This window comes from Ascaphus truei, chromosome 10 (assembly GCF_040206685.1).
Source record: "Ascaphus truei isolate aAscTru1 chromosome 10, aAscTru1.hap1, whole genome shotgun sequence".
In the NCBI taxonomy this organism is placed as follows: Eukaryota; Metazoa; Chordata; class Amphibia; order Anura; family Ascaphidae; genus Ascaphus; species Ascaphus truei.
Window position 1 is genome coordinate 26,253,324 of NC_134492.1, and position 72,089 is coordinate 26,325,412.

At 43.6% G+C, this 72,089-nt stretch overlaps 2 protein-coding genes across 17 annotated transcripts in view; both read right to left on the reverse strand.

Annotated features, from left to right (window-relative positions):
* Positions 1–1,545: 1,545 nt before the first annotated feature.
* Positions 1,546–42,912, reverse strand: SPATA6 (spermatogenesis associated 6). 10 transcript variants are annotated; one of them, XM_075616282.1, is made up of 11 exons: positions 41,790–42,590; positions 40,691–41,013; positions 37,647–37,774; positions 36,849–36,920; positions 36,237–36,473; positions 35,723–35,816; positions 34,598–34,638; positions 26,497–26,681; positions 17,634–17,733; positions 15,215–15,303; positions 1,546–2,868 (listed from the first exon to the last, which is right to left on the reverse strand). In XM_075616282.1, the coding sequence occupies exons 4-11, from the start codon at positions 36,858–36,860 to the stop codon at positions 2,682–2,684; spliced, it is 945 nt and encodes a 314-aa protein (XP_075472397.1). In that variant the 5' UTR covers positions 36,861–36,920; positions 37,647–37,774; positions 40,691–41,013; positions 41,790–42,590; the 3' UTR covers positions 1,546–2,681. The 10 variants fall into 10 exon arrangements, with proteins under 10 accessions (XP_075472397.1, XP_075472398.1, XP_075472403.1 ...); XM_075616283.1 differs by lacking the exons at positions 37,647–37,774; positions 41,790–42,590 and adding an exon at positions 42,617–42,911; XM_075616288.1 differs by lacking the exon at positions 36,237–36,473 and having other exon boundaries at positions 41,790–42,591.
* Positions 42,913–67,698: 24,786 nt separating this feature from the next.
* Positions 67,699–72,089, reverse strand: part of LOC142503696 (cytosolic carboxypeptidase 6-like) — a 1,053,590-nt gene continuing 1,049,199 nt past the window's right edge. For 3 of the 7 annotated variants that reach the window (XM_075616294.1, XM_075616295.1, XM_075616299.1), the window contains one exon: positions 67,699–68,284. In XM_075616294.1, the coding sequence (XP_075472409.1) occupies positions 68,176–68,284 (109 nt within the window). In that variant the 3' untranslated portion in view covers positions 67,699–68,175. The remainder of the gene's footprint in view (positions 68,285–72,089) is intronic. The other 4 variants (XM_075616296.1, XM_075616293.1, XM_075616292.1 and 1 more) reach the window with 4 other exon arrangements.

Sequence of the window (72,089 nt, forward strand, 5' to 3'; positions counted from 1 at the left end):
ACTGGGTGAACTTTATAGGAAAAAATCCTCCCTAAGCCCACTGGTAAGAACCCGCATTGCACAACAGATACTATTACCAATTATAGACTATGGGGACATACAGTCGTGAATTGGTACAGCACCACTAACCCACCTTGGTAAACTAGACACCCTCTACAGATCCATATGCCGCTTTGTCCTACAATGTAACTACAACACTCACCACTGCAAAATGATTTAAGAACTAGATTGGCTATCCGTTGAGTCCAGTCCAGACACAGAGTACATTTTTCCTGTCTTGCCTTCAAATACTTTCTGGGCAAGCTACCCATCTATCTGAACAAGCTCCTTACCCCTACCTTACGCAGCACTTATCAACTGAGATCCGTCTGCAAAAGACTGTTCACGATCCCACGGTTGAACAAGGAATCCGATCGCTCCACCTTCTCTTACCGTGCACCTCAAGTCTGGAGCAACCAACCAAAGACTCTAAAAACCTACTCCAGTTTAAGTAATTTCAAGAATTCAACTCTCACATTTTACTTTTCTAACTGTTACATACACCCATAATCATTCATTATTTCTAACTGTCCATGAAATGCCAGGAAATTTATTGTATAACCTCTGTTATTTAATGCAGCAATTTATTGTCATCATAACTCTATGCCCAGGACATACTTGAAAACAAGATGTAACTCACTGTATTACTTCCTGGAAAAACATTTTTATAAATAAAATAAATAGTAGGGAGATTTCATAATCTGAAAAATAACACGTCTTAAACATGTTACATTGCTGATTGCGTTCAGTTTCTTGCCACTCCTGTATGTTTTGTTAAGTGGAACTTCTTGTTAATGTAACACCTCCTATCTGTTGGACATTAAAAAAAATTCAAACACATCTATACAGAAGTCATATAAATAGTTTCACCCAATAACCCAGCCATTTACATTGAGCAGTTAAAGATTTAAAATGTGTGCTTAGAACCTGAGATGCAAACAACAATTAAAGTTTATTGCTGTGTTGATTCTCTCTCCCTAAAACTGTAATTATCATAGCAGCTCTGCAGGAGAAATTCATGTCTTTTAAGTCTAGCTAGAAACACAGAATGGAAACCTAGCCATGACTGGGCACTGCTAAATGTTCCTTAACCCCTTCTCTGCCAGAATTTGTCAAAGTAAACATAAGTGATTGGGATATGTGGAACAGTGGTGATCATGCACAGTTGGAAAAATCAGCAAATCTGGTGTCGTTTTATTTCGAGCAAGGAAACTATGAGAATATATGACCTCTATATTATGACGTTAGAAGGCGGGTAGTAAGTGACAACTAATGATGCCGTAACTTCCAACACTCATCCCTCTGCATAAAAACTCCTCAACAAACCTCTGTATAAATGTCATTGTTATCCTACAGGTATTTCACAACTTCTACCAAGTTCCATCTCTTTGCACAGACAAACAAAACCACCTTTAAAAACCCCCAGTAACTAATAAAAAGTATTTATGTGAAAGGAATTGCAGGAAATGAAGATCTACAGTTTGAGTGATATGGTCTCTCCCAGTCTATACATTGTAAGGCTTTATTTAGCATAAAAGGTACAAATAGTTCAAAGAAGTAACACAAAAAATATTTTCTAATACCGTTACAGGAATTATCAAAGTTTTTAACAAACAGAGTTGGACGGGCGTAGGATGGAATTTATATCTGGGAGTAAACTAAACAATTCACGGGAGATTGAATTTTCCATCAACATCAGAACTTTGAAGTGAATAATGCCATCAATATGTTGGCACCACAGTTTAGACATTGACATAATTGTTCAATTTGAGGACTCCTTAGTAATCTTTGACAAATCAGACTTCAAAGGCCGCGTCCATGGATAGTGCTTGCGGGCGGAGGCGCACTTCCGCTCGGCACTGAACCCCTACAGCCGCAATGAGAGCGGCTTTAGTAGGGGCTCGCCTACGCTTCCGCAAGCGCGCGGAAGCGTAGGTCTTAGTAAAATTTAAAATCTTCGCGCTTGCCGGAGCGCAGGGCCGCTCACGTGAGCGGTTCGCCCAATGAGGGCGAACCAGCTCCGTGACGTCACTGGCCCGCCCGCCGACACGCCCCCGGACGGCGCGCTGTCTAAGGCCAGGGAAAGCACCCACTTTCCCTCAGCCTCAGCGCTCCTCCGCCCACAAGCGGTATCCATGGACGAAGCCTAAGTGTGACGCAGTTAGTGATATTTATCGCTCTTTGGCTGCTAAGGTAATGCTTGGCGGTTAGTTAACCCAGTGGTGCTCAATTCAGTCCTCAAGCCCCCCCATTAGGTCAGTTTTTCAGGATATCCCAGCTTCAGCACAGGTACCTCATCTGTGCTGAAGAAGGGACTGATTGAGCCACCTATGCTGAAGCAGGGATATCCTGAAAACCTGACCTGTTGGGGGGGAGGGGGGACTTAAGGACTTGTGTTGAGCAGTCCTGATTTAACCCATGCCTGGCACTCACAAGGAGATTATATCTCAAGAAGGCAAAAGTGACACAGGTGCTAAAAACAGCCCATAATGCTCTGTAACATTGTGCAATGCAGGGTTGTCAATTATTAGCCAACCCATGTATCTAAGATTAACCCATTCGCTGACAGCAATGAATTGCGCTGCAATACATTGCAGGCCTCTCTTATAGTGACGTGGTTAAATGAGCTAAATTCAGATGAATTACTCGGAATGGTGGGATTTCCTATATATATTGGGGTCAGACGCATTTCTGTACATGTTCCTGTAGATTTTCTCCAGGCTTTCTTCAAACACAGCTCTGTGACTCTTCCCTTTATATACAGCTGCCCTATTAGACCAGAACTCCCCATTATCCAGGTGAACAGCTATGTCCTGAGGAAACAACGGACTGAGGAAGAAACGTAGAAAAGATTGTGTTAGTAATATCACATTAAATAGGGGGTCATTATTAAAGATTGATGCACACACGCTGTCTAGTTGCTCAGTGTCAATGCAGCAATGCAGCAATCTTTACAACTGCATTCTGATTTAGTAGCACATATTGTAGGTGCAATGAAGCAAAGACAACCAGGCATGTAACACAGTTGCTATCAAATTCAGCATATACTCCATAATTTAAGCTACGTTATTGAGTTGTTCATATTAAGGCATAACACACACTCACACACAGCAGACATTACGGAGTATACAGTACACAATGCTTCATTAGAGTTGGAACCTTTTCCATTAATACTGCAGCAATTAAAACAACTGCAGACATCAGGCCTGACGGTTAAAAGTAAATATCACAATAACACCTTTTTTTTCCATTAAAGTGCCGACAACTTTAATTTTATAGCAGTATTTCTCTAAGAGAGAAAAACGTCCAGGACATGATGAGTATCTGATCGGGATTAGAATGGAACAGGAAAGGAGATCTGAATAGAAAACAGTTTTTTGGACGGATAAAACATTCCTTCACTTCTAAACTTTCGACCCTTTTTGCCTTACAGGTCTGAAGGAAAGCATTGAATAATCTAAGTGACTGGGCGTTAAAGCCAATGGCACCCCTACAGACTGATAATCAGCAGTATTCCAAGAGTTTGCCACACTGAGATTAGTGGGAAATTAGAAATGAAAGTGGGGGCGGGAGGACAGTGAGGGAATGTCCGCTTCCTATGTGACAAATGTTACATACAGGGTACTCTGTTACCTGCCTCCCGTGCTCCATGAAAAATGTAGCCTAAGTTATCTGGGACAAATACCTCCTAAAATGGGCACCACCAGTGGAGTCGTGCAAAAGGTGAACATTTATTTGAAAAGATTCTACGTTTCTGGCCCCTACACAGGGAGGGAGGGAGGGAGGGAGGGAGGGGGGTGGGGGAGTTAGGGGGGGAGACTGTTTCTTGCGTTTGCTTTTCCTGCTGCAATGTCCAGCAATACATTAATTTGCAATATGTTGCACCTCATTATTGCAGGAGAATGGTTAAAAAGCCAAGTAGATTGCAAATATAACCTGAGCGTTTAAATCAAGTGTGATTCTCTCAAATCTTTACCATTTGAAACTTGCAAGCCAACTCCCAAAAAAAACGTGGAAGAGTAAAACCTTAAATAGCCACTCAATTTTTTTTTCAATTAAGTCCTGCTGCTAAATTGCTGCATGCGCTACTTAACTAATATTGATAATAATTTGTGAAAGGAAATTTAATATTGCTTGATTTATGTAGTCTGTGCATCCAAGGTCGCATGACTGAAATTGTATTCCTACAAGGCAAGCACTTTGGCCATTGCTTACTAAGCTGTCTTTTGCCATAAGACACCTTCTGGTGCTTGAAGACACCTTAGGCCAGGTCCCCGGTGGTGACGGTGGCGTGCGTGCCGCACACCAGTCACTCACCTCGGTTGTGACAAGTCCCAGTGTCTCCTTTTGTGTCGGCTCACGAGATGCTGTGGCGCTTCAGGCCTCGTTCAGGGTGCTGGCTTCGGAGGGAGGGCGTGCTGACGTGCGTGCGGCCGTCCGACACAATGTATTTAAAGTTAATTGTGGTTGTCAGGGTAGTAGCTGCCCTGTCTCCGAAGTACGGAGTTGACGCTGGCTACAGTTTCAATAAACAACCCAAGTCGTTTTTTGAAGCTGCAGCAGCGTCACTGGGACCTCGGCAGCCAATTAAATCATTCTTGAGAATGATTTCAAGACTGCAACATCGATCCCTAACCTCACGTCTGTAGCCCCGCCCCCTCCCCGCCTCCTCAACTCTTGAAAAAGTCTGCTGGGGAGGATGTGCACACATCGCCCAGCAGACTGCCGCTCGCACACACCCTCCAACTCCTGCCTCTGGCACCCTGAACGAGGCCTCAGCAAGCAGGGGATACAAGATTGTGTTCCCGTGTGGCGACGCGGTCACATGGTGCGCTGGGAGCCAATACAAGGGGAGATAGCTTGGGCCAATAGGAACGCAGCTACTGTTGGCCAATGGCATACTAGCTATTTAAAACCAATGACAGGGAAAAACTGTGTGTGTAGTAATTGAGTTCTTTGTGCTCCAACCCTGCATCTGGTGGTGTGCTTGCTGTTTGCTTTATTTTATTTATTATTATTTATTCTTTTATTCTTATTAATTCTTACTATTATACTTGGAAATACCTTGTCATGGCCCCCGCCCCGTCATGGCCGTGCCCACCCCGTTTTGGCCACGTCCCCGCACCTCAGATCACTCCCTACACATTGCAGATCGCAGTTTTAAGCTGTGTACGCGCGCCAGGGGCACGTGCAGCTGCCTCCACCGTGGACGAAGCCTTACAGCTTACTGACCTGAATGCAGAAAATTTTGGTACAGCAGAAGTAATTATGGCTCTTCATCCTATATCACATACCAACACATTGGCCCTAGTGGGAACTGCCCCGAGCTGTATGGAGAATGAAGTCAGCAGGTCCACGGCTGGCAGAGTCTCTCTCTGGTAATCAGAGTTAGGTGGTCACCAAGGGACACACTGTATAACAGGTCAAAGTTCCAATCACGGAGATTTGGGAGGGAAGTGACATGCAATGGAAATAGGTACAGTCCAGGGAGTAGAGCGCATATTTACTAAGCGGCACTTTTCCATAAGAAACCCGAACACCGCAAGGCGATACCATGCAGTCTATTCAACTGAATGAGCCGTAAGGTATCTAATGGAAGAGCACAGGTTTATTTATTTTATTTAATAAATGTTTTACCAAGAAGTAATACCTCTCGTTTGCTAGTATGTCCTTGGACACAGAGTTATGATGACAATACACAGTTCCATTAACAGAACTTATACAGTCAATTTACAGATATTTCATGGACAGTTCGAGATAATCATATATTATGTGCATACGTAACAGTTACAGACAACATTAAAATGTGAAACCACGAAAGTCTTGAAATTACTTAAACTGGAGGCGGATTAGAGAGTCACTGGTAGGTTGCCCCAGTTGTGAGGTGCACGGTAACAGGAAGAGGAGCAACCAGCATTGTCGGCATAGTAAATATGGACCTAAATCAGTGTGACTGGTGCCTTTAAAAACTCAGGTGTGTATGGATTTAAAAAATAAACAAACTGATACTGAGAAGTGAACACAATTCGAGAATCCGCGCGCGTGCTGCCGTGAAATCTATATAAAAGCCAATCCCTTTGCTGCTGGGCGCATGGAGTCACCCCGCACAATCTCCTATATGAGATATACCCTTATAGGTTATCTCAAAACAAAAACTAAAAAAGGATTCACACAGCGCACCAGGGATTAGCGTCATTCAATATTTGTAATAAGATCACAATTGATCCAACAGGTTAAAATACCAGCTAAAATGCAATAGCAAAAAAATAAAAATAATAAGTGACACAGTGATTAAATTAATCACTCAAGAGGTGCATGCTGGGAAGCAAGGAGCATGGAAGCTTGAACTGAGAGCTCTGTGCCTCACTCCCTGTTTTTCTAAAAAAAACGAACAACAAAACTGGCAAGACTTGAATAAAAACACCACCTTATACTAACTAAACATCCAGGATGTCAAAAAAGATAGCTAAAACCCCTAAAAAAAAGGGGCTCCCAGAGTATTTTGGCAGAGCTAAACCGAGCAGAGCCACGGCAGCAAGGGCACCCACCTCCCGCACTGGATCAGAATCAGAGGAGGAGGGGGATACAGGGGAGGATCAGGGTCTGCTGCCGGTAAGACGCTGCGATTTTGAAAGACTATATACAGACTTAAAATCCATGTTGCAGGCTGAAATTAGAGCCCTGGGAAAGGAGGTAGGGAGCCTGGGGGCAAGAACGCAGGAGCTTGAAGTGAAGGTGGATGCTAACGCCAAGGTTGGCCTGCGCAATACAAAAAAGACAGCGGACCTGCAGGCGCAAATTAACGAATTAAAAGACAGACAAGAAGACGCAGAAAACCGCGACCGGCGCAACAATGTCCGCCTACGGGGCGTCCCAGAGACTGTGGGAGACTGTGAGGAGTTCGTGGCGCGGTGGCTCGCCCATATGTGCCCGGATTCCCCGCAAGATAAACTGGGAATGGATAGATGCCATCGGGCTCTCCGGTCAAAGCCACAACCAACAGAACGACCGCGGGACATTATAGTGCGGCTCCATCACTATAAGACCAGGGAAGCGGTGCTGCAGCACGCAAGGAATGCACCCCTGAGAGAATTTGAGGGCATCAAAATTGCAGTATTCCAGGACATTGCCCCAATTACATTAGCCCGGAGAAGAGAGCTGTGGCCCATAACTAAATGCCTCAGGGATAAGGCCATCCGCTATCGTTGGCTATTTCCCTTCGGGCTGATGGTGATTAAAAATGGACGCCCAATCAGCATGAAAGCCCCTGGAGAAGGTGAGGCATTTCTGAAGAAGCTGGGGCTGCGGCTGACCCCCACGGGATCCGAGACGGAAGAACCGGCCCCGGGCCCATCCTGGACCACGGTCGGAAGCACAGCTGATGAAGGGGCCACTCACGGAGGAGGAAACGTATAATTACTATGTTCCACCACAGTTTGAATTCTAATAAAGTTGACAGTTCGGTGTTCGAAAAATCAGGAAAACTACACCTTTGCCCTGGACTAATGTGCTTCGCGCCCCCCCCCCCCCCTGACAGAGCCGGTGGATGTCGCATGCCCGGGACGTCAGGCGCCTGTTAAAAAATCTTTTGGACTCACCTCGTGGCGGTGGCATGGCTCTCAAGATGGCGGAGACAGCACAGACGGAGTGGAACGCAGAACCAGGAAGGCGGGAGGATCGAGGTGAGCGGGAAGCCATGCAGAGGATGCGTCTGCCTCGGCGGGTTGTCAAATCCAAGATGGCGTCCGGAGGAAATACGTCACCGGAAGGGGCGGGACCCAGAGCGGCCATCTTGGAGGTGGCGCGAAGCAGAGGAAACCCTAGCGGGACGTCATTTTAAAGAGCCGGATGCAACAGCGCCGACGATTGAGGGAGCGGCCACCGAGAGGAAGAGACCCCGGACACCTACACACAGGCTGGAGGGAGAAGGCGACGGAGCATGGCGCAGGGCTCGACTGCACCAGAGGACATTAAAAGAAATTGTTGTGGTCTTGATGTACTGCGGAGCTAAGGGGGGTAGAGGGGTGAGAGATCGGAAAGCCGGAGAGGCAGATAAGAAGGGCACGGGTAGCGCAGATAGGGGGGGGTAATACAGAGGAGGGGAGGGAAAGTGAAAGTGGGAAAGTGAGGTGAGAAGGAAGGAGGGGGAAGGGTAATAGGGCGAGACAGGATGGGGTAAATAGGTTAAGTAGGTGGTTCAGGGCAAGTGGTTAGGATGAGAGGAGCAGTAGGTAGATGAGTTGGAGGAGGGATCAGAGAGGGGAGGAGTATGGAGGAGTAGCAGAGAGGAGTAAGTAGGTTGTTGGGAAAGGAGGGGGAAGTGATATATTGGAAGGTAAGAGTACGTTAGCTTAAGAGAAGGATTTATGGAAGTGCTGGAGAGAGATAAGGGAAGGGGAAGAGATTAAATAGGAGAAAGTCAGAGGTGAGAAGGTAATGCACTCGCGGGAAGGTAGATGGTGAGTATAGGAAAGAGATCAAAAGGCCTCAGGTAAACAAAATACACTTGATTCCGGTGCAATCAACTAACCAGATGCAGTTCGTCTCTATATGCGGTGGTCCCGCTCATTGAGGTCAACAGCCACTGAAAGTGGAGGGATATATAGGACCAGACCAAGCAAAGGCCGGAGGCGCCACACAGAGACACAGAGGCGTGATTATTAGCTCCAATTAGGGGTACAAGGATAATGTATTACAAGGGGGAGAGGTAGGTTACCGTAAAGGGGAGTACGTAGGGCAAAGGAATGATCATAAGAAAGCATTGTTTGCTAGTTGTTGTTTGAAGATTTTATAGGAGGGAGGCCGGATAGCGGGGTTCGAGCCTGCTTATGTTCCTGCATGGACCGACAGCCGGAGCGGGAAAGGACATCAACCCCAATGACCGGCAAAGTCCCTTGGGAGGGGATTCCAGTGAGGGAGGGAGGGGGGCAGGGGGGGAGGGAGTACCTGGCCGCCTACACTGAGTACCCAAGGGCGATGGTCTCACAGCCGGGGTACTGGTACCGAGGCTCTGAGACCACTGTTTATATGTGTTGTTTATGTCTGTCTGGATGTTCCCCCCCCTCCCTCATGTATCTTCCCCCCCATAGTGCACCAAACTACAGGAAGATGGAGAACTACAGATCCCCAGAAGCAGTTGGAGTATGCGGACCAACGAACGGCCCAGATGACCTCGCCAATGGAGCACACCTCTTCTGCAGACAAGGATGAGTAATGAACTAATAATGATTACACACAATGTCAAAGGGTTTAACAGCCCGGTTAAACGTAGAATCGCATTTAAAGAGTATAGCCGCCTGAAAGCCGATATACTTTTTCTACAAGAAACCCACTTTTCACACTCCAATCACCCGAAATATCTAGACAAAAACTACAGAACTTTTTATCTGGCCTCTAACAAGGCAAAGAAAAGAGGAGTGGCTATTTTAGTACACAATAAACTAGCGTTAGATATAAATAAACAATATGCGGACCCGGAAGGTCGTTATATCATCCTTACGGGGATGGTACAAAGTCAACCTCTGACATTAGCGTCAGTCTACGCCCCGTGCGAGACGAGCGCTACATTCTTTACACAGTTCTTTAATAAACTACACACTGTCGCGAAGGGACATATCTTCATAGCAGGCGATCTTAACCGCACACTAGACTCTGACCTGGACAGATGTACGAGACCTAACCCATCCCACAAACAGGACGTACTAACCATACATAAGGGTATGCAAGACTGTCAGCTAATTGATATCTGGCGGGAACAACATCCTAATGCACGGGAATATACCTTTTATTCCCACCCACACAATCGCTACAGTCGGATAGATTACCTCCTGGTATCCAATAGAGTGGTCCCAGTGGTAGGGCACACAAAGATCCATGGAATCTCGTGGTCCGACCATGCACCGGTAGAGCTGCGGTGCACATTAGACGCCTTAGACAGACCTGGAGCAAACTGGAAGCTCAACGAACTCCTCCTTAAATGCCCCGTAACTGCAAAAGAGATTGGTGAGCGAATCCAAGTATATTTTAAGGACAATAAAGGCAGTGTGTCGGCTCAATCCACCCTATGGGAGGCTCATAAGGCTACCATGAGAGGGGTGTTGATGACCATAGCAGGAAAAAGAAAGAGAGCAAAAGAGGCGAAAGTAAAAGAGCTACGTGAGAAATTGGCACATCTCACTGCTCAACACAAAACGCACAAGGATAAATTGGTTTGGAAAGAACTGAGCGACACTAAAATTAAACTTAACCTGGTCCTGACCTCTCAGGCCGAGAAGGAGTTGGCATGGTCAAAGCGCAGATTCTATGAGAAAGCCAACAAGCCAGATACCTTATTAGCCAATAAGCTCCGAAACAAGCTTCCAAATTACCGTATAGCATCCATCAAATCTCAGGGGGGGGACCTTACCTCCGATCCTCGACAAATAGTGGAGGTGTTTAAGAATTATTATGCCACACTATACGACGGAGATAAGGTCAGCCACACACAAAAGACCGCAGCAACTTTGAACAAATTCCTAAATGAGGCAAATCTACCTACCTTGAGCAGCGAGGAGCGGGAGGCACTCCAGGGCGACTTCACCCTTGAGGAAGTAACGGAGGTAATGAAGTCCCTTAAACCCGCTAAAGCCCCTGGTCCAGACGGATTTTCAAATTTATATTATAAGAAATTTGTCAAGATTCTGGCTCCCCACTTGTTGTCCCTATTTAATGGGATTCTAGCAGGAGAGCCCCTCCCAGCGCAGATGCTCCAGGCGTCTATCTCTGTGATCCACAAAACCGGTAAGGACCCGGCAGACGTCAAGAGCTACCGGCCAATATCCCTGATCAATTCGGACACTAAAATCTTCTCAAAATTGTTAGCTAACAGGGTGGGCATTGTCCTTCCGGGGTTGATTCACCCGGATCAAGTAGGCTTTATTGAGGGCAGGCAGGCGGCAGACAATACTAGGCGGATTGTAGATTTGATTGATTTGGCAAAAAAGAAAAATATCCCGTCTATGTTGTTGAGTCTGGACGCCGAAAAGGCCTTTGATAGGATTGACTGGCCCTTCCTCAGGGAGACGCTGGGGGCGTTTGGGTTCGGGGGGCGCCTCCTAGAGGCAATACTAGCCCTTTACAATGGTCCCACTGCAAGGGTGCGACACCAAGGGTTCCCCTCGGAGATATTCAACATCCGTAGCGGGACAAGACAAGGTTGCCCACTTTCACCGTTAATATTTGCCCTCTGCATAGAACCGTTAGCGGCTCATATCAGAGCGAGCCCAGATATAACAGGGATAGATATAGGGGAGCAGCATCATAAAGTAGCGCTATACGCAGACGATGTAATCTTGACACTGTCAAAACCCCTCACCTCCTTGCCCAACGTCTTTGCGATCTTGGGAACTTTCAGCTTGGTGTCGGGGTTTAAAATTAACCAGGCCAAGTCGGAAGCGCTTAACATCAATCTACCCAAGCCGGTCGAAAAACTGATAGAGCTCAACTTCAATTTTAAATGGCAACCCTCCGCTATCAAATATTTAGGGGTATATATCACAAAGGACTACAATACACTATATAAAGCAAATTTCCCCAGAATGGTGAAGAAACTGCAGGAAGATCTCAGGGTTTGGGCGGGCTATGGCATATCGTGGTTTGGGCGGATCAATAGTGTCAAAATGAACCTGCTGCCTAAACTATTATATCTGTTTCAAGCACTCCCGATACCTCTTGTTAGGACTGAGGTCCTCACGCTGCAGGCTCGCATTATTCAATTTATTTGGAATAAAAAAAGCCCACGAATTGCGAAAAGCATACTGACAAAACCAGTAACAAGAGGAGGGTTAGCGGTACCTTGCTTGTTGGCATACCACAAGGCGGCACAATTATGCCAAATTGTCCAGTGGCACTCGAACCCAGCAAATAGAAGATGGGTGGCCCTAGAAACAGAATGCTGCGCGCCAGTAAAACTGCACGATCTGATTTGGCTTCCAAAACAGTGCAAGAAATCAATAGGGATGCCACTCTGTGCAATTGCGAACTCGCTAGCGGTCTGGGAGTCATCTAAATTTAAAGCTAAATTGACCACACGACAGTCGTTGATGACCCCCATGGTGGGAAATCCGGATTTTGCTCCAGGGCTGTTAGGTGACAAATTTGTAAAATGGACGCAAGCGGGGTACTTACGATTAAAGGACCTGGAAGGACGTAAATATATCAAGACGTTCGATATGATTAAGGATGAGAAAAAGCTACCCAACACAGAATTATTTAGATTCCTCCAGGTTAGGGCTTTCTATAATAAATTCCCGGTTCGCCCAGCACGAACCAATTTCGAACAGCTGTGTTCCAGAGAGACGGACACAAGAGGACTAACTTCTCGGATGTACAGGGAGGTAGTCTGTCTGAAGACTTCCGACGCCCCCCGACTGAAATACATGCGACAGTGGGAGACAGATTTAGGGGAGACACTAGAGGACGAGGAATGGGTTCAGATACTACAGGCAGCTGCCAAAAGCTCAATTTGTGCCACGTTGAAGGAGAACGCATATAAAGTCCTAATGCGGTGGTACCATACCCCATTGAAATTATCTAAATTTATCAAGGACTATTCCCCGCTCTGCCCAAAACAGTGTGGGGAAACGGCTGATTTAAAACATATGCTGTGGTCTTGCCCGAAAGTGGTCCCGATTTGGGAATCTATTAGAGATTGGCTAGAAAGAATCCTCAACTTGGAGATCCCCCTGGACCCGTGGCTGTTCCTCGTGGGCAGACGGCCTCAGGACGTGTCTAACGCGACACTCAAATTGGTTGCACATTTCGCAACCGCCACGAGGTGTGAGATCGCAGCAGTATGGAGACAACAGGAATTACCCACTATAGCTAAAATCAGGAACAGAATTTGGCATGTCTGCCAGATGGAACAGTTGACGAGTTGGATCAACGACTCTGGCTCCAAATTTCTAAACGTATGGGCCCCATGGCTGGCCCAAACAGACATCCCGGGGGTGGACGCCGCCACAATTTTGCATTAATATAGATAAATGCGTTCTCCTTGGACAAAGCAGACCAGACGAGATGATGACATAGCGACGGAGAACATAGAACCACCGGGATATCCACAACACACCCTAGCGTACACATAGAGCTAATAGCAGATCCTCCGCTCCGATGCAGCAGTTACAGGTGCCCCCCACCCCCACCCACCCTAATGTGTCTCACCCCAGTCTAGTTTGTCCTGTCCGTCTTAGTGATGTGGTTTACGTGTGGTTTGTTACGTCTGTCTCATGTCCTGTCTACGTGTCACTGTTTTGCTGACAAAATTGGGTATTCTGTAACGTATGCCAATAGGTGGTGATATTATGTATGCTCTGTAATACCAAATAAAAATGAGAGTTAAAAAAAAAAATTAATCACTCAAAGTGAAATTAACGAGACCTAAATACAGACAAATCACATATCTAGATCAGTGAAAATACTGTAAGTATATCAAAAACAGTATAAACTTATAAAGTGAAAATACTCAACATGACAAATGAAGTAACAATAATGCTTATAAATGTGATGAATACAAAATCAATACACAAATAAAGTGCATACAAAGAGCAATGGCATATATACAAAGTGTCTGCCTATGAGAGTGACCACGATGATGAATACAAAAACACCCCAATATTCATGAACCAATGTGAAGATGAAAACCAAATGAAAAAAAGGAGCCACAGAGGGGGAGGACAACACTAACCATGAAGTGACAAGCGGGGCGCCGAGGGAGCTGCTGATGAGACAGTCCGGACTGCAGTTTCTCCACGGCAGTTGAAATCTCCGCTGGAACTTCCTGGTAGGTATCCCTACCTTTAGCGCAAGCGCGCTAAGACAGTCTCACGTGACCACGACGCATTTCGTAACAACGTACTTGGTCAGGTGGATCCATGAATATTGGGGTGTTTTTGTATTCATCATCGTGGTCACTCTCATAGGCAGACACTTTGTATATATGCCATTGCACTTTGTACGCACTTTATTTGTGTATTGATTTTCTGTATTCATCACATTTATAAGCATTATTGTTACTTCATTTGTCATTTGGAGTATTTTCACTTACACATGCTCTTTATAAGTTCATACTGTTTTTGATATACTTACAGTATTTTCACTGATCCAGATCTTTGATTTGTCTGTATTTAGGTCTTGTTAATTTCACTTTGGGTGATTAATTTAATCACTTTGTGTCACCTATTATTATTTTTGCTATTGCATTTTATCTGGTATTTTAACCTGTTAGATCAATTGTGATCTTATTAAAAATATTGAATGACACTAATTCCTGGTGCGCTGTGTGCATACATTTTTTTGATACTGAGAAGTAGTTATTTTTTTAAATGATCTTTGTGATTAATTTGTAACGTTTGTAAAATGAGATGTGAGGGAGGGGGAGATCATCCTTTTTGTAAGATCTCACTGCTTTCGGAAGGGAACACTTCTGCCCAAAACGGAATGTGCTCTCCCCTTCCTCTGGCCCCTCTGAAAGGGTTAAGGAAGTTAATTACATTGTTCGCTTATTTACTGTGTGTTTGTGAATCAAGTGGGACTGCCCCTCCAACAGTTTATCTGTTGGAAATGGATGATGCTTTAATCAGACTGAGGCCCTCCTGTTTATGTGAACGCTCCGAGCTCCTCTCATATTGTCAGGCACTCCTGTGACTAGTAAGCCAGGCCCTTATAAAACCTGCAGCAAAAGGCTCTGCAGTCTTCAAACTCAAAGTAATAAAGTGCGGTTTTATTACCAGTGGATTTAATTAAAAGGAGTTGTTACCTAAATAGACTGTACAAGCGGGAATGGCTCTCTGAGGACTGCAAATGTACTGTCCCATTACACAAAAAAAAAGTGTGCCCAAAGGCAGCGTGACTAGATAAAAAGCAAGAGAGCAGAGGCCTGAAATCTCACACGTTCAGCACTGTACTGTTTATTACACAGCCCTGGCAGGTGAGGATTTAACCAGTTGGACTCACAGAGGCAGCATTTGGCAATACTCCGCATTGTATTACTGGCTTATATAGCACCAACTCGGTTAACAATTCCCACTTCTTAACACACATTGGAATTGCAAGAAAGTGTTGTGACATCTTCTCTACAATTACCAACAAAAGTTTGTCTGCAAAGATCTGTAAAAGCTAGTGTACAGAAACTCCTCACCGATCCTGCTGCTCCTGGACACACAGAGGCTCACTGCATGATGTTGGCTTACGACTGGCCACTTCCTCTTTCCATGACACACTCTTGTCCTGAGACAAACAAAGACAGATGCGCTTAGTGGTAAAGACACGGATTTCTGCCCCTTGGGCAAGTCACTTTATGTAATTGCTTGTTAGATTGCAAGCTCTTTAAGACACTGGGCTATACTTCCTGTACCGCATGGCATACAGTACATCACTGTGTTTTTGTTAATCTAATTTTGAGGTCCCTCAGTTAAGGGAGCAAGCTCAAAAGTGACACTTTTATTCGCAGAAATAGAAGCTAAATAATCAAATATACTACACTGTGGGACAAGCTTAATGGCCATATCTACTAAGCGATGCTATGCCATAATCCACTTTACGGCTCATTCACATCTGCAACGTAATTGCATTTTGCATGGCATAGTGTTGCTGGACTCTTTACTAAAACGTACTGAAAGGGGGTTGGAGGCAGGATGGGGAGCCTGCATCACAATGTGTATGGCTACAAGGATTGTTCCTTTTCTACTCCCATCTTGAAAATTGTCCATAATCCTTTTACGACAACTCCCAGGTGTTCTAGTGTTGTGGGGGTGGGGGGTGGGGGGAAAGAGCTGTGAGAGAGAGAGAGTAATGAGCCACAAATTGATGAATATTTTTAATTAAACATTGCAGAATTGAAAGAGGGGAGGAAAATTCCTAAGGGGTGTGAATGCAGAGAAACCACCTAGGCCTTGGAAATCACTGGTGCTTACTATTCGCTGCCAAGGCCTTTAAAACTCCAGTGGCAGCAGAACATTTGCAAAACGGCACATCAGAGTCAAATTTCAAAGCTCAGCGAGCTCTCATGGTAATATGTTCTTGTTAGACATCGGATCATTTGTACTGGTTAACTGTAATTACCAATCTCTCTGAGCTCAACTTATTTCCCTTACTGTGAGAACTTTAAAAGCACCAGTTCCATCAATCTGCGGCCCCCCCTCTTCCCTGCCCCCCTCCCCAAAAAAAGCAGGGCTCAGCCTTCTTTAGTATTGTGAAGCTGGATCTCTACGCACAAATTAAAGATGCGTTATATTTTTTATCTATATATGTTTTGTGATCTTTGTTAGCAGTCGTGCTGAATAGATTTAAAAATAGCCTAGATTTAAAAATAGCCTGGCTAATTAAGGAGTGAAACCACAACTTAAATTATGAAACAACTGCTAAGAACCGTGGAGGAGGCGTTTAATGGCCAACAGCATGCACTTTACAGTAAGTATGGGTTCCACAGATATATATATATATATATATTTTTAAAGCCTGTAGGAAAAAAGATCAAATAAAAAAAGATGCCCAAAAAAAAACAAAAAAACAACCCTACTCAAATATATTTTTCCTTCTTTTTTTTTTTTTTTAAAGGGTCTCACTCCACATCATACCCCTCCTAAACTTCCTTTAGACCAGTGGTTCCCAACTCCAGTCCTCAAGGACCACTAATAGTGCAGGTTTTAAGGCAATCCTCTCATTAGCTCAGGTGGCCCAATCATTGTGACTGACCCACCTGTGCTCACGCCGGGGTATCCTTAAAACCTGCACCGTTACTGGTCCTTGGGGACTGGGGTTGGGAACCCCTGCTTTAGCCTTTCTAAGGCCCGGGCCATAGAGGGGGGGAGCCGAGATGAACCGCGCGGACGCTGAGGCTCGCCTGCAGAAGCTGTGCGATTCTACGCACATACAGGCGAGCCAGCGTCCGCGATCGGAGGTGGGGGGAGACTGAGGGAGGCGGGGCAGTGACGTCGCTGGGCCAATCGCCCGCGACGCACTGACGTCGACGTCACGGCGCCGTGACGTTGACGCAGCCCCACTCTCATTGGAGGTTTTCAGCCGACAGTGCGCTGAAAAACAGCTTGGCGCTAGGCTGAAAACTCCAAAGCCTCCGCACGCCTGCGGACGCTCGCGCGAGCCCCCTCTCAAGGCATCCTCATTGAGGATGCAGGGGCTCAGCGCTGAGCGTCCGCACGCCTCAGCACGGCCTGTCCTTGTATGGACTCGGCCTAAGTGAGAGAGAGTCGCACTGAATATGTCTGCTGCCTGGGGATAGAACAGCAGGGCAGACAGAATTACCTGAAGTTGTCACTGCCTTCACTTAGGAATATGAATATGAGAAAGACAGGGGATTCTGGGAGAGGATATGGCATTTGCACTGTGGTTCTGACACAGAGATTATTAATCCTTCATATTAAAAACAGTTCACAAGAGTTTCGGGGGAAACATTTTTCAGATAGTACTTGTAATTGGCTGCTTGTTTATTTATATCCGTATAATATGTTGAGCTTACAATTAATTTGGGAGGGGTGGAACCTTTAAATGTACCTTGTAACCCGATCAAAACCTTACAACAGCATTATAAGCAAACTCACAAAATCTAGCCGCTGTCTAGCACTGTGGGTGCTTAAAATATTTTTGACTCGTGAATGGATTTCCTCCGAGTTTGCTGAAAGTCTGTGATGCGGCTGAAACCTACAAAAAAGGAGATACGTTTATAAATTTGCTTCGATGAATGGCCGCCCCCTTGGAAGCTGTTATATGGCGTTAACAAGTTAAGACCAGGTTGGTAGCAGAGTGAATAGCGCTGTTCTGCATGATTTGCACATTAATGAGACTGAATACATTTTAGTTTTATAACAGACTATCAGATAATTGAAGGCAAGTAGAGAAAATTGAAACGTAATATTGTTTTTGTCTCCAAAACAGAATAATGCTTTAAGGCTAGATGCACTTAGCTCCATTAAAATCAGGGAACAAAGTGGGTAGTTACGTCAAACGGACGCTATGTTCCCCGAGTAAACGCTGTATCCACAAATCTTATTACATGCAAAGACAACATCCGTACTACCTGTTCATCTCATCAGAATAGAGATAAAGGGGCCTATGCTATAAGCGTCGATAAGCCACTTATCGAGCACTTATCGGCCAAAATGCCTACTGCTATTCAGCCTCGATAAGTGGGCGATAAAGGAATGAATCGCCAAAAATTTCAGTCTTCATAAAAAAATCGCCGGGTGAGCGGTGATAAGCCACTTATCGGCAGGTTCTGAAACTCGTGCAATTCTAGTAGCCGCAATTAGGCTATCGAGGCCTATCGCGGCTCTAGAATGGCGAGTTTCTCCCCAAAATCTTCACGCCAGGAGATGTTGGCGTGAGGCTGGTGAGAAGCTGCCGAGAGGCGACGAGACAGGACTTAGAAAATAAAATGCATTTTTCCTGCATCAGATTAATGCCGGGGGTCTCCGGAGCTGATATCCATTATGATATCATGATATCAGCACCAGAGACCCCCGGCATGAATCCCATGCAATAAAAATGCATTTACAGGCATCTTCATTATCTTAGCGGCTAACCGCTAAGGCAATAAAGGGGTTAACCCCTCCCGCTACCCACCAAGGGCCAAATACCCTCCTCACCCTCCCCTGCTACCCTCAATAAACACTAATACCCACCTTCTCTACCCCCAGATGATTGATACCAGAGGCCGCGGGTGTCCTCGGGTGGTCCCAGCGGGTGTCTGTGGGCCATTGGGTGGTCCCCGCGGGTGTCCACAGGATTGTTACCCCCAGAGACCCCCCACAGACACCTGTGGGGACCACCTGAGGACCCCTGGACACCCACGCTCAAAAAACAGGCGATTTAAATGGCCCAGTGATTTTTTTTTTATGAACGCTTATAACATGGGCCCCAACGTCTCAGCGTTACTCTGATCCAGACACTGAAACAGGGATTTTTCTGAAGTGGACAGCGAGAGAAGAGGGAAATAATGCGGTTATTAAAGCCCTACCTAATTTGGGCCTTAGAGCCACCCCGGCCCTGCAGAAGCCCTACATGTCTGGATCGAAGTAACGCAAAGTTTAGCTAGGACTTATATAATGTAACGTCAAGTCCCCACATTAACCTTAACATACATCAGTGACAAGATGATATGACGCCTTATTTACATGTCATTGTCATTACCGTCCATTATGCTATGCTCCTTACAGGAGAAAACATGAATTAACCGTTATTGGGGATACGGAAGTTAGTATTAATGTGGCTTTACATAGTTACATAGTTGATGAGGTTGAAAAAAGACATAGGTCCATCAAGTTCAACCTATGCTAAATTTAGACAACAGATACTTTATCCTATATCTATACTTACTTATTGATCCAGAGGAAGGCAAACAAAAACCCCCACTAAGGGGAAAAATTAATTCCTTCCTGACTCCAAGAATTGGCAATCGGATTAATCCCTGGATCAACATCCTTCCCATGTATACTTATTTGGCATATCCCTGTATACCTTTCCCATCTAAAAAGATGTCCAACCTTTTTTTGAACAAATCTATTGTATCTGCCATCACAATCTCCATGGGTAATGAATTCCACATTTTAACTGCCCTTACTGTAAAGAACCCTTTCCTTTGTTGCTGGTGAAATTTCCTTTCCTCCAACCTTAAGGGATGGCCCCGAGTCCTTAGTACTGCCCATGGGATGAATAGTTCTTTTGAAAGATCCTTGTATTGTCCCCGAATATATTTATATATAGTTATCATATCCCCTCTTAGACGCCTCTTTTCTAATGTAAATAAATCTAATTTAGCTAGCCTCTCCTCATAAGTTAGATTGTCCACCCCCTTTATCAATTTGGTGGCTCTTCTCTGCACTCTCTCTAGTTCCATAATGTCTTTTCTTAGGATTGGTGCCCAAAATTGTACTCCATATTCAAGGTGTGGTCTTACTAATACTTTGTAAAGGGGCATAATTATGTTTTCTTCCTTTCCATCCATTGCCCGTTTGATGCAAGATAAGATCTTGTTTGCCTTTGCAGCTACTGCATGACATTAGGCACTATTGCTAAGCCTGCAGTCTACAAGCACTGCTTAATCCTTCTCCATCAAGGATTCCCCCAATATATCTCCATTTAATTTGTAAGTCGCCTTTTTATTCTTGCATCCCAAATGCATAACCTTACATTTATCTGTATTAAACCTCATTTGCCATTTACCTGCCCACGTTTCTAGTCTCTCCAAGTCCTTCTGAAGAGAAATTCATCCTGCTCTGATTCTATTACCTTACACAATTTAGTATCATCAGCAAAGATGGAGACTTTGCTCTCGATCCCAACCTTAAGGTCATTAATGAAATAAGTTAAAAAGCAGGGGTCCCAGTACCGATCCCTGAGGTACTCCACTCACGACTTTAGCCCAACCTGAAAAAGTTCCATTTATGACAACCCTCTGTTGTCTGTCCTTCAACCAGTTTTCAATCCAGGTGCATATATTATTACTGAGTCCAATTTTCTTTATTTTGTACACCAACCTCTTGTGTGAAACCGTATCAAAAGCCTTTGCAAAATCTAAGTAGACCACATCAACTGCATTACCCTGGTCTAAATTCCTACTTACCTCCTCAAAGAAACAAATAAGGTTAGTTTGGCAAGATCTATCCTTCAGAAATCCATGCTGACTATTACTAATAATTTTGTTTTCCATTAGGTATTCCTGAATATTATCCCGTATTAAACCTTCAAGTAGTTTCCCTGCTATTGAAGTCAGGCTTACAGGTCTGTAATTCCCCGGGTGTGATCTAGCTCCCTTTTCAAATATAGGCACCACATCTGCTTTACGCCAATCTTGTGGTACTGAGCCTGTGGAAATGGAGTCCTTGAATATTAAATATAATGGTTTTGCTATTACTGAGCTTAACTCCTTGAGAACTCTTGGATGTATGCCATCGAGGCCAGGTGCCTTATTTACTTTAATTTTTTCAAGTCGCTTATGAACTTCTTCCTCAGTTAACCAATTGGTCATTAATATGGAGGTTGTGGCTTCCTCCTGTGGCGCTACTATTGAACTTGATTCTTCCCTGGTAAACACAGAGGCAAAGAATTTGTTTAATACATCTGCTTTTTCCTTATCTCCAATAATCTGCCTACCCATCTCACACTGAAAGGGTCCTATATTTTCTTTTCTCGTTTTTTTGTTATTAAGGTACTTAAAGAACTTTTTAGGGTTGACCTTACTTTCTATTGCAATCCTTTTTTCATTATCCATTTTTTCTAATTTAATTGCCCTTTTGCAATTTTTGTTACATTCCTTATCATTCTGATACGATGTCTCTGTCCCTTCTGACTTAAACAATCTAAACGCCTTCCTCTTCTTGTCCTTTTCCTCCCCTACTGTACCTGTTTATTTAGCCACATTGGTTTTGACTTATTTATTTTATACTTATTACCCAAGGGTATACACTGATAAGTGTGCTTTTCTAACAATGTTTTAAAGACTGCCCATTTATCTTCTACATTTTTCCCTGCAAAAACATCATCCCATTGTATTACTACTAGATTAGACCTCAGTTTATTAAAATCTGCCTTACTAAAGTTTAAGGTCTTTGTTGAACCCAAGAAATCTATTTTTTGATCATTTATTTCAAATGAGACCATGTTATGATCACTGTTACCCAAATGTTCCAGGACTTGAATATTTGTTATTACTTCTACATTGTTTGATATGACCAAATCCAGTATTGCCCCTCTCCTGGTTGGTTGCTCAATAATTTGGGTCATATAATTGTCTTTAAGCACCCCCAAAAACCTGTTTCCTTTTGTTTTAACGCTAATCTCATTGCCCCAGTCTATGTCTGGATAATTAAAATCCCCCATCCCAGATATTTGGTGGTTTATAGCATATTCCCACAAGCCTTTACCTTAGATTAATGTCATACTAAGTGGCTTAACGGCGCTTGATGGATACATGTTTAAGAAAGCAATTCCACTTCATAAGGGCGATTTAAGAAAGCTAAAACGGCACCAGATTTTGGGAATTTGTTCTTTGATGAATCCGATGAAGACTTTTGGTATTAGCTTTCCTCATGTTTGCAGCTGCTAGAATCCATAGGTTTTCAATCTATGTTTGGGTTAAGGTATTTGAAATTCTGTGGAACCCCAACCCTCTCTAATAGCGTGTCTGATATCAGATGCATTATAAATCCTTCTGTATTTTAAACAATTTACAAATGACCTGAAAAATTGCAGGAAACCCGGGGAACCCAAGGTTTCCTAGGAACCAGATTTGAAAAACACTGTGCATGACATTAATAAGTATTCTACTCCCATGACAGCAAAACATACATCTTTTGGTTGATGTATGATTTGCTTGTAAGTTACTTTGTCCACACCTATCACACAAGTAACAGGAATTAGTCCCGAGTGATTATTTGATTATATGTATGTGGCCCAGCTGCCATGTAGTATATACTCAAGATTTCTAAAACTTTCAGATTTCAAAGAAATATGATGGTTTGTGCAGCATTGCTTTTCAAATAAATAATCTGCACAGAAGCCTTGTAATATTTTTAGTGAAGACCTTTTTCATGTCATCAGAAACACTCATTCAACTGGTTTCTTTTTTGAGCTAATTTCCTCCTCCTTGGAAAAATCATGCAGACCACTAGTCTGTGCTGTGTCCTTAGCAATACAGACATCATTAGCTCACAGACAGCTTGAGTATGATTAGAAGCAGAATGGCCTATGTTATTCATTTTACTAGCATCTTTTACAGCCTACTTTTCAAAATAAACCCCAAAGCCTAAACAACATTTGAAATCTTACCATTAGTATATCTGCACCAGCTAAATCCATTGGAGAAGGAAATAATGCCCCAGGATCAAAAATGTAAAAACTGAATCTAAACGGAAATCCTTTTTCTGTTGTGCAAACATATTTTGGCTACATATTATTTCAAACGGCGTTAACTCCCTCACTGTTGGTGAGTTTTTGTGATAACTTGTATTGTAAGGCTGTGCACCACTGAGAGAATCAAAAATGTCAGATACAGAGACTTAACTACGTCACTTATCAAGCCTCCCATTGCAAAATACTACTATTAAAAGGTGAAACGTAATGCAACTTCTCAATTTTAATTTGAAGCTAGTTCTAACTCTTTCACGGTTAATCCAATGCATATATCCCTCTGCTCCCCATAAGCACTAATACACAGCTGCCCATACACTGCAGTTATCTCCCTCTACCCAGATTCTATTACAGAACCCCGACTTCTAGCTTTGCTAATAGGGGATTAGACTGTCAACGCTACAGCCCTGAAATCCTTTCTGATGCTGCTTGCATTTATGCTTAGAACAGGTTATATTAGCAATAATTGTGCTGCTTTGTAATATAACATAGAAACACTGCTAGCTATGATTATGTGAACACCAAGCACATCAGCATTATATAACAATAAAGTCTCACTTATAGCCGAGCCTTTTGAAGTTAGGATTTTAACTGCAATGTTACAGGAGAAAAACAAAAATACTTCGTTAGAAGGGTTGTTTGCCCTGATGATGAAAATACACTTCTTCAGCTATATTCTTTGTCATACTTTCAATTTTCCTCGGCCCGGGCAAACATTCTGCTGCTACACCAGTTTAAATTGTTTATTGATTTCAATAGATTGTATAAACACTTTGGAATTATTGCTCAGTGACCTGGAAAAAGGCAGATCAATGGAAAGACCTTCTCATAATTCATTTCAAAGATGCTCTGTCAAGTGTGATCAACTGCCCTCCTCCCTAGTGTGGCAGAAAGCACGTTTCACCCGCTTGCGTGGCGATAAAGACCGCAAGAAAAGAAAATAAGAAAAGCAAATAATCCTCGCTCTTTCAACACCAAGATTTCTTAATTAGCCAATGTGACAATGGCAACACTCTCGACGGGATTAAACAATGGTCACTACAAGTTCAAACACAAAATGCACAGGGTTCACGCTCTGTCAGTTTATCATTCGATACAAAGCCCTCTCTCAAATGTCAAACAATTATCTGTTTGTAACAAAGACAAGTTGGCAACATCTGCGAGGACGGTTTGGATAAATGGGATAAAAAGACATAGAGGGTTGTGTATTCATCTGTGATAGTGGCGATTGGGGCTCTATTGCAGTTTAATAAATAACCCCCGTAATCATTGCAAATATATTGGTAAACTTTTCCTCTCTGTCTCGAAGGGTAAGCATATTTGCGCAGGATGTTGGCTATCATGGATTCTATCCGCTTCAAAGCCTTAGTCTTCACACGGAGTGAAAAGCTACTTACAAGGACAAACTATCACAGGAGAGAAAATCAATACATATAGATGTAGATTCACAATGGGGAAGCAGAGTACAACCTAAAGGAATCTGCATGGAAAGAACGTAAAGTCCAATCAATAATAACATATTAAAACATTCACCAAGAGCTCATCGACATTCTCTGCAATTCTGTAGTACAAGTCAACCCGGCATCAGCCCCATACCCGGCTTCGTGGCAGAGAGAAGGAATAAGTACAGTGATAATGTCACTGTCTTTGAAGCTGGTGAACCCAGTTTGATTGTCGGCTCGGTAAAATCACTTTCTCTCTCTGTGCCTCAACATTAGACCGAAAAATTCTATGTACATGGTCAGCGATTGATGGAAATATATAATATGGGCAGAAATGGAAAGAGGAAAAGAAAACAAAATATTGAGGTGCACACACAAGGTTGGCAGAATAGATGGCCTAAAGTTAAAAAACAGATCTGTGATGCGAACGAAGCTGGGTCACAGCCCGGCGTCCACTCGTTGTGAATGAAACTCCATTTGCCTCAATCTCTAAAAATATAGAGGCCACGTCAGCCATTGCAGCTTCCTATTGGTCCGCGGTTTGGTGGCCATTTTGAATTCCTGAGAGGGAGAGAACAACACCAGCACCAAAGACTGGAAAGTATCTTGAGAACTTGGGGGTGCCCAGGTGGGACTGCTACTTTAATGACAACACATTATTTCCTATCTTTTTATGCTGCAGCCCCACATATATACCTTTGCGTTTTTAGTTCATCAGGGAGTGTATTAAATGGCCAATCTTATGTCCCATAGCAAGCAGTAGTTGTGCTTAGTATGAAATATGTATTATATGATTTATAAGGACAAACTGAAACACGTTTTTTTTTAAAAACCCAGCTCTATATACACGTTTAAGGAGGTCTGTCATGCACCTTGAAGAAGTTAAAGTTAAGAACTGTTACTAGATCATTAAAACAGGAAAGAAATGTTACACTGCATCCTAGCATCTTGTCAGAAGCTATAATTCCAGCAGGAAAGCTTGCCATGCGAGGGAGCATTGTTTGTTTAACTGCATCCCACACATTTCAAAAAAAGCTTACCGAGTTCAAACTAACAATAATTTGAATTTTTATAGCTCTGCTCGGCTGGATGAACTAAAAGTCAATTTCTAACACCCAGATACGTCTTGGCAGCGTCAGTGGAGAAATGCAAGAGATAACTCTCAGGGAGATAGTGGAGAGAAACCGAGTAAGAAATGGGGGGGAAAAAAACGTAAAAGCAGGAGAGGGATCGAAGGGAAAGGAAATATAGTGGAGCGAGGCGGAAATAAAGAGATCTTGCAGAACGGAGTGGGTGAAAAAGCCATGGAGGTAAAGGAATGAAAGCAATATATTTACACACAGAAAAACCCCCACTAGTGAATCCGAACCCCCTCCCACCTGAGAACCTGTATTACTAAAGGTTTGATAAACCCATGTTATTATCAGAATGATATATAGAAGCTTGGGTTTCTACTTGCCTCTTGATAATCTTGAGATGTCAATCCAGGCCAGATTTTGACATCGGTATGGTTGATGTAACAATGCCCAAGTCATTGGAATTTCCAATACAAAGGGAGAAATGACTAGTGGCAAAAAGTTCAGCTTTTTTTTACATCAACCACCCCAAATTCAATGCTGGGCCTTGAGGAACAGCGCACAGTGATCAGGAGTCAGGTGGACATCCCGTAAACATGCTCTCTCCCAATCACACCAATCTCATTGTCGTGCATGCATATACTGTATGACTGACAGCTAGTCCGAGATTACATGAAAAGATCCAGTCATATACTGTAGAACCTCCCCTCAGAAAATGCAGCTCTGCGCGCCATCAAACATACATGTAACTTAATTCTGTTCATTGATTTTTTCCCCACGTTTTATATCCAAGTACATACCTGAAAATGAGATTTACATCTCAATCCATCTTTCCAGACAATAAATGTATTACTTTGTAAACAATGCCTTTAGATTGATTGATTTACAGTGTATCAAGTACCAAGGTCCTTTGTGACACTTTTTGCTCTACTTCCAATCAGGGATTAGGTATTATAAAATCTGATCACATATTCCAGTAAATTGAGTTTCACCAGCGACAGCTCAGGGATTTGGTGAATGTAAAGAGAAGTGAGTGTTACCTTTCCTTGAGAGAGGAGCGGTTTAGCACAGGACTCGGGGGGTGTTTCTGCACGGATGGCGGTGCTGAGTGGGACATTGAAAACCTAGCAGAATGTGACGTTCTGCCAGCTGGCCCTGAGAGCAGATGGTCATTTAAGCTGTCCAAGGAGCCCTCAAGGTCATCCATGTGCTGCTTTCCACTAATCTGTAAACAGGCAGAAATTGCTTAGAACTAGGAGCTATAAAAAGGAGAAGAAATAAAAACAGGACTTTAAATAAACCTGTAACTTTGCTGTTAAAATGGAAACAACTGGAATTAAAATGCACTGCAATACACCTGCGGTATCAACATGTACTGGAGATGCAATAAACTGAAAGCACTCAGAAATGTAACATTCCTTACCATGTTAAAGCAGAAAAACCATGAAAAATCCTATATGTTTTTCTTTAATAAATCAGTTCTGTAGTATTAGATAATACTGCCTGCATTTTTTTTGAACTCCTGCCATTTTTGATCATCCTTAGGTTTATACATCAACCATTTAGAAAGTCATATCCACTTCATATTTTGAAACAGACTCACACACACCTTTTTGAGCTCTGCCCTTTGGCAACAAAGTATCACAAACAGATCTATTGCTATGTTCCAAACAGCACTCTCTCTATTACTCCAAAAGCTGTAACAATAATATAATAAGCTTCGTAATATAATGTTACAAATCAGCTGCAGCATTTCACAGACTTAGGCAAACAATCAAGATTTTGACAGATTTATAACAGGAGCACCAAACGATTGCCAGCTTGGGTAAGGATGTATACAAATTGTCATATGCTTTGCAAATAAAAATAAGAAAAAAAAGTAGAAAAAAAAGTAAAACACAAAAAATGGGAAATGTTGTATTGCTGCTTTAAATGGCTTCTATACGATTGTGTACGAAGCTTTGGGAAGCGCAGGTTTCCCCATATGTGGAATGAAGAAAAATGAAAAATACATAGTGTAATCAGCTTCATAAATGTCTTTAAATTCTCGGGTTCAGCAAAGTGGGGACTCACAATTTCTCCGATCAAAAACAGCGTTTCCACATAAAAAGTGGCTCATGATATCCAGACTTTTACCTCTCTGGTAGGTAGATGGCAGTGGTCTCGGTGTGGTGATTCAAAAGTGTATTATACAGATAGTATTACACTTACATGGGTAGGATGTAGCATAGGCACATAGCCAGTGTGCGTATCGTCACTTCCGGTGGCGGGTCACGTCACTTACGGTGCGCTCGGTATTGTGAAGAAGAACGAGCAGCAATCCGATATGGACAGGGAGGATGACGGTAAAGCCTACTAAACAGACTACGTGTTTCGCTTGGCACAGCTTCTTCAGGAGTCATAGTTATGACTCCTGAAGAAGCTGTGCCAAGCGAAACTCGTAGTCTGTTTAGTAGGCTTTACCGTCATCCTCCCTGTCCATATCGGATTGCTGCTCGTTCTTCTTCAAAATACCGATCGCACCGTAAGTGACGTGACCCGCCACCGGAAGTGACGATACGCACACTGGGAGCCTGGCAGATTGAGAGATTTGAGTACGAGCAACGAGGTTGCTGAATAGCCACTCAACTTTAGTCTTATGTGCCTCTGCTAGACCTTACCCATGTAAGTGTAATACTATCTGTCTAATACACTTTTGAATCATATACAGTGTTGCACTAAAGTGTTATATCTGTTTCACTGAGGACACACCACACCGAGACCTCTACCACCTACCTACCAGAGACGTAAAAGTCTGGATATCCTGAGCCACTTTTTATGTGGAAACGCTGTTTTTGATCTGAGAAATTGTGAGTCCCCACTTTGCTGAACCCGAGAATTTAGAGACATTTCTGAAGCTGATTACAATATGTAGTTTTCATTTTTCTTCATACCACATATGGTGAAACCTGCGCTCCCCAAAGCTTCCTACACGATGTACAATACATGTCATGTTTGCGAAGGGCAAGTATAAAATATATTTTTTGTTTACAGAAATAAAACTATGGAAACCTGATACTGTATGTACAGCCTTGCTGACAGTCCAGAGATTACTTTTATTCTTGGACTTGTGGCTCTGCGTAATGAAAATATATTTCTTATTTCAGCGGACAGATATGTATATAGGAAAAGTAAAAGAGAGAAGTTGCCCCCAGGAGCTTGCAATCTAAGCAGTATTAAATGTAGGCAAACATAGTAGGATTACATGTAAGAAGAGTAACACAAGAAGTGTGACAAGCAGGATTAGCGGAGGGTTGGCTCAATAAACAGGTATTGCAACCTCCAAAAACGTGTATTAACCCCACTGGTGGCATAGTGCCTTAGGCTGAGCTCAGACAGGCGATACGACGTGCGCGCACTCGTCTGTCGCAAATTTGGGTTGTGCGGTGGGAGTTTTCAAACTGAAAAGTCCACCGGCGGTAAAGTGCAGCGTTGTCGCTGCGACATTTTGCCAGCACAATCCAAATTGAAATTTGGGGCTACAGTCGCGTGACGCGAGCTGGCTCAGCCAATAAAGGCGAACCATCTCCGTGACGCGCTCGTTACACGCCCCCGCTTCGCCCCCAAACGTCGTAATCTGCCTCCTGCAGTTTGAGCACAGATCGCTGTGCTGCAGGAGCGAGCGGCGGGGGCGCGAACGCTAGCAAGCTGCCATAGCAGCCTGTCTGAGTGAGCCCTTAGGCTGCGGCCAGGCTGAATGAGAACGCGCGAGCGCTCGACGCTCATTTTGCTAGGAGGATTTGTGTCCTCCTAGTTGCAAGTGTAGGGGGGTGTGATCACAAAGTCACGGAGCTGGTGCGCCTCCATTGGGCGAACCGCTCACGTGACGAGCCAGCGAGCGGCAAATCAAACGGATTCGGCTCGCCGTGCGCTCACGTGCACAGCTTTGCCATAACAATTTACTTTAAGGCCGCGCTCATGGTAGGGGCTTTGCTGTGTGCGCACGCGTGCACTTTCGGGACGCTTACCTGATTTCCTATTGCAGTTCCTCATGTGCCCACGGCGCTGTAGCGCGTCGACGCTACTACATTTTGGCCAGACAAGTACATTTGTGATTTCGGGCTGCATTCGCGTGACGTCAGTGTCACGTGATCTGGTCCAGCCAATGAGGGCGAACCAGCTTCGTGACGCCCCCGATCGCCTCCCCAATCTCCTGCTGCCTAGTGCACACATCGCTGGGGCTGCAGGAGTGCACGCACGGTAGCGTGCGCCCGCGCCACCCCCATGAGTTCGGCCTAATTGTTGTGAGCGAGCGAGCAAGCACTCAGCCTGAACGAGGCCTCACAATGCACTTCTTTGCAAATACATTGCATGCCCCTCCGGTAGCACAGGGGTTTAGTAAAAATTGTGTGGGTGAATACAGGCAGTGACTAAGCAAGAGAAATGGAAATTATGGAGAAAGTAATTTCGATTTTCATGTTCTTTGTGATTCTGTGTGCTGATAAGAAAAAGAAACAGTCCATTAATCAAACAATATCAACTTATCGATATCTCGCATTTTACTGCTTCCCGAAAAATCAAATTTGTCTCTCGGAGCTGCAAAATATGACGTGTATTTGTTTATTCGGACCATTTTCTTGGAGTGGAGTTCATTCCAAACACGTTTTCATTTAATTTCAAAGCTGTGCAGTGTTTTCAGCTGCTAATAAAGGTAGATTTCAATCTCCCCTTCGTTTGCTGGGAAGCAGAGCAGCTCTGGGCCATCCGGGGAGTGATGAATTAAATACCCTCCATCGCTATCTAACGGCCCCCAAAAGTTCCTGCTGCTAATATCGTTTTTTTTTTTCCCTTCCTCCCCTTCAAACAAATCAATTTTAATTAAAATCTCTATGATAAAACAGTCGTGAATCATCAGGACTGTCCAGGGAAAGTAAATTATATGAGGCTTTCGTGGCACAGGGAAATATAGCAAAGACGACTGCAGGGTTATTGTTAATGGCGAGCGGCTGGCAGCAGCGAGACAAGAAAATTGGAATTTGGAGTAATGGAGTCTACACGCTAAATACAGGGGTGGCCAACTTCAGTCCTCAAGGGCCACTAACAGGTCAGGTATTAAGGATATCCCTGCTTCAGCACCGGTGGCTCAATCAGTTGCTTGGTCAATGACAGCCACCAGCGCTGAAGCAGGGATATCCTTAAAACCTGTCGTGATAGTAGCCCTTGAGGACTGGAGTTGGCAATCCCTGCGCTAAAACAACACCCATGTTGGAAATGGATTTTAGTTTGTTCCTGTATTCTTTAGACCCATCACATTAACACCTGTAGTCAAAACAGCCTCAAAATGAATTAGTACCTTTATTTTCATATAATGCTGACAGTAAATGCAGTACATACTGTCTATTCCAGGTACAACAAGTTCCCTACCATAAACAGGTTAAGTCACTTTCCCGCAAACACCGTCTATAAACAAATCGCCCATACTTTTTTTTATTTTTATTTTGCATACAAAAAGTATAAAATAAATAGCCAAAAATCCATATACTGTGGCTTTGAAGCTGCAGTATCACAGGAACCGAACACAAGTACATGCAATCAACTGGCAAAGAGAATTTTCGCCAGATACGGTCCCTGAGGGCTTCTTATTCAGGGTTGTGAGCGAAACATGTCAATATTCTATAACAAAAGTAAATCATTAGAACATCATATTCTCTTTATCATGAACTGATTGCATGTATTGGCTTGATGTGCAAGGACTCAGAATTGTGTGAATGTCATAGTAAAAAGATTTAACCTTATATCTTTCTTTTGGAATGCGACAATGTCACATCCATACTAGAAACCACAGAATACTAACTGGTTATAGTAGCTGCACTACGGTGAAAGCATCTGCTCAACCATTGCACGCTTATTTGACAAATTATGATGTGCTTAATGTGTTTGTATTTTTAGGCTGAAAGCCTGCGTGTGAAAACAACAATAAAAAGACATCCCAGAATACAGTTCTTTGAAAATCCAAATGCTTTGCATTATATATCAATATTTCTACTACACTACTGTATTTACACAATGAAATATGTGATGTGACTATAAAGAAGATAAAGCCACTTTATTACATGAAATAATGGACGATGCAGCTGCAGAATAGGGTGCATTTTTAGTGGAATAATACATGTAAACCAAATTTGGCATCATCATAAAAGTCTTCTGGATAATCCTTAGAAGGAAGAGGGATACCGTGCATTGTACAGCAAGGATTCCCCATCCCCACAAGCAGAGAGATGCACATACCATTTCACTTTGTCAGATGATTTAACATCCTCCCCCTCTGCTCGTCATTTTTGCAGTGAAAGGTGCCCTTGATTTGTGATTACAATTTGGCTACTGAGAAGCTCCCTCTGATTACAAAAGGTCAATCAAGATATAAAAAGAGCCGTGCCTTCTAGAACCAAGGTGTACTAATGACAGTCACATGTTTAAGGAAAACATTTGGGTGATTAATTAAAAAAAAAAAATAGATGTAAATTTATTATAAAATAGGAGGAATCTGATTTTTGCTCTCTTTTGTATGCATGTACAGTATGTCTTTATTTATATAGCGCCATTAATGTACATAGCGCTTCACAGCAGTAATACACACAACAATCATATAAATAACACTTAAATGGGAGAAGTGCTTCAGACATAAAAGTAACATTTAGGAAAAGAAGTCCCTGCTCCGAATAGCTTACAATCTAATTGGTTGGTAGGAAGAACGTACAGAGACAGTAGGAAGGTGTTAATTGTCAGCCATGGAGCTACTCATATGCTTCCTTAAGCAGCTGTGTCTTAAGGTGGGTCTTAAAGGTGGATAGAGAGGGTGCTAGTCGAGTATTGAGGGGAAGGGCATTCCAGAGTTGTGGGGCAGTCGGTGAGAAAGGTTTAAGGCGGAAGAGGGCTTTAGATACAAAAGGGGGTAGAGAGGAGACATCCTTGAGCAGAACGCAAGAATCGGGATGGTGCATAGCGAGAAATTAGGGCTGAGATGTATGGAGGAGCAGAAGAGTGTAAAGCTTTTCTTCTGAGCAGAGTGACTATATGCTGAGCACAGAACCGGGCTTCATCTGTCCTTTTCCTGCTTAGTGCTAAATTTAAAAAAATTGTTTCCAAGGAAAATGAAACTGACAAATATTTTCTTTAAGCATTGTGACGGGGGAGGGGTGCCAAGCGTGTAATAAAGGGGTCACCCCCATTAGGCACCCCCTTCCACCGTCTGGGAAGTGAGGGGTTAACCAGAAATGTACGTATAATACATATGTTCCCCTGCTTCATAACCAAAAGGTATGTCCCTTGGTTATCCTATTCCCACATTTAGAGGGAATTAATGTATTTTTATTCCCCTGCCTCATGGCAAACTGTTTTATTTGCTAGATGTGTATATTGGTACAATTATTGGAGTTTGTACCTTTGCAGTGTATGCAACAACCACATACACTGGGATCCAGGTGGGAGGAGGGAAAGGGTTAATGCTAATTTGGTGTTTATGGCCCTTTGTCCCTTTTCCCGCCTTTGCAGGCTCCATTTTGCAGTCTCTCCATAGGTCGCCATTACAGCCCCATGTAACCGCATGGAGATTCCGGCAATTTGGGCCTGATATCGTAGAAGACCTGCAGGTGGCGCCCGAGAAGAGGAGCGGCGGTTCCCCATTGTAAGTCAATGGAGCCATTCATTTCAAAGCCGACCTCCAGGAACGGGTTGGCAGCCATCCAAACGGCAGACCGCAAGAGCGGAAACATTGTCTTGAAGAGAGCTTTGATCACTCCCCGGTCAAGTTCAAATTCAATTGGCGTGGGAAACTTAGGTTCTAGGGCACCCAGGAATAAAATTCTTTTTGCCCCTAGACCCTAGGAACCCCCTCACTTGACCCCAACCGGGTCCGAGAGTTAATGACCCCGGTAAAGGGTCGCGCTCGTTATAAGGGTCGCACCATAGATTCTAATGACGGAGGTAAAAGCCGCGAGTAAAAACGGCTAAAATCGGGATGAGCAGAAACCTGGTTCTGTTCAACCTAGAGGGCTGAGATTCGGCCACCATGTAGGCCTAGTTCCGGCAGGATCACATGGCAAATACCGACCCTCTCGGGGCAACAGAACGGAGTCAGGGTAATGGTAAAGTTTGGGTTTCTGCCATTGACTTGCATGGCAGAAAAAGCCTCGTGTTCAAAATTGCTTCTAAAACTGTGTTTTTGTATCTCCGGTTCTGGGTGTCATGGAGGGCTGATATTTGGCCACTATGGCAAGGGTCCTCCGGCATGAGGACCTGGCAGATTTCAGCCCGCTCAGACCCACAGAACGGATTATTTTAATATAAATATGATTGTGAAAATGTACTATGTTTTGGGTCCAGGGTAAAAGCCCGGGAAGGCTAGAGCCCATATGGTATGTTAATGCTCAGGGGGGAGACAAGTGGTCTACAACAAGCCCCTGATCAAAGGCTCCCACACCCTGCTTGTCTATGCTAGAACAAAGCAGAGCAGGACGTGGGAACTTGTGATAAGTGTTGTGTTTCACACCTTGGGACAAAGGTTTTCCTATCCCAAGCAGACTGGGCGACGAAAGTCTTGTGGGAGGGGGGCTAGGGAAATGAGCTCCTGATTAGAATAATGCCCACCCAGTGGGCAGGTATTACTTTGCCTCTCAAGTGAGGTGGCAAGGAGGGATTGGGGGCAGATAATTGTCATCCAATGCCTTGCACCTCATGTTAGGGTATGGGGCTGAAACTCCATATAAACGAGTGTAAGCTCTATGCCCAGTGTTTTCGTGATGTCTTCATTTGTATCCTGTATTGCTGAATGAATTGCCAATACTGTACCTGATTGCTTCATTGTCCAACCCCTAAGTGCTATATTTTGTCTGTTATTTGTACCATCTTGTGTGTTCACCTTCTTTAAGGAATAAACTATCTTTATTATATCTAAGTCGTGTTCAATTCAACCCAGATATTTTGTGTATATTATAACCTATCACTAGCTACCGTGACAAGCATGTTTATATTTGTTTGAGAAATCTTCTTTTTTTTTATTACAATTGTAATTGGGAGCTAAGTGGGACTGCTCCTTTAAAGATGATGCTGATATACCATTATGAATACTCCCTATTGCATTCAGCATCTTTCCTTAAAACTTACTTTGGAATCAATGGGTCTGTAGCTGTCAAGAAAAGAAGAGTCTGCAAAAGAAAAAAGAGATTTCCAGATAAAAAACAAAGAAAAGAAGGCCAATGCGTAGTTTCATGCAATGGATTCCTCCTGTGCAGTGTGATCACAGCTTCCATACAAGAAACATTTTGTAAATGCATAGTTTCATGTAACCCACTGAAAATAATTCATCAGTAGTATGATCACCTCTGTGTAAAGATTCTCAGGCCCTTATTGTATAAAGCCTAAAGCCACACAAAAATCCCCAATAGAATAAGGCACTTAGACCAGGGGTGCAAAAACTTTTCAGTCTGAACCGCCCGACATTAAATGACGCAGTGAGGTCATGTGACGACACGTTACCATGGCAACTCGACGTCACATGACCCCGCAATGTCATTTGAAGCCAGGTTGCTATGTCGACATTTCGCCCGAAGCAAAGGTCAGGGAGTTTATAGAGGCCTTTTCGGTCCCCAAAATTTAATTTAAATGAGGCCCCCCCCAGAAAATCTCATGCCCCCTGCCTTACACTTAACTGCTGCAGCCCCTTCATCATAGAATAGAAGGAGGAAACAACCCTTCCATTTCCCTCAGGGCCCCATCATTCCATGTTGATTACATCTGAAAAGCAGGCATTCTGTTTTGGTAGCCAAACTCTAGGGAGACTTGCCATCCCTATGTGTGACAAAAGGGAATCATCTGGATTCGCGAGGAACAGCCCTGCTAACGAGATGTTGCCCCTAGCACCACAGGAACACACTTGGACATCACAAGAGCGTCCTCTGATGGAACCATGCCCTTTAAGATCATGGAAATACCTCTGTGGTGGCAGGGCAACAGCAGGGAACACTGTGGCCCACTAACCTCTTCCACACACCAATAGAAAAACTCCTTCTATGTGAAGGGACTATTATTACTCTGAGTCACAGGCCAGCAGTAGACTGGTTATAGATCTACCACCTTATTTTGGCAGTGGGAGATAGAATCATTGATGGAAACAAAAGGCTTGCAACTGATATTACCCACCCCGTGTGCAAAATCACAACGATTTGTGTTTCCAAAAAGGAAGCATTGAGAGCCTTATTCACACGATGTAAAATGGATATTGTTATTTACCATTGTGCAGTCTGGACCATCCTTCTTCTCTTATACTTCCTTTGGGAGAACATGAGACGAGTGTTGTGTCCGGAGAAGGACTTAATGTTTTTACCTAAAACAAAAACATTCTCTCAATAATCATCATAATATCACCAAAACCCTTTTACCTGATGCCAGTATCCACAGTCTAGAGACTTGTGTTTGTCTGAAACTTAATACTGATATATTACTTATATTATATCCTAACCTTTTCGGGACAGGACAGGGTATCTCTAAATTTTTTTGTTGCTTTATTCATAAGCAAGAAAGCTAAATAAAAAAAATATGTGTTACACTTTTGCAATAGACCCACAATGTTCTAGTTTTGCACGTTTAGAAATCAAAACTCCAAAATGGTGCAACTCATCAGGATGCTAAGTGTCCATAATCCATACAGTTTTGTGGAGTGACAATCTTTTTGCGCAAGGAACAAATTCACTTTTGCCACAGTAACAGATGTTTCACAAAACTAAGATTAGCGATGTGAACGTACATGTCTGACCACAAACGGTGGCTTGTTATCAGTTTCCTTCCTGAATTCGTAGGGTCCGAGGTTTAGATGGGCCAACCTCTGCCTGGCATCCTCGGACAACTCGCACATGCGCCGGTTAGTGTATGGGGACGGCGAACGCGATTTCGAGGAGATCGTTGGCTGCTCATAGCTTCTTCTGGCTCTGTGCGAGTTGCTGTTCCTGATTGGTGTTGAATGTTGTAAATGACCTAAATGATTCTATGAGGGGACAGACAGAACAATTGCTAATATCCGCCGCTGTAGGGGTTAAACAAGATAAATACCTGGAGAAACAAAAACCCAGAAACCAAACAACTTTCCAGTGAAAACAGCTGACCGTTTCAATTACATCAGCCATCTACACATTCCTAACGTCTCGGCAATAAAACCACTTACTGTTGATTAAAGTCTAATTGAGCTGTCTAGTTTCTTTACTACAGAGGAAGCCATGGCAGTAAACTTGTTGGCGGAAACAAAAATAATCAGGATCACTTTTGATTTAATAGAAAAACAGTTTTTTTTCTTTCTTTCTTACATAACACATTTTATCATTAGACAACAAAAATAAAACTAAAAGAATATGTGCGCTCTAACCTGGTTTTGCATTCTCTCCCTGCAGCTGGGTCACTGTTCAACAAAATATAAACTAGGTTTTTCAACAATTCCCTAGAGGGGGCACAAAAAAACAATAATTAAACATCAAGGTCTAGGAGAAAAGGCTATCAGAAGTAAATGTCATGCAATGTAACAAACTGGGGTTTAATTGTAAACCATTCCCTTTGTAAGCTACAGACTTTAATAAAGATAATTAGAAAAGACACAGGGCTGGTACAAAATGTCAAGCAGATAACATTTGCATTTCTGACGATTCAATTACAAATGATTACATTGCTTTGTACCACAATTATGATTTGACTTTTATTCCAATGCATGTTTTTGTCAGGAGTGAAGACTCTAAGTGGCATGGTTAATAGCAATTAAAAAAAAAAGAAAGAGAGAAAAAAAAAAAAAAAAGCGTTTCACGATACAAGACCCAGCTGATTTATTAAATCCTGCGCTACCCAAACTAAGGGCCTGATTCTAAAGTGGACGTTCAGGATGTTTCAATTGGGATTTTTAGGAAAAAGAATGGCTGCTTTGCATTATATAAATATGTGAGTTTTAACACTTCTTTGCTTTAATTTCAATCTTTTGCAGTGTTCACCTGCACTTAACATATGTTGATGTTGCAATAACGTATCTAGGTACCTAGCCATATAATATTTTCTCTCCCACTTTTAATAGGTTCTTTATATTTGAAGATACGTGTGATAAGTTTTTCAAATTTAGACCAACAGGTCCCAACTGTGAAAAGCATTAGAGACTACACCGAATCTGAAATACTGTACATACTGCGTTGCATAGGTGTTAGTTAGAGGCTCGCCTCATCCATAATTCAGAAATAGCAAAGCAGCTAATCCAGGGCAAAGTCATAAAGTAGATATTAAAAAGTAGCAGTGGTTGATATTTTGACGAATCCCCTGCAAAAACAGAAAAGCAATACATATACAAATAAGGAAACTACTGTATAATGTAATGGTATATAAGCAGGGTGAATCCAGCTTGTGGAAAAACAAAAAAAAACCTGGGTTTTCTGAATAATTAGTGAAGCTTTCCAGTATTTCCCAAACCAGTAGCTGAATCCTGCTGCAGCGTCTTGCCAGGCTGCAGTTCCTCCATAAATGCCTAAATCAAACATGGCAGCCCAGACCAGAGTGCGTGAAATCTATCCACTTTTTAATCTGCCATATGTCCCGTTGGGTCATACATTGGATTACAATGTTGCAACAGATGATAAAATGTGCCATGCCATTTTCTGGCATCATCCCATTTGGGATGGAAAACTAAAGTATTTGGGGTGATTATCAAAATGTTTTTCAAAAATCATCATAATAATAACATTGTAGGAAGGGTGGCACGTTGTAGATGAAATAAGTGACTCTGTAATGTCACTGCAAACACCATAACATTTACTGTATAATCCAGTAATGGGTTTGGTAGTCATAAATCTTGCATTTACAGATAATGACATATATATAACAGTACTTGGGTGAAGTGCCACTTTATTCAGTAGAAATTGTATTTATGAGTACTTGGAGCTATGGGATGTATTTCAAAAGCTGCTCAAGGACTTTCTGCTTAGGACAAATCATGCCTGGAACTGATGTTACATTGGTTAGCATCTTGTTTCTTACATTATTGAGTCTAAAGAATATTGCAGTGGATAGGGGCTATGTATCACACAGACTGTAACCCCTTCACTGTCAGCATCGTGGATGATGCATTGCCACCACCTCCAACAGTAAAGCACTAAACGTCCTGTGGTGTCTGATTTAAGTGTAACAATCATCAAGTTAAGTACAGTATTAAGATCAGGATACAGTTTATAAAAGCACCTCAACAAATGTCTCAGTCTTCATGCTGCGAATTCACTTCCTGCCCACTCGTTGCCAAAAACAAAAATGGCGGCCCAGTCAAAGCAATATGCTTGGTTTTACATTTCATAATGTTGCAAACTTTGGAGAATGGATTGTGGATTGGAATGCAGTGTTATAGCAGGTAAATCTCCTCCATCATTTTCAAGTAACATCCCAGTTTGTGTTGGAACCTGCCCCAATTTTGCTGTTTTTTATTTATTTTTTTACATTAAAAACGCAGAAATATTATTGCAAAGATGTAAAATATGTGTCTGCTCATTCCTTCTAATGGTCCAAGTAAAGAGCATAAAGGGTTAGTCATTGAAATTCAATAGTGCCGATGAGGGGGCTCTAATGCACAGAAACTCCCACTAAAGTTAATTGGACTTTTCGTTTTAAAGTGCAATTTAATGAATAACTGCTATAATCTCCAAAAAAATACATTACTACATCCATTTTCTTCTATACAATAACAGTCATTGTACACAAATTATCTCAAGGTGTAATTAATAATGTATTTTTTACAGGGTATAACGTTTGTACATAGAACACAGAGTAAATATTGGAGTAGAGGTGACATCCTCAAGTTCCAAAAAAATTACTACTGTAGTCTCAAACAACTTTAAAGCAGCAACTGAAGTATGATGGTGCGATGGGGTAAACAGAATCACTACTCTTCTAAATATACAAACCATAAGTACAACTACTTCTTAGTATTATTCTAATCATTATAGTTATTATTTTCAAGACAGCATTTCTGTTTTAGTTTTAAAGAAAATGGGTGATTTTCAAATATCTCTGGTGCTCTTCCAAAATGTTGGTTAAAGAACTTTTTTCTGATAAATACCTCTTGTAAAGGCATACACAGTTCTTGAATTTAGATACATAGCATGCCCTTTACTCAAAAAAAACAAAAAAAAAACCCTTCTATACCTGATTCGAAGAGCATTCTGACTTTGCCACTGGTATGAATCACTGTAGAGCATTTATAATAATTTAAGGTACCTGTAATGCATAACATCCATTCTGCATTAATCAAATAGCCTGAAAGCAGGTGATGTTGGTAACAGCATTCCTGCAGTGCCCAAGTTCAACGTTAGTTTTACGTTATATACAGTACTAGCTGAGAGACCCTGCGTTGCCCGGGATGTAATGTTCCCCCGCTCCTCTCTCTCTCTCTCTCCCTTACCCCCCTCCCTCTCTTCCCCTGTCTCCCCCCCCTCTCTCTTCCCCTGTCTCCCCCTCCCCCCCCTCTCTCTCTTCCCCTCCTCCCCCCCTCTCTCTCTTCCCCCCCTCTCTCTTCCCCTCCTCCCCCCCTCTCTCTCTTCCCCCCCTCTCTCTTCCCCTCCTCCCCCCTCTCTCTCTTCCCCTGTCTCCCCCCTCTCTGTTTGTCCCCTGTTGACATCAATCCGGTCCCCCCCCCTTTACAGCTCTGGTCCCCCGCCCCCCCTTTACTGCTCCGCCCCCCCCCCTTTACAGCTTCATGTAGTGTGTGTGTGTGTGTGCGTCAGTCAGTGTGTATGCGCGTAAGGCAGTGTGTGTCAGCCAGTCAGTGTGTGTTTGTGTGCGTGCGTCAGTCAGTATGTGTGTGTGTGTGCGCGCGTCAGTTTGTGTGCGCTCGTCAGTCTGTGTGTGTGTGTGTGTGTGTGTGCGTCAGTCAGTGTGTCTGTGTGCGCATCAGTCAGTGTGTGAGGCGGTGCCACCGATGGCCGTGGGTAGCTGTGTCAGCAGCAGTGAATGTGACCAATGAGAGGCGTAGGGGGGCAGGGGGGCTGACGGAGCAATCTGATTGGCCGGAGGCTGAGTGACAGACCGACGGACCAATCAGATTGCCCATAGGGACACCAACATACTACGTTTAAAAAAAAAAAAAAAATATATATATATATATATATATATATATATATATATATATATATATATATAGACATGGCTTTTTGGTTCAAGCTGCTAACACAATTACAAAGATTATGCACTTACTGGAGGGAGATCCTAGGAGAGGAGCTGCAGTGCAGGGAAGATCCTGAGAGAGGGGATGAAGTGCAGGGGGGGGGGGGGGGCGTTCCTGGGAGAGGGGGGTGGAATACTTGGAGAGGGGATGCAGTGCAGGGGGAGAATCCTGGGAGAGGGGATGCAGTGCAGGGGGAGAATCCTGGGAGAGGGGATGCAGTGCAGTCTCCTTAGGTCAGGGGGGATCAGAAGCAGAGTCAGATCTGTAGGGTAACAGATTGGCCACTGTGCCGGTTACTACAGACTCTGTTTCATTGTGTCTGTTACCGTGGAGGTGGCTGCTTCCTGCCCTGCTAATTAATCAAGAAAAACAATAATATTAGCAGTGATGATCAACCCAGTGTCTGGCACAAGGGGCATAATATTAATATAGTAATAATAAGAAATATTTTACAGACCTTGGTACCACGCCAGCAGGCAAACAGTATTATTGCCATAATTACATTCATAATAAACATGTTGCAGGGGTTTAATGATACATAATAAAAAAAATACAGTCGTTAGTATTAACATTAAGCAATGTTAAACGCTCCTGTGACTGAAAATTTTAAAACAATATATTAAATGTATCCTATTATTAATAACAATACACAGAATAATAATTGTGTCAGATGACCCTGAATAACACGCAATTGTAATTAATAGCCCTTATGTGCACTTAACCCCTTCACTGCCACGTGAGTCTGAAACGCAGTGCCTTGCAAACCCCTCCGGCAGCAAAAGGGTTATAATTTCTATTAATAATAACCCTCATGTTCACCGCCTCCTCTGATACCAAAGACAGATTATAAATAGATTATAAATACACTGCAATTTCAGGGAAGTTGGGGGAGAACAAGAGGGAGTTTGGGACAAATTCTACAGTAACTGTCTCCTACTGTATATAATATAGTGAATAAAGATGGATATTATTATAATAAATTAATAAAAAAATAACATACACAATATATATATGTATATATATATATATACACACACACATACTGTACTGTATATATATACTGTACATACTGTACACACACTACAAATATTTCTGATCCTCTTATTATTATTCCGGCTCTGATTTTACCTCCCGTGGAAGTTGTTCCCGGCTCCAGCCTCTCCCCGAGGCCTGTACCTCACTGCGGTCCCCGACTCCGGCCTCTTCCCGCGGCCTGCACCTCACTGCGGTCCCCGGCCTCTTCCCGCGGCCTGCACCCAACTGCGGTCCCAGGCCTCTCTCCGCGGCCTGCACCTCACTGCGGTCCCCGGCCTCTCTCCGCGGCCTGCACCTCACTGCGGTCCCCGGCCTGCACCTCACTGCGGTCCCCGGCTCCCGCCTCTCCCCGCGGCCTGCACCTCACTGCGGTCCCCGCTTCTCCCCCGCGGCCTGCACCTCACTGCGCTCCCCGGCTCCGGCCTCTCCCCGCGGCCTGCACCTCACTGCGGTCCCCCGCATTACCCCGCGGCCTGCACCTCACTGCGATCCCCGGCTCCAGTCTCTCGGACTCTCTCCCCTCGGCCTGCACCTCACTGCGCTCCCCGGCTCCGGCCTCTCCCCGCGGCCTGCACCTGACTGCGGTCCCCCGCCTCTCCCCGCGGCCTGCACCTCACTGCGGTCCCCGGCTCCGGCCTCTCTCCCCGCGGCCTGCACCTCACTGCGGTCCCCGGCTCCAGTCTCTCGGACTCTCTCCCCGCGGCCTGCACCTCACTGCGGTCCCCGGCTCCGGCCTCTCCCCGCGGCCTGCACCTCACTGCGTTCCCAGCTTTCTCGTACCCTGTACATCCTGCCAGATGGTGTCCAGCCCCGGGGAGCAGAACCAGGATCCGGATCCTGGACTGACGTGATTCAGAGAGGTGCCACTCAAGAGAAATACAGTAACATTGGGCGCTTGTAACTCGTTATGTATCACTCACCCATGAAAGGGTTCATTCATATTATATTTTCATCCAACATCTGTCACTCGGCAAAGAAGGGGGTTAAGTCATAGTCTTCAGCAATAAAAATGGTTAATTAATTCATTGTTCAGTTCATGAAAGTAACAGAACCGAAAAGGCTGAATCACAATCTTCAGTAACCAAGGGGTTAATGCTCATCGTTATAAACCCGCCAACAACATTGGGCAACTGTAAATAAGTTAACTTCAATTTCTCGGTCAGTCCAGGATAAAGGTTTAATTTAAACAATTGAGAACCTTGTTTACTATACCCAATGGTCATTTAATAGTACGTACTGTAGAGTTGGGGGTTTCCTTTTATATTAACTTATATGGAAATTTGGCAGGTGGTGCACTCCCCATTTTCAGTAAGGCCGAGTTCCGGGTGGATGCTACGCGACGCGCGCTCGCGGCCGTCACAATTTTGGGTTTTTCGGTGGGAGTTTTCAAACTGAAAACTCCCCCGGCAGCAAAGTACAGCGTTCACGCTGCTACTTTTTGCCGCTACAATCCAAAATGATATTTCGGGCTACAGTCGCGTCACGTGAGCTGGTTCAGCGAACCAGCTACGTGACACGTTCGCCACGCCCCAGCTCCCAAACGCCGTGACCCCAAATGCCGTGACCCAACTCCTGCAGCCAAGGCACAGATCGCTGAGGCAAGCGTCCGTATCATCCACCCTGAACTCGGCCTAAGACTGAGCTCAGACAGGCTACCGCGCGTCTGCTGGGCGATGTGTGCTCATCCCAGCAGACAGAATGACGCGATTGGAGTCGGGCCTTAAAAAAAAAAAACTTTGTGATTGGCTGGCGAAGCACACGTGACGCGGCTGCTGCTTGAAATCACAACTTCAGTTGTCTTCAAGTGCAGTGGTGACAACGCTGTACTTCACCGCCGAATCGAAAGAGTGGCGAACGTGCGCGCACACGTCGCCTCGCAGCCTGTCTGAACTCAGCCTAAGGCTGAGTCCCCGCTGGCGCTGAGCGCGCTCATGCTTAGAGCATGAGAGCCGGGTGTCCTGCAACTTGCGGGCGCGCGCGCGCGGGGGGAGAGGGGGGGCGCATTGCGGGCTATCGAGAGCATTTGCGCGCACGCATCGCGTGAGCGGGAACATGCATATATATATATATATATATATATATATAATATATATATATATAATATATATAATATATATATATATATATATATGCATGTAACCGCGCCAAGCTCAGCGCCAGCGGGGACTCAGCCTAATACACAATAACAGCGTGATTGGGCGCCTGCGGATCCACATGCACAGACCTGCTGAAAAAGTGCACACAGTGAGGAAAATATATCCAAGCACTCCAAGGAGCAATGTAAAAATACTTGCTGTTTATTCAATCACATTGGTTATCCAGCTAACGTTTCGGCCCATACTGCCTTCATCGTGTTTGCAAGTATTTTTTCACTACAATTTGGAGTGCCTGGATATATATTTTCCTCATTGGGTACACTTATATGCAAACACTAAAGATGTGGGTCCATGTAACTTGCTGATAACCAAAGAAATCGGTCATTATTCTTAAAGCTGCTGCTATTATCTGAAGGTTTATCCAACTGTCAGAAATACTGTAGGTACTGTACAATAGAGACACCTGGTTTATAATAAACTACCGGACAGAAAACCTAGGCATAGTACCTGTACCTACTAAATAGGTACAGGTGGAGGGTATTTCATAAGAGATTGGTGAGGAAAGGGTTAACCTGTTCAAATATTTATTTATAAAATGTACCAGGAAGTAATACATTGAGACTAACCTCTCGTTTTCAAGTATGACCTGGGCACAGTTATGATGACAAATACATTGTTACATTAAGGGAGCAAGGTTATAGATTATATACAAGGCATTGTATGCACAGTAACAGATAATATATGTTATAGGCCTAGGTAACAGTTACAGACCAGATTAAAATGTGAGACAGCTTTAGTTTTGAAAGAATTTAGACTGTTGGCGGCTGTGAGAGTCTCCGGTAGATTGTTCCAGTTGTGAGGTGCATGGTAAGAGAAGGAGGAGCGGCCGGATACTTTGTTGAGCCTTGTGACCATGAACAGTCTTTTGGAGTCAGATCTCAGATGATAAGTGCTGCATGTGGTAGGGGTGAGGAGCTTGTTTAGATAGTCGGGTAACTTGCCCAGAAAGTATTTGAAGGCAAGACAGGAAAGATGAACTTTGCACCTAGACTCAAGTGATGACAAATCTAGTTCTTTGAGAATATCGCAGTGCTGTGTGTTTTAGTTGCATTTGAGAACAAAATGGCATATTGCATGGTAGAGGGTGTCAAGTTTGCTAAGGCGAGTTTAGGGTGCTGTGCCATATACTATGTCCCCATAGTCAACAATTGGCATTAGCATCTGATGTTCGATACGCTTTCTGACCAGCAGACTAAGGCCGAGTCCATGGTGCCTCAGCCCGTGCGGAGGCGCGCTGAGGCTGAGGGAAAGCGGGTGCTTTCCCTGGCCTTGGTTAGTGTGCCGTCCGGGGGCGGGCCAGTGACGTCACGGAGCTGGTTCGCCCTCATTGGGCGAACCGCTCATGTGACCGGTCCTGCGCTCCGGCGAGCGCGAAAATGTAAAACTTCCATAAGACTTACGCTTCCGCACGCTTGCGAAAGCGTAAGCGAGCCCCTGCTAAAGCCGCTCTCATTGCGGCTGCAGGGGCTCACTGCCGAGAAGCAGCGCGCCTCAGCACGGGTCAGCGCATAAGCGCTGACCATGCCCGAGGCCTTAGGGAGGATTTGTTCCTGTAAAGTACACCTAGTTTGGCATAGGTTTTGGATGTCAGGGTATCAATGTGCAACCCAAATGTTAAATGGGAGTCAAACCATATGCTCAAGAATTTAAACTAGTTACAGGGGCTAGGATGGTATTAGCGTTGGTTCTGATCTGGAGCGTATTCATTGGAAGCTTTAAAAATTAAGCCTTGGTCCCAAATACCATTTTTACAGTCTTGTTAGTGTTTAAAAAATTGTTTGTTTTGAGAAATATGGACCATTGATGTAGGGGTTAATTCATACAAGAATACATTATTATATATATACACACATTATTATTAAATCTATAAACTTAATTCATCACAATTCATTGTTAGAGAGGTTTCATTCCATAGTAGTTTTAAGCAAAAAATAGCATTGGTTAAAGGTCCCATGTAGAACTGTTCAACAAGGGCAAAACGTGTTCAACCTAATTTATGAAGGGTTCATGCAGTTTTTTTATATTCAGAGTCTTAAATAAAAGTAAAACATTTTTCTTAAAAAAAAAAAAGAATGTAAGACTGTAAAAAAAATAGCATGTTCCATAGTTAGGGTGACCACCCGTCCCCCTTTTGCCGGTACAGTCCCGGTTTTTCGAGAGCTGTACCGGTTTTCTGTGTGTACCGGAAATGTCCCGGATTTTCTCCCTGGTCCCGTTTGTTTTGTACAGTAGATTCAGTGCGCGGCGACGGCGAGGATGCGGCAGCCCAGCCGGTGAGTATTTTTTTGAATTTCAGGGGGTTGGGCTTCTAATATGCCAGGCTGCAGGTGATTGGCTGGAGGATGCCGGGGGCGGGGCTTTCTCCGCTTCCTCACACGATCCCCGCGGCCCGCGCGGACAGGGAGGTGGGAGAGGGGACAGCCGTTGGCTGTTTGGCGCTTTTCTCCCCTCTGCCTCCGTTCCCTGTGGCTGCTGCCCGAGGTAGAGAGGTAGGCGCGGGGGGAGCAGGGTTGGTGGGAGCGTGGATGGCTGGAGGCGTGCGAACTTTCCCTCCCTCGCGTGCGCATGGGGACAGTGCGGGGTTGCTGTTGGGGAACTCCCTGCTTCTGTCCAGGCGCGCGGCCTTATCCCCGATAGGTGGGAGAGAGCGGAGCCAGGTCTGGCGGGCGGGTTCTCCCCCCGTTCCGTCCACGGGCTCGGCTAGCATTGACTTCCGTCGCTGGGGGGCGGTGCAGGGGGAGACGGGGTGTGTGTGTGTATCAGTGTGTGTATCTGTGTGTGTTTGTGTGTGTTTGTATCAGCATATGTGTGTGTTTGTATCAGCGTGTATAGGTGTGTGTGTGTGTGTGTGTGTAGGTGTAAGTATAGGTATGTGTGTGTGTGTGTGTGTGTGTGTGTGTGTGTGTGTGTGTGTGTGTGTGTGTGTGTGTCAGTGTGTCAGTGTGTATCAGCGTGTGTGTGTGTGTATCAGTGTGTGTGTATCAGTTGGTGTGTGTGTGTGTGTGTATTAGTGTGTGTGTGTGTGTATCAGTGTGTGTGTGTGTGTGTATCTGTGTGTGTTTGTGTGTGTATCTGTGTGTGTTTGTTTGTGTATCTGTGTGTGTGTTTGTATCAGCGGGTATAGGTGTGTGTGTATAGGTGTGTATCTGTGTAGGTGTGTGTGTATCAGTGTGTATCAGTGTGTGTGTGTGTGTGTATCAGCGTGTGTGTGTGTATCAGTTGGTGTGTGTGTGTATTAGTGGCTGTGTGTATCAGTGTGTGTGTATGTGTGTGTGTGTGTGTGTGTATCTGTGTGTGTGTGTGTGTGTGTGTGTGTGTGTGTGTGTGTGTGTGTGTGTGTGTGTGTGTGTGTGTGTGTGTGTGTGTGTATCAGTGGGTGTGTTTGTGTGTGTCAGTGTGTGTATCTGTGTGTGTGTCAGTGTGTGTGTCAGTGGGTGTTTCTCCCTGTCTCCCTCACCCTCCCCGCCTGCCTCACCCTCCCCGCCTCCCTCACCCTCCCCGCCTCCCTCACCCTCCCCACCTCCCTCACCCTCCCCGTCTCCCTCACCCTCCCCGTCTCCCTCACGCTCTATGTCTTATCTTAACTGCCGTATACCTACACCGAAGTAACCAATTCTGCTTTCTTCCAGATCTGACTCAAGTTTCACGCGGGAGACATCGGAAGACAGGTAGGGAACACCTCCTCTCAAGTATAGTACCTTGAGGGACTGCGGATCAGGTAAGATCCCAGGGGGGATTGCTGCTTTAGAAATTGTGAAGAGGGGGCGTCCTGACACTGGTTAATGGGTTTAGAATCATTCACATCTGGTTTTTTTTTTTGTTCGATTAGTGAGGTCATCCGACACACACACACACACACACACACACACGTAACAAGGACTAATGGTAGTAAAGTATAAGTGTACTACAATAAATAAACTGTTATGTAAAAAAAAAAAATGTGTCCCGGTTTTTCATTTTCAAAATCTGGTCACCCTATCCATAGTACCCTTTCTTACATTTCTGTTATGTTTAGTATTCCTAGTTGAGATACCAAAGAGTATTAAAGGTCAGAATATATCACTGCACATTTAACAATTCTGAATCTGTTTGCGTCCACAGAAAAAGCGATTGAATTCCCAGTATTGAAAGTGCAGTTTAATCCAGATATGACTATTTTAGATCCAACAAACCATTGCAAAAATAAGCAATAGAACATGCACAGGGACATCAGGCCCATGAGGTTGTGTGGGTAATTCACATAAACACAGCCAATGTTAGGAAAGACAGAGTAAAAAAGTAAGGTCTAGGAAACAGAAATTGGTTAACACATGACATTTCAGAAACAACACTGTAGTTGATCTTTAAGTCCTGTCATTTAAAATGTCCTTTATAAAAACTTTTAGACGTTGGTAGCTGTGCTAAGGTCAGGCTGCCAAGATTTATAACTTAAATATCAACAAAACTCGCTTTACATGCAGAAGTATTGGTAGGTCTCAGATCCTGTCACTAAAAAATAAATATACCCAGGTCTTAAAGCAGAATTTGTGATGTTTGAGGAAGACATCTTTTCACCCCTCTCAAAAAAATGCATAATTTTGTCTGTGTAATGGCATGCTGTAAATATCTATGCACTCCGAACCATGTACAGGTCCTATTGCTTAGTGAAACTAGAATGGGATATCTTCAGCAGGCCTGCCATGTTTGACAGTATGTTCTGTCCATTCCCACAACAGCAGAACCTGTCCGCTATGTAGAGAAAGGGGCCAACTCCCCCAAATTTTCAGGGTGACTCCCTCATAATTTGCTGAAAAAAAACTTCTTTCTCCCTGAATAAAATCCCTTCCACCTAATAGTGGACAGGAGACCTGCTATGGTTAGGTATTGGCTAGTGGAGTGCTCTTGCCCACTAATCATGCCACTGGTCAAAAGTTTGAGCTAGCTTCTGATTGGTCCAGCTGTTCGCTTGGGATTGGTCCAGCTGTGGCTGGCTTATCCTGGGCTAAATATTGATTGGTGGCTCATTTGGGCACAAGGTAGTCTGGGGGTTCTAGTGGTAAGATGGAGGGCTATTTAAATGTAGGTTCAGGGGAGCAGGGTCATTCTACATCAGAATTTAGATGTTTCCAGTCAAACCCCCCATGCTGCCCTAATAAAAAGAAAAGGCGCCAAAGTGAAAAGTGGAACAATCACACCGAATGAATGCAGATATCATACATAAAAAAACAGAAGTGTTGTAAAGTATCCAATAGAATACAATATAGTCCACAGGGCCCAAGTGCCTTAAAAAAAAAAAAAAACCCTTTTTGTTGAGAAATGTGGGGTGTGCTCCAAAAAATAAACGGAGACTAAGGCAGCTTCTTTGTGCGATGAAACCACATCCGAACGAAATCTATAAAACAAAGTGAAGAAGTGACCCACTTGTGATGTCACCTGCAGAATATCGGAGCAAGCGGAGACGCGCAGAGAAAGTGGTTAACGCTTTGAATAGTGGCATCTGCTGTTACCGGCTGGAACACTATTCTGTTTGTTTGCAGTACTCGCTTGCATTGGCAGGCTGGTGATTGATTCTGCTCCTGGACGTTACCTACTACAATCCTGGTATCCAGCTTTGCCTGCCACTTTTCATCTGTACACCCAGAGTTGTGGTCCCAGATGTCCGAGACGACTGTTCCGCCGTGGTGGCCACGAGTATTATTTTCTCAATGCTTTTAACTTACCTTCCCTTGTGAGTGCATCTCTTACCACTCCTTTTAACCAATTTATTAAATCATTTTTATTCTGCTAAGCACTATGGAGCATGCACTTCTTTTCTTTGTTATATATACATAGACATGTTCAACAGTCCTTTATTGTTGAACCATCGTCTTGTGCAATGATTTGCTTCTTTCCAGAGATAAGTCGCTGCTTTTGTCTTTTTTAAGCATTTATCTTCTATAGCCTCCCACCATATTACCATATTACAGCTACATTTTCTTACATCTTCTTAAATTATTATATATATATATATATTATAATAATAGCATGTTCTTGTGTAGCGCTTTACAGAGACATTTTACAGGCACAGGTCCCTGCCTTGTGGAGCTTACAATCTATGTTTTTGGTGCCTGAGGCACAGGGAGATAAAGTGATTTGCCCAAGGTCACAAGGAGCTGACACCGGGAATCGAACCAGGTTCCCATGTTTGAAACTCAGTGCCAATTAATCAGTGTCTTTACTCACCGAGCCGCTCCTCCCATGTGACACACAGATATATAATTACATTGGCCATGTGCTTTAAATAAACCTTTTTATTTAATATTACCTAAATTAAATGTGCTCTTTTTTTTTTTTTGCAAATAGAAGTGCTACTTCCAAAACTTCTATATTGTGCATAGGGTGATGGGAGCAGAAATGAACAGAAGTCCCGGTTTATTACAAGGACAGTCATTGAATGAATGCCGCTATTAATGATACTTCAGAAAGAGGTAGAGTCTCTGGGCACAGATAAAACAGATATCACTTCTTCTTTTCCTCCCATCATCTCAACACCACTGAAATTTTATGCGAGGGAAGTCAAATGAAAAAATCCCAGCTCTTCATCTGTAGGACTCGTGGTTTTCACTTCTCTGCCCTTCACAATAAAATTGTCCATCATTTTTTTTTAATCCCTTGGCTACCAAAGGCTTTGAAGCACGGGCAGTGAAAAGGGTCAGAGCAGCATTGTGTGTTTTACAGGGCAAGTCTCAATCCACTCCTCCTTATAAATGAACATTTCCAAAAATTAGTTATGCAATAACGATGAGTATTTCTGAAAATTTGCAGCCTCATTCTACATAGAGAAAATAAAATGTAATGTAGCTCGTTTGAAGGATCACTCGGTTTTGAAGCTCTTTTGTCTCTTCGTTCTCCCAATATTTTTTATGTCTGGTGTTAATGTCATTTTGTATACATTTTCCCTCTCTGGGACTAAAGAGGTTAAGGTTTTTAAATTAAAAAAAAAAGTAGTGGATTGACAATTTTAGTCTCCAAAAGCCTCAATAACTCCAGCCTTGTGCTCAGATCACGCTACAGAGAGTCTGAGTTATAGAGAAACCCTCCATCACACTAGCACCTAAAACTTGCCGGTGTATCGTTAATATCAGTCCAGCAATAACCTTTAACGTCCGTTTCCAGCTCCCACCGAAGAAATATAGCCGTCTTAAAAAGAAACTCTAATGGAAAGTGACAGGTTGCCTTCAGCCCTTTTTTGCAGGTTAGACTTCTCCTTTTATTAGTGATTCAACAAAAGATAAAAAAAAAAAAAAAAACTAGTGCTGGCACAGACCGCATAGGAACCACCAGTGAAATTAATACATTCTGCAATTATTTATTGGACAATAACACATGGCCCAGTGCAATAAGTGATCTACAAGTAACATATGTCTCTTTGAGGGCTAATTATACCGTAAGTCACTCAACTGCAAAACAAATGCAAGAAACGGCACAAGAAGAAAAAGAAATTGTACCAGTTTTACCCCATTTGTTTGAGTTTTACTCAAATATTGAGCCCTGACCATCTACAGACTCAAATATGTAACGTACCAATGCCACAATCAAATATATACCATACCACTGTCACATTCAAATATATACTGTACCGCCGTAACATTCCAATATATATACAGTACCACGTCACATTCCAATACATACTATACTGCCGTCACATTCCAATATATACCGTACCGCCGTCACATTCCAATATATAACATACCGCCACCACATTCCAATATCTACCGTACCGCCGTCACATTCCAATATATACCGTACCGCCGTCACATTCTAATATATACCATACCACGTCACCTAATATATACCGTACCACCACCACATTCCAATATATACCGTACTGCCACCACATTCCAATATCTACCGTACCGCAATCAGATTCCAATATATACCGTAACGCCGTCACATCCAATATATACCGTACCACCGTCACATTCTAATATATACCATACCACGTCACCTAATATATACCGTACCACCACCACATTCCAATATATACCGTACTGCCATCACATTCCAATATAAACCGTACCGCCGTCACATCCAATATCTACCGTACCGCAATCAGATTCCAATATATACCGTACCACGTCACATTCTAATATATACCGTACCGCCGTCACATTCTTATATATACCGTACCGCCGTCACATCCAATATATACCGTACCGCCACCACATTCCAATATATACCGTACCACGTCACCTTCTTATATATACCGTACTGCCATCACATTCCAATATATACCGTACCGCCACCACATTCCAATATATACCGTAACGCCGTCACATCCAATATCTACCGTAACGCCGTAACATTCTAATATATACCGTACCGCCACCACATTCTAATATATACCGTACCGCCACCACATTCTAATATATACCGTACCGCCACCACATTCCAATATATACCGTAACGCCGTAACATTCCAATATATACCGTACCGCCGTCACATCCAATATATACCGTACCGCCGTCACATCCAATATATACCGTACCGCCACCACATTCCAATATATACCGTACCACGTCACCTTCTTATATATACCGTACTGCCATCACATTCCAATATATACCGTAACGCCGTAACATTCCAATATATACCGTACCGCCGTCACATCCAATATCTACCGTAACGCCGTAACATTCTAATATATACCGTACCGCCACCACATTCTAATATATACCGTACCGCCACCACATTCTAATATATACCGTACCGCCACCACATTCCAATATATACCGTAACGCCGTAACATTCCAATATATACCGTACCGCCGTCACATCCAATATCTACCGTAATGCCACCACATTCCTATATATACCGTAACGCCACCACATTCCAATATATACCGTACCGCCGTCACATTCCAATATATACCGTACCGCCGTCACATCCAATATCTACCGTAACGCCACCACATTCCTATATATACCGTAACGCCACCACATTCCAATATATACCGTACCGCCGTCACATTCCAATATATACCGTACCGCCGTCACATTCCAATATATACCGTAACGCCGTAACATTCCAATATATACCGTACCGTCATCACATTCCAATATATACCGTACCGCCGTCACATCCAATATCTACCGTACCGCCGTCACATCCAATATATACCGTACCGCCGTCACATCCAATATATACCGTACCGCCGTCACATCCAATATATACCGTAACGCCACCACATTCCTATATATACCGTACCGCCACCACATTCTTATATATACCGTACCGCCACCACATTCTTATATATACCGTACCGCCACCACATTCTTATATATACCGTACCGCCACCACATTCCAATATATACCGTACCGCCATCACATTCCAATATATACCGTACCGCCGTCACATTCTTATATATACCGTACCGCCACCACATTCTAATATATACCGTACCGCCGTCACATCCAATATATACCGTACCGCCGTCACATTCCAATATATACCGTACAGCCATCACATTCCAATATATACCGTACCGCCGTCACATCCAATATATACCGTACCGCCACCACATTCCAATATATACCGTACCGCCGTCACATTCTAATATATACCGTACCACGTCACATTCCAATATATACCGTACCGCCACCACATTCCAATATATACCGTACCGCCGTCACATTCTAATATATACCGTACCGCCGTCACATTCCAATATATACCGTAACGCCACCACATTCTAATATATACCGTACCGCCGTAACATTCCAATATATACCGTAACGCCACCACATTCTAATATATACCGTACCGCCGTCACATTCTAATATATACCGTACCACGTTACATTCCAATATATACCGTACCGCCACCACATTCCAATATATACCGTACCGCCGTCACATTCTAATATATACCGTACCACGTTACATTCCAATATATACCGTACCGCCGTCACATTCCAATATATACCGTAACGCCACCACATTCTAATATATACCGTACCGCCGTCACATTCTAATATATACCGTACCACGTTACATTCCAATATATACCGTACCGCCGTAACATTCCAATATATACCGTACCGCCGTCACATTCTAATATATACCGTACCACGTCACATTCCAATATATACCGTACCGCCGTCACATTCTAATATATACCGTACCGCCGTAACATTCCAATATATACCGTAACGCCACCACATTCTAATATATACCGTACCGCCGTAACATTCCAATATATACCGTACCGTCGTCACATTCCAATATATACCGTACCGCCGTCACATTCTAATATATACCGTACCGCCGCCACATTCCTATATATACCGTACCGCCATCACATTCCAATATATACCGTAACGCCGTCACATTCCAATATATACCGTACCGCCACCACATTCCAATATATACCGTACCGCCACCACATTCCAATATATACCGTAACGCCGTCACATTCCAATATATACCGTAACGCCACCACATTCCAATATATACCGTACCGCCACCACATTCCAATATATACCGTACCGCCGTCACATCCAATATATACCGTACCGCCGTCACATTCCAATATATACCATACCGCCGTCACATTCCAATATATACCGTACCGCCACCACATTCCAATATATACCGTACCGCCACCACATTCCAATATATACCGTAACGCCACCACATTCCAATATCTACCGTACCGCCACCACATTCCAATATATACCGTACCGCCACCACATTCCAATATATACCGTAACGCCACCACATTCCAATATATACCGTACCGTCATCACATTCTAATATATACCGTACCACCGTCACATTCTAATATATACCGTACCGCCATCACATTCCAATATATACCGTACCGCCGTCACATCCAATATATACCGTACCGCCACCACATTCCAATATATACCGTACCGCCGTCACATTCTAATATATACCGTACCGCCGTCACATTCCAATATATACCGTACCGCCACCACATTCCAATATATACCGTACCGTCATCACATTCTAATATATACCGTACCACCGTCACATTCTAATATATACCGTACCGCCGTCACATCCAATATATACCGTACCGCCACCACATTCCAATATATACCGTACCGCTGTCACATTCCAATATATACCGTACCGCCACCACATTCCAATATATACCGTAACGCCACCACATTCTAATATATACCGTACCGCCGTAACATTCTAATATATACCGTACCACTGTCACATTCCAATATATACCGTACCGCCACCACATTCCAATATATACCGTAACGCCACCACATTCTAATATATACCGTACCGCCGTAACATTCCAATATATACCGTACCGCCACCACATTCCAATATATACCGTACCACGTCACATTCTAATATATACCGTACCGCCATCACATTCCAATATATACCGTACCGCCGTCACATCCAATATATACCGTACCGCCACCACATTCCAATATATACCGTACCGCTGTCACATTCCAATATATACCGTACCGCCACCACATTCCAATATATACCGTAACGCCGTCACATTCTAATATATACCGTACCGCCGTAACATTCTAATATATACCGTACCGCCGTAACATTCCAATATATACCGTACCGCCACCACATTCCAATATATACCGTACCACGTCACATTCTAATATATACCGTACCACCGTCACATTCTAATATATACCGTACCACCGTCACATTCTAATATATACAGTAACGCCACCACATTCTAATATATACAGTACCGTACCGCCGTCACATTCCAATATATACCGTACCGCAATCAGATTCCAATATATACCGTACCGTCATCACATTCTTATATATACCGTACCGCAATCAGATTCCAATATATACCGTACCGTCATCACATTCTTATATATACCGTACCGCCACCACATTCTAATATATACCGTACCGCCATCACATTCTTATATATACCGTACCACCGTCACATTCTAATATATACCGTACCGCAATCAGATTCCAATATATACCGTACCGTCACCACATTCTAATATATACCGTACCGCCGTCACATTCCAATATATACCGTACCGCCGTCACATTCCAATATATACCATACCGCCGTCACATCCAATATCTACCGTAACGCCGTCACATTCTTATATATACCGTAACGCCGTCACATTCCAATATATACCGTACCGCCACCACATTCCAATATATACCGTAACGCCGTAACATTCCAATATATACCGTACCGCCGTCACATTCTAATATATACCGTACCACGTCACATTCCAATATATACCGTACCGCCGTCACATTCTAATATATACCGTACCGCCGTAACATTCCAATATATACCGTAACGCCACCACATTCTAATATATACCGTACCGCCGTAACATTCCAATATATACCGTACCGTCGTCACATTCCAATATATACCGTACCGCCGTCACATTCTAATATATACCGTACCGCCGCCACATTCCTATATATACCGTACCGCCATCACATTCCAATATATACCGTAACGCCGTCACATTCCAATATATACCGTACCGCCACCACATTCCAATATATACCGTACCGCCACCACATTCCAATATATACCGTAACGCCGTCACATTCCAATATATACCGTAACGCCACCACATTCCAATATATACCGTACCGCCACCACATTCCAATATATACCGTACCGCCGTCACATCCAATATATACCGTACCGCCGTCACATTCCAATATATACCATACCGCCACCACATTCCAATATATACCGTACCGCCGTCACATTCCAATATATACCGTACCGCCACCACATTCCAATATATACCGTACCGCCACCACATTCCAATATATACCGTAACGCCACCACATTCCAATATCTACCATACCGCCACCACATTCCAATATATACCGTAACGCCACCACATTCCAATATATACCGTACCGTCATCACATTCTAATATATACCGTACCACCGTCACATTCTAATATATACCGTACCGCCATCACATTCCAATATATACCGTACCGCCGTCACATCCAATATATACCGTACCGCCACCACATTCCAATATATACCGTACCGCCGTCACATTCTAATATATACCGTACCGCCGTCACATTCCAATATATACCGTACCGCCACCACATTCCAATATATACCGTACCGTCATCACATTCTAATATATACCGTACCACCGTCACATTCTAATATATACCGTACCGCCATCACATTCCAATATATACCGTACCGCCGTCACATCCAATATATACCGTACCGCCACCACATTCCAATATATACCGTACCGCTGTCACATTCCAATATATACCGTACCGCCACCACATTCCAATATATACCGTAACGCCACCACATTCTAATATATACCGTACCGCCGTAACATTCTAATATATACCGTACCGCCGTAACATTCCAATATATACCGTACCGCCACCACATTCCAATATATACCGTACCACGTCACATTCTAATATATACCGTACCACCGTCACATTCTAATATATACCGTACCACCGTCACATTCTAATATATACCGTAACGCCACCACATTCTAATATATACCGTACCACCGTCACATTCTAATATATACCGTAACGCCACCACATTCTAATATATACAGTACCGTACCGCCGTCACATTCCAATATATACCGTACCACCGTCACATTCTAATATATACCGTACCGCAATCAGATTCCAATATATACCGTACCGTCATCACATTCTTATATATACCGTACCGCAATCAGATTCCAATATATACCGTACCGTCATCACATTCTTATATATACCGTACCGCCACCACATTCTAATATATACCGTACCGCCATCACATTCTTATATATACCGTACCACCGTCACATTCTAATATATACCGTACCGCAATCAGATTCCAATATATACCGTACCGTCACCACATTCTAATATATACCGTACCGCCGTCACATTCCAATATATACCATACCGCCGTCACATCCAATATCTACCGTAACGCCGTCACATTCTTATATATACCGTAACGCCGTCACATTCCAATATATACCGTACCGCCACCACATTCCAATATATACCGTAACGCCGTAACATTCCAATATATACCGTACCGCCGTCACATCCAATATCTACCGTAATGCCGTAACATTCCAATATATACCGTACCGCCGTAACATTCCAATATATACCGTACCGCCGTAACATTCCAATATATACCGTACCGCCACCACATTCCAATATATACCGTACCACGTCACATTCTAATATATACCGTACCACCGTCACATTCTAATATATACCGTACCACCGTCACATTGTAATATATACCGTAACGCCACCACATTCTAATATATACCGTACCACCGTCACATTCTAATATATACCGTAACGCCACCACATTCTAATATATACCGTACCGCCGTCACATTCCAATATATACCGTACCGCAATCAGATTCCAATATATACCGTACCGTCATCACATTCTTATATATACCGTACCGCCACCACATTCTAATATATACCGTACCGCAATCAGATTCCAATATATACCGTACCGTCATCACATTCTTATATATACCGTACCGCCACCACATTCTAATATATACCGTACCGCCACCACATTCTTATATATACCGTACCACCGTCACATTCTAATATATACCGTACCGCAATCAGATTCCAATATATACCGTACCGTCACCACATTCTAATATATACCGTACCGCCGTCACATTCCAATATATACCGTACCGCCGTCACATCCAATATCTACCGTAACGCCGTCACATTCTTATATATACCGTACCGCCACCACATTCCAATATATACCGTAACGCCGTAACATTCCAATATATACCGTACCGCCACCACATTCCAATATATACCGTAACGCCGTAACATTCCAATATATACCGTACCGCCGTAACATTCCAATATATACCGTACCGCCATCACATTCCAATATATACCGTAACGCCGTAACATTCCAATATATACCGTACCGCCGTCACATCCAATATCTACCGTAATGCCGTAACATTCCAATATATACCGTACCGCCGTAACATTCCAATATATACCGTACCGCCGTAACATTCCAATATATACCGTACCGCCGTCACATTCCAATATATACCGTACCGCCGTCACATTCCAATATATACCGTACCGCCGTCACATTCCAATATATACCGTACCGCCGTCACATTCCAATATATACCGTACCGCCGTCACATTCCAATATATACCGTACCGCCGTCACATTCCAATATATACCGTACCGCCGTCACATTCCAATATATACCGTACCGCCGTCACATTCCAATATATACCGTACCACGTCACATTCCAATATATACCGTACCGCCGTCACATTCCAATATATACCGTACCGCCGTCACATACAATATCTACCGTAACGCCGTAACATTCTAATATATACCGTACCGCCACCACATTCCAATATATACCGTACCGCCGTCACATTCCAATATATACCGTACCTCCGTCACATCCAATATCTACCGTACCGCCACCACATTCCAATATATACCGTACCACCGTCACATTCTAATATATACAGTACCGTACCGCCACCACATTCCAATATATACCGTACCGCCGTAACATTCCAATATATACCGTACCACGTCACATTCTAATATATACCGTACCGCCGTCACATTCCAATATATACCGTACCACGTCACATTCCAATATATACCGTACCGCCGTCACATTCCAATATATACCGTACCGCCGTCACATTCTTATATATACCGTACCGCCACCACATTCCAATATATACCGTACCGCCACCACATTCCAATATATACCGTACCGCCGTCACATCCAATATATACCGTACCGCCGTCACATTCTTATATATACCGTACCGCCACCACATTCCAATATATACCGTACCACCGTCACATTCTAATATATACCGTACCGCAATCAGATTCCAATATATACCGTACCGTCACCACATTCTAATATATACCGTACCGCCGTCACATTCCAATATATACCGTACCGCCGTCACATCCAATATCTACCGTAACGCCGTCACATTCTTATATATACCGTAACGCCGTCACATTCCAATATATACCGTACCGCCACCACATTCCAATATATACCGTAACGCCGTAACATTCCAATATATACCGTACCGCCGTCACATCCAATATCTACCGTAATGCCGTAACATTCCAATATATACCGTACCGCCGTAACATTCCAATATATACCGTACCGCCGTAACATTCCAATATATACCGTACCGCCACCACATTCCAATATATACCGTACCACGTCACATTCTAATATATACCGTACCACCGTCACATTCTAATATATACCGTACCACCGTCACATTCTAATATATACCGTAACGCCACCACATTCTAATATATACCGTACCGCCATCACATTCCAATATATACCGTACCACCGTCACATTCTAATATATACCGTACCGCAATCAGATTCCAATATATACCGTACCGTCATCACATTCTTATATATACCGTACCGCCACCACATTCTAATATATACCGTACCGCAATCAGATTCCAATATATACCGTACCGTCATCACATTCTTATATATACCGTACCGCCACCACATTCTAATATATACCGTACCGCCACCACATTCTTATATATACCGTACCACCGTCACATTCTAATATATACCGTACCGCAATCAGATTCCAATATATACCGTACCGTCACCACATTCTAATATATACCGTACCGCCGTCACATTCCAATATATACCGTACCGCCGTCACATCCAATATCTACCGTAACGCCGTCACATTCCAATATATACCGTAACGCCGTAACATTCCAATATATACCGTACCGCCACCACATTCCAATATATACCGTAACGCCGTAACATTCCAATATATACCGTACCGCCGTAACATTCCAATATATATCGTACCGCCATCACATTCCAATATATACCGTAACGCCGTAACATTCCAATATATACCGTACCGCCGTCACATCCAATATCTACCGTAATGCCGTAACATTCCAATATATACCGTACCGCCGTAACATTCCAATATATACCGTACCGCCGTCACATTCCAATATATACCGTACCGCCGTCACATTCCAATATATACCGTACCGCCGTCACATTCCAATATATACCGTACCGCCGTCACATTCCAATATATACCGTACCGCCGTCACATTCCAATATATACCGTACCGCCGTCACATTCCAATATATACCGTACCGCCGTCACATTCCAATATATACCGTACCGCCATCACATTCCAATATATACCGTACCGCCGTCACATTCCAATATATACCGTACCGCCGTCACATTCCAATATATACCGTACCGCCGTCACATTCCAATATATACCGTACCACGTCACATTCCAATATATACCGTACCGCCGTCACATTCCAATATATACCGTACCGCCGTCACATTCTAATATATACCGTACCGCCACCACATTCCAATATATACCGTACCGCCATCACATTCCAATATATACCGTACCGCCGTCACATGCCAATATATACGTACCGCCGTCACATTCCAATATATACCGTACCGCCGTCACATTCCAATATATACCGTACCACGTCACATTCCAATATATACCGTACCGCCGTCACATTCCAATATATACCGTACCGCCGTCACATTCTTATATATACCGTACCGCCGTCACATTCCAATATATACCGTACCGCCGTCACATACAATATCTACCGTAACGCCGTAACATTCTAATATATACCGTACCGCCACCACATTCCAATATATACCGTACCGCCGTCACATTCCAATATATACCGTACCGCCGTCACATCCAATATCTACCGTACCGCCACCACATTCCAATATATACCGTACCACCGTCACATTCTAATATATACAGTACCGTACCGCCACCACATTCCAATATATACCGTAACGCCACCACATTCTAATATATACCGTACCGCAATCAGATTCCAATATATACCGTACCGTCATCACATTCTTATATATACCGTACCGCCACCACATTCTAATATATACCGTACCGCCGTCACATTCCAATATCTACCGTAACGCCGTAACATTCCAATATATACCGTACCGCCACCACATTCCAATATATACCGTACCGCCGTGACATTCCAATATATACCGTACCACGTCACATTCTAATATATACCGTACCACCGTAACATTCCAATATATACCGTACCACGTCACATTCTAATATATACCGTACCGCCGTCACATTCCAATATATACCGTACCGCCGTAACATTCCAATATATACCGTACCACGTCACATTCTAATATATACCGTACCGCCGTCACATTCCAATATATACCGTACCACGTCACATTCCAATATATACCGTACCGCCGTCACATTCCAATATATACCGTACCGCCGTCACATTCTTATATATACCGTACCGCCACCACATTCCAATATATACCGTACCGCCACCACATTCCAATATATACCGTACCGCCGTCACATCCAATATATACCGTACCGCCGTCACATTCTTATATATACCGTACCGCCACCACATTCCAATATATACCGTACCGCCGTCACATTCTTATATATACCGTACCGCCACCACATTCCAATATATACCGTACCGCCACCACATTCCAATATATACCGTACCGCCGTCACATCCAATATATACCGTACCGCCGTCACATTCTTATATATACCGTACCGCCGTCACATTCTTATATATACCGTACCGCCGTCACATTCCTATATATACCGTACCGCCACCACATTCCAATATATACCGTACCACGTCACATTCCAATATATACCGTACCGTCATCACATTCTAATATATACCGTACCGCCGTCACATTCCAATATATACCGTACCGCCGTCACATCCAATATATACCGTAACGCCGTAACATTCCAATATATACCGTAACGCCGTAACATTCCAATATATACCGTACCGCCGTCACATTCCAATATATACCGTACCGCCGTCACATTCCAATATATACCGTACCGCCACCACATTCCAATATATACCGTACCGCCGTCACATTCTTACATATACCGTACCGCCGTCACATTCCAATATATACCGTACCACCACCACATTCCAATATATACCGTACCGCCACCACATTCCAATATATACCGTACCACGTCACATTCCAATATATACCGTACCACCACCACATTCCAATATATACCGTACCGCCACCACATTCCAATATATACCGTACCGCCGTCACATTCTTATATATACCGTACCACGTCACATTCCAATATATACCGTACCACCACCACATTCCAATATATACCGTACCGCCACCACATTCCAATATATACCGTACCGCCACCACATTCCAATATATACCGTACCGCCACCACATTCCAATATATACCGTACCGCCACCACATTCCAATATATACCGTACCGCCGTCACATTCCAATATATACCGTACCGCCGTCACATTCCAATATATACCGTAACGCCGTCACATTCCAATATATACCGTAACGCCACCACATTCATATATATACCGTACCGCCGTCACATTCCAATATATACCGTACCGCCACCACATTCCTATATATACCGTACCGCCACCACATTCCAATATATACCGTACCGCCGTCACATACCAATATATACCGTACCGCCATCACATTCCAATATATACCGTACCGCCGTCACATTCCAATATATACCGTACCACCGTCACATTCCAATATATACCGTACCACCGTCACATTCTAATATATATAGTACCGTCATCACATTCTTATATATACCCTGTCACATTCTAATATATACCGTACCACCGTCACATTCTTATATATACCCTGTCACATTCTTGTTTTGAAGGGTTGCTTGTTCCTTTGTTTTTCATTAGTCAGTACAAATAACACAGAGCCATTTTTTAGGAATACCTGGGGCACTAAATATATTAGGAAAGCATAAATATTTCATGAAGTTAAAATCATATGCATCGATCTGTTAGCCTTTGTGGTTTATACCACCCTGAGAAGTGCTGCGGACCAACCCTCATTTAACTCCTACCACTGACACTCCTCAGACTGCAAACTGTGGACAAAATAGGTGGCACATTAACACTAAGGGGTACATGTGCAAAATGCTTCTACGTCACATTTACAACCATAGTAAACTCTATACATTCAACTATACCAGGGGTGGGGCGACTCCAGTCCTCAAGGGCCACCAGCAGGTCTGGTTTTAAGGATATCTCTGATTCAGCACAGGTGACTCAATCGAAGACTGAGCCACCTATGCTGAAGCAGGGATATCCTTACTACTTGAGCTGTCGGTGCCCCATGAGGACTGGAGTTGGCCACCCCCTGAACTATAGTGTATTCTGTATAAAATATTTTCAAACATTTCGAATTTGTTTAAAAAAAAAAGAAGGTATATTTGTCTCCTGCATTTTCATATTGTTGGATGTGCAGCCAGAGCGTATTGCGTAGGAACTTTTCCCAATCTTGTTCTTTAGATCTTCACAAATAATACGGTCTGTTGAGTTTCCCTAACAATACCACTAAATGTGTCGAAATGTTGCAGTTTTCCCTCTTTTGTAGAAACTAATGACTCTCGACTAGAGTAATGTTTTCCTGTGACTCCAAAACCATTTTGCTTAATGAGGTACTAAGTCTTTATAATTAGACCCAGAAGGGAGCAGGGACCTGCCCAAACGAACAATCATTATTTAGGTAATTTATAGTAATAAAAAAATGGAAATATGAATTCTCCCTAAGAATGGGACTAGTTATTTCTGTACACATTCCCTAGCAGCCAGTTACCCTATTAATGCAACATTTTGTTGCTAAGGACATTCATTGAAATGGAAATTAATTTATGCAGGATCGCCTAATTAAGTTGATATGTAATGATCATGTCAGCAAGGCCTGTGTGATTAGATGTTTTTCCCTGCTAAACGAGTATTGCTGTTACATTTCGTTTGTAAGTTAATTTATATGTAAAACCTTACTGCTCACATCCTTTGTGGTTATAACTATTTAATAAACATGTCAACCGTGCTTTTTTTCTTCACGTTCCAAGCAGCATCTTGACTCTTGCTGTTGAGAAATACTTATATCTGAAGTATACAGAGCAATTAAACACCCTCGCGGGAGGCAGGGTACGGGGAGACTGTCAGTGAACATAAATTAGTCATTCTTATATGTCCCCTACGGCCCCCGAACTAATAGTAACATCCCTAAGATCATCAAGTGTTTGTGTTTCTGTGGGATTTGTATCGTATGGCAGATCCTATTGTAATTACGCTACAATATTTCTCATCTGAGAAATAACAGGGAACGGCTAGAATTCAATTAGTTTATTTTAATTAGTTATCAGGTCACAAATTGATATATGCGCACTAAAGAGGCTGTGTAACCCCTTCAGTGCTGGAGTGGCCCGATAAACAATGTTAAGCGTAATCATTCCCCCGTATGCAGCTTAAAAATACATATTTTGTAGCTACATTGTGTAATAGAAAGGATATTTAAGCTGTTGTATGGCAGTGCTATAGAATATATACAGGACAGCCAGAATATAACATGGCCAATCTTTGGGATGTACAACTTTCAGTTTGTCTGTATGGGGGGGTTGGGGGATTTGGGGTGAGACACAAATTGTGAGACTGCCATTGTATAAAATGTCTAAATTATTGGAGGAGATAATAGAATAACACAAATATGGGGTCCACATTTTAGGGTTGACCAACTGTAGAGCGGTAAACCATAGAATGACTGGAGTATTGGCTGGCCTAGCTATAGGATAATCATTACATTCAACAGATAAGGAACGAATAGCCCACATTGTTGGATTACTCAACTCACAACATGTCCATAGGCTACAGTCCTCGGGTATGAAGGGGTTATGAGAAGACAAGACCAGTTATGGACACAAGCTGATTACAATGCAGCATCAAGCACCAAGCAATGCATTATGTACAGAGATATTTTGACTTTTCTGCACCATTTAATATTGATAGCCTGCTTATGTGTATGAATTTACTGTAGATAAGGAGCTCAGTTTGGCAGGACTTGTGAAGCATGACAGTAGTAATAACAGAACAGAGGCTTCTTCACATTAACTTACTTTAGCAGATCTTGCATTTAATGCAGGGTACCAGCGAGTTCCCGATTTCTGCATCTACCACTTGAATTCTCTTCATTATCTGCCTGTGAATCATGCACCCCCATTACCAATGAGACCCTCTTGAGGAACATGTACATTCCTTGGTGTTTTCATTTTCCAACCTTTTTTTTACTGCAGAAGGGAGCTGAGAACAGCTTGGTGAAGGATTACCCTGGTTTTTGCACTATATTGTAGCTATCCTTGAGTAAGGCTGTCTTTACAGCTGAATAAATCATCTTGTATTAAATTCTAAAGTCCATGTGCCCTGCCCTACTCACTTCTGTGAAGAGCAGCCCAGTTAAGGAAGTGTCCTGCAACTGAAAAAATGCCAAATGCAATCTTCTCTTCTTGGAAAGCTTGTTACATTTGATGCTAATGAAAGCTGATAATAATATAGTGTGTGAAAGCAAAGTGATCTCTGTGTTGATGCAGACACCCAAGTCTGTTTCATTCAGCAACTCATATGATACGAGCCTGAAGTACGGAGCCAGAAACCGATTCAGGGACCACTGATGTCTCCTTTTGAACTTAAAGGAAGGAAGCTACACAAAGACAACATTTTTAATTTGTTGTGCTTCGCTAGTTCGTGTTTCCCCCGCAGATTGATTTATTGAAAATAATCTCAAATTCAGATCTCTTAAAGGTGTCCTAGGAACTGATATCAACCTTTTCAGTACTAGAAATGCCAGCAATGCATCTCCCTGCAGTAACCGCTTCAATGTACTGGTGGCCACTCCACAACCAAAAGATATATATATATATATATATACTGTATATACACATTTCAGAAACAAGCCTAGTGTCTCTTGTAGCTCAATAGGTGGTTATTCATACACAAGGGATACTAATCACATGCTGAGACCTTCATGACAGAGAAGGGTTAATTGGGAAAGTTAATATAGAAGGCCAATGCCCATTGTCACATTATCAGGTTGATCAACCTCCCCTCCTCCCCTCCTCCTCTGGCACTCTACTCTCCTTAGTATGGGCCTATATTTACACTGCCCTACATATACTATGGAGAAAGGTCACCGTTTTTCTAATCTCTGTTTAAGCTTGATCAGATCTCTCTATTTGACTTGCCTAGGGACACACACAACAATTAATATTATTCTTGGTTAGAGGTCAGATCTCAGTGTCTGTGCAGTCGTTTCATGCATGTCCTCTGTCAGCCAGCGAGCAATCTTGCAAAACCAACAGGAATAAGAGCTATTTATAAAAGTAATTCACATCAGTAATTATTCTAATGTGTGTTTTTCTGGACTCAGCTAATGCCGAGCCTTATCTGGCTATCTGAATGTGTCTCAAAGCCGAGGCCCACTTCCATATTGGTTATTTCTGTGGCCCAGGTCAGTCAACTGGACGTCCAGCTGAACATCCTCGGTAAGCGCTGAAAATAAGACTGCTGAGATCATTTTAAATACATTATCATTTCAACAGCATATTTTATAACAAGAGTAATGATTTGTATTTAAAGCACCGCTTAGTTTCGCAGAACTTTACACACATGCAGGATTCACCCAAATGGCCATTAACTATCACAGTGAATAGACACTGATATTTTTTTGGGGTACAAATCACTTCATCTTGATCCCTGCCCGTCGTGCTGGGAGGGAGTACTGCGTTATATCATTCCCTGCTAAAAAATAATAATTTCCGTACCAATATTTTTTCATTTTCATTTTATTTTTTGTAAACATGATCAAACATAAGGGGGGGGGGAGGCCCGCAAACTAAACTCTGCAATTACAGCTCAAAGTGCAACACAAACAAGTACAAAATATATGAATTTAAATAACCAGGTACATCTCTGCATGGCCTCTGCACCGGTCCAAGCAGATTCTGTTAACATTATGAAACGTGCGACTTTTCATCCTGAGAGCATAGCATATGTTGACATGTCCAAGACTCTTCTCTTTGGGAATTTAATGCAAACTGTAATGTTTCTTGGGGTAAATTATTTAGCACATTCTGAGTTTGCTGGGGCACTGTCCAAAATATGCTCAGAATGGGATATCCTTTCTAGAATTAACATTCTGTAGAAGTTCTTATAATTAAATCATTTCTGGATAACCAACGGTCAATGTGCAGTATGCTGCCACAGAATGTACTTTTTTTGTAGCTTAGGTCTTGCTACATTACCAGCAATGAATTCTATGAAGATTTTGGATGTTCCTGTGTGTTGGCTGAACTTCTGCGCCCTTTGCGGGTGCTTCCAGCGCCCTGCTGACACACTCCGGAGAGGCCTGGGGACTTCTCTCTGCTGAAACATATAAAGACGGTGTCAATGTTCCAAATTGACAAACGGGGTTCAGTTGATAATAAGTAGTTTATTTCAATACATAGTATAGTATGAACATACTCATTCAAAAGTCTACAAGACTCTCTGCCAGGGAGTGTCCAGGCAGCCTCTTTATACATTCTTGGTTCCTTTGTCTAAAACAGTTACAGCTAAACCCCGTTATAACGCGGGTCTCGGGGTCCACCCCAAGACCACCGCGTTACTAACGGGGTCGCGAAAAAAAAAAATGGCCGCCGCGCTTTAGCGCATATTCATCCCGCGGGACAGGAGATGGGAGCGGGCATGTCCCTCCGCTCCCCGCTTCCCCCTGTCACCGCGGGACAGCCCGCGGGGCAGGAGATGGGAGCGGGGATGTCCCTCCTGTCCCCGCTTCCCCCTGTCACCGCGGGACAGGCCGCGGGGCAGGAGATGGGAGCGGGGATGTCCCTCCTGTCCCCGCTTCCCCCTGTCACCGCGGGACAGGCCGCGGGGCAGGAGATGGGAGCGGGGATGTCCCTCCTGTCCCCGCTTCCCCCTGTCACCGCGGGACAGGCCGCGGGGCAGGAGATGGGAGCGGGGATGTCCCTCAGGTCGCCGCTTACCTCAGATCCCGCTGCCTGCATGGAGGTGGTAGCGGGGGGTTTCTTCTCCCCACCGCTGTCCCCGGTGCTCCCGCTGCCTGCGCGGGAGGAGGGGGGGGAGCGGGTGGTGGTGCTGGTCGCGGCCTTTCCTCTGCTCCGACCCCACCCCCCGTCTGTGTAGAGTGAGAGAGTGTGTGTGTGTATGTATATATGGGAGAGAAAGTGTGTGTGTGTATATGGGTGTGTGTATGTAGGTGTGAGTGTGTGTAAGTGTCTGTGAGTGTGTGTAAGTGTGTGTGAGTGTGTGTGAGTGTCTGTAAGTGTGTGTGAGTGTCTGTGAGTGTCTGTAAGTGTGTGTGAGTGTCTGTGAGTGTCTGTAAGTGTGTGTGAGTGTGTGTGAGTGTCTGTAAGTGTGTGTGAGTGTGTGTGAGTGTCTGTAAGTGTCTGTAAGTGTGTGTGAGTGTGTGTGAGTGTCTGTGAGTGTCTGTGAGTGTCTAAGTGTGTGTAAGTGTGTGTGATTGTGTGTGAGTGTCTGTAAGTGTGTGTGAGTGTGTGTGAGTGTCTGTAAGTGTGTGTGAGTGTGTGTGAGTGTCTGTAAGTGTGTGTGAGTGTCTGTAAGTGTGTGTGAGTGTGTGTAAGTGTGCGTGGGTGTGTGTGAGTGTGTGTGAGTGTGCGTAAGTGTGTGTGAGTGTCTGTGAGTGTCTGTAAGTGTGTGTGAGTGTGTGTGAGTGTCTGTAAGTGTGTGTGAGTGTGTGTGAGTGTCTGTGAGTGTCTAAGTGTGTCTAAGTGTGTGTAAGTGTGTGTGAGTGTCTGTAAGTGTCTGTAAGTGTGTGTGAGTGTGCGTAAGTGTGCGTGGGTGTGCGTAAGTGTGTGTGAGTGTCTGTAAGTGTGTGTGTAAGTGTGTGTGAGTGTGTGTAAGTGTCTGAGTGTGTGTGTAAGTAAGTGTAAGAGCGGGAGGTGGGAGGTTTGACAGGGAGGGGGGCGTGGCTTGAGCGGAGGGACCCGCTACTCTCCCCCCCCTCCCTCCACGGACTGCAGGAGGGAGCTGCTACTCTCCCCCCCCTCCCCGGACTGCAGGAGGGAGCTGCTACTCTCCCCCCACTCCCTCAACTGGCTGCAGGAGGGACCCGCTACTCTCCCCCCCCCTCCCTCCACGGACTCGGGCTGGAGCACTCATACATACACACACACACACACACACAGGCACTCACGCACTCATACACACACACGCGCGCACACACATGCAGGCACTCACGCACTCACACACACACACACAGACAGGCACTCGCACTCACACACACAGACCGCTAACCCCCCCCCCACCGCAGTACAGGGCCCGCCGTAGCCGCAGCGCAGGGCCCCGCCACCCCCCCAACCCCCACAGCACAATGACTTCCCACCCCCTTAACTTTGTGAAACAAAAGTCACAAGACATTGTACAGGCAAAATACTGTACATCTGTTAAAGTGCAGTTGTCTGTTTATTTCTATATAATAATTGTGTGCAGTGTGTGTGCAGTGTGTCAGTGTGTGCAGTGTGAGCAATGAGCAGTGTGTGTGCAGTGTGTGTGCAGTGTGTCCAATGAGCAGTGTGTGTGTAGTGTGCAGTGTGTGTGCAGTGTGTCCAATGAGCAGTGTGTGTGCAGTGTGTGTGCAGTGTGTCAGTGTGTGCAGTGTGAGCAATGAGCAGTGTGTGTGCAGTGTGTCAGTGTGTGTGCAGTGTGTCAGTGTGTGCAGTGTCAGCAATGAGCAGTGTGTGTGCAGTGTGTGTGCAGTGTGCAGTGTGTCCAATGAGCAGTGTGTGTGCAGTGTGCAGTGTGTGTGCAGTGTGTCCAATGAGCAGTGTGTGTGCAGTGTGTGTGCAGTGTGTGCAGTGTGAGCAATGTGCAGTGTGTGCAATGTGCAGTGTGTGTGCAGTGTGTGTGCAGTGTGCAGTGTGCAGTGTGTGTGCAGTGTGTCAGTGTGTGCAGTGTGAGCAATGAGCAGTGTGTGTGCAGTGTGCAGTGTGTGTGCAGTGTGTCAGTGTGAGCAATGAGCAGTGTGTGTGCAGCGTGTGTGCAGTGTGCAGTGTGTGTGCAGTGTGTCAGTGTGTGCAGTGTGAGCAATGAGCAGTGTGTGTGCAGTGTGCAGTGTGTGTGCAGTGTGCAGTGTGTGTGCAGTGTGTCAGTGTGAGCAATGAGCAGTGTGTGTGCAGTGTGCAGTGTGGCAGTGTGAGCAATGAGTAGTGTGTGTGCAGTGAGTGTGTGCAGTGTGTGCAGTGTGCAAAAAAAAATGTAAAAAAAAAAAAATTATTTATTTTTTTTTTTAAACGGGAGCCACGGGAAAACCGCGTTATAACCGAATCGCGGTATAACGAGGCGCGTTATAACGGGGTTTAGCTGTACTAAGCAGATTATACTAACCACTCCTTAATTCTTAAACCAATCATATTACAGCTCATTAAACCTGGTTAAAACTAGCCTCAAAACAACTATGAATAGGTTCCAGGTACCAAGTCTCACTAGGAATGTGGGCGTTACTTTAGACACATTCGTAAATCAACTTAGGAGCGAAATCTCTCATTTACACACCACATACATTCTTTCACACAAAATGGAAACTGAACATCACTTTCAATCCTTCTCCAGAGACCCCCCCCAGTCCATTTCAAAAATATATCAACAGTATCTTAATTTCAGCAATATTATTTTGTCAACGGTGAGGTGAAAGTAGCTGTTACGGGGGCAATTTCTTCGTAAATCCCACTACCTTTCCTTGCAGAACCTGGCCTTATTGCCCCATTACTATCTTGATCACATCATTAAATATATCCTCATATCCTCCAGTAATGGCCTATTTTGGAAAAGAAAATTGTGGTTGGTTCCCATGTGCCTATACCAATATATACAGTATATATATATATATATATATATATATATATATATATATATATATATATATATATATGTGTGTGTGTGTGGTGTGGGTGTGTGTGTGTTTTAAGTTATGGTGGGTGAAGTTAAGCTGTGTTAACAGCGAGCATTAGCTTATATGGGCTCCATGTAACAATGGTTTTTCAGACAAAAGGTGGAAGCACTGTATGCTGGGGATAATGGTGAAAGGCAGGGTTACAGACCTTCCTAAGACATATGTAAGAATGTGCTCACAAGTGATCTTTTTATTTGATTGATATATATATATATATATATATATATATATATATATAGG

Excerpts from the sequence above, each read along its gene's own strand:
- SPATA6 (XM_075616286.1), bottom strand. Across the intron at positions 26,682-34,597 it reads ACAGACCCATTGATTCCAAA|ATTAGTGGAAAGCAGCACAT; the intron begins GTAAGTTTTAAG and ends GCCTGTTTACAG. Across the intron at positions 15,304-17,633 it reads CTAGACAGCGGCTAGATTTT|GACAAGAGTGTGTCATGGAA; the intron begins GTGAGTTTGCTT and ends TGTTTGTCTCAG.